The sequence below is a fragment of the Elephas maximus genome, chromosome 15 (assembly GCF_024166365.1).
Source record: "Elephas maximus indicus isolate mEleMax1 chromosome 15, mEleMax1 primary haplotype, whole genome shotgun sequence".
Taxonomy (NCBI): Eukaryota; Metazoa; Chordata; class Mammalia; order Proboscidea; family Elephantidae; genus Elephas; species Elephas maximus.
The window spans coordinates 55,956,689-56,028,777 of NC_064833.1; the positions used below are offsets into that span (position 1 = coordinate 55,956,689).

At 39.3% G+C, this 72,089-nt stretch overlaps 1 long non-coding RNA gene across 2 annotated transcripts; it reads right to left on the reverse strand.

Moving 5' to 3' along the window:
* Window positions 1-21,695: 21,695 nt before the first annotated feature.
* Window positions 21,696-33,564, reverse strand: LOC126058792 (uncharacterized). 2 transcript variants are annotated; one of them, XR_007513292.1, is made up of 4 exons: window positions 33,474-33,564; window positions 32,674-32,800; window positions 23,050-23,169; window positions 21,696-21,984 (listed from the first exon to the last, which is right to left on the reverse strand). It is a non-coding gene; the product is annotated as an uncharacterized LOC126058792 (long non-coding RNA). The 2 variants fall into 2 exon arrangements; XR_007513293.1 differs by lacking the exons at window positions 21,696-21,984; window positions 23,050-23,169 and adding an exon at window positions 27,311-27,559.
* Window positions 33,565-72,089: the final 38,525 nt, after the last annotated feature.

Here is a 72,089-nt window from a genome sequence, read left to right on the forward strand (position 1 = left end):
ATGTGACTCCTATTTGTATCTTGCATTGCAGTTCTATTGGATAGCAATGCTTTAGAAAGCGCTGTGAATTCTTATTCAGTAAGTTTCATGTTGCCTTTTATTTTTCTTTATTTACTCTTTTTTTCCACTAAAAAATGTGATGTCATACCTATTTTCTAATCCATGGAGTTCTTCAGATATTACTCAGACAAAATCAATGTGGTCATTAACAAGAAGAAGAAAACTTTTATTGGACTCAACAGCGAAGTCTCTTTTCCTTGAGCACTGGGATTAGAGGGTTTGCACAGCTTGCTGAGTGCTCCTGAAAAGCTTTTTGGCTACTGTAGAATTTTATTGCTGCCTGAATGGAATTTAAGTGCTTTCAAACTGGAGCCAATACTGACCTTCTATTTTGTATTATTTCCACAGTTGTCAAGTGTATGGGGAAATAGCTAATGAAAATGTTATCACCATTGTAAAGTGGTTGGTGCAGATGGGTTGAAAAGTAAGGGAGCTGAAGTTTCAACGATGAGAACTTTAAACTCAGTCTCCTGTGGGGTGATGAAAGAAGCACTGCAAATTGTCATTAAACGTTAGACCTGCCAAAATTATTTTTATTCTGAAAGAATGTTTATTGTATCCACTCTTTATCTCCAGCACCCTCTCTCCCTGTGGCCCTTGCCTTCTGTAGGCCTCCTTACCTAGCCTAACGGCACACAAGTATCTGTCTGAACCCATTCAAAATTTCCCTCCCTTTCCCTTTAATCCCAACTACTTAGGCAAAAATTCATCAAAATAACAATTTAAAAAGGAAAAAGAAAAGAGAAGCAAAACTTTCAGTCTAATTTATCTTCTCTGATTTCTACATTAGAACATACTTGACCTTTAACTTTTCTTGAGCTCATTTCTGACTTAGTCTATCACTTCAAAGTTCCTTTGTAAATTTCCTCTCTTTTTTTTTTTTCTTCTCTTCCCCTATTAGCTGGGGAAATGATGCTGGCAAGAATCTGAACTGATTGAGAGCATAAACCACCAAACCCAAACCAAACCCACTGCCATCAAGTCAATCCTGACTCCTAGCGACCCTATAGGACAGAGTAGAACTGCACCATAGTTTCCAAGGAGCTCCTGGCAGATTCGAACTGCAGGCCTCTTAGTTAGCAGCTGTAGCACTTAACCACTATGCCATCAGTATTGCCAGCATAAACCACAGCCACAGGAAAAACAGACTTGGGAGAATTACAACAGACCTAACAGATCTTGTCTGGACCCTGATACTAACAAAGCAAATATAAAAAGACTTTCTCATCCAGTCAATGAAATCTGTATATGACCTGGATGTTAAGAATTATTGTTAGGTGTCATCGCTGGAGTTCATTATAATACTGTTTTTTTAATTCTTAAATTTTATTAAAAAATACTCTACATTTTAAAAAATTATTCTATTTTATATTTTTACTCTCTCTGTATGAGAGTGCCCATTTCTTCTCACTTCAACGTTTAAAAAAAAAATTTTTTTTAATTTGGTTAATCTGACAAAAGGAAATAGCATATATTTACTTTTTTAGTTTTAATTTGCATTTCTTCAATTTTTAGTGACTTCACGCATCCCTCAAATGTTTATTTTACATTTGTACTTCCTCTTTTATGAATTTCCTGTTTATATTATTGGCCACTTGTAAAACTGAGTGGTTTGTCTTTTCTGCCTGTGAAGTAACATGCCTAAAGTCAAACAGCTAGTCAGCTCCAGAGCCTGGCTTTGAACCCACCCCCAGACTCTTTTCTAATGGACCATGTGGCCTTCAGACCTCCTGCTTCACAACGCTAATTGGTTTCTTCCCATTCCGAATTTTTTCCCCAGTATAATGGATTTGATATTATTTAATGCCTGTACCCATCCTAGGAGCCCTGGTGGGGCAGTGGTTAAAGTGCTTGGCTGCTAACCAAAAGGTCGGTGGTTTGAACCCACCATCCACTCCACAGGAAGAAGATGTGGCAGTCTGCTTCCGATCTGTAAAGATTACAGCCTTGAAAGCCCTCTGGGGTAGTTCTATACTGTCCTATGTGGTAGCTCTGAGTTGGAATCGACTTGGCAGCACTCAACAACTGCAGACTGTGCTAGGAGGGGTATAAAACAAACAAACAATAAAAAAAAAAATCTGTTGCCATCAAGTGAATTCCAACTCCTAGCTACCACACAGAACACAGTAGAACTGCCCCATGGGGTTTCCAAGGCTGTAATCTTTACTGAAGTACGTCGCCAGACCTTTTCTCCCGCTGAGCAGCTGGTGGGTTTGAACAGCTGAAAATAATAAGAGCACATAAAATCTGGAAGTTTACCGTTGGCTTCCAGGCCTAATAACAATGGTCAATTTTTTAATTTAGTTTCTAAAATTATGGTTCTGATTAGCGAAGATTCGGAGACATATGTTACCCTACAAATTTGGGAGCCCTATTTTTCTCTGCTTATTAGGCCTCGAACCATGTAGATCCTGTTACCTTTCTCCAGCTGTAATCCTCCTGATCTGCAAAAAAATTGATTGGATGTAATTTCCCTTGAAGATGCCTTGTGCCAGCCTTGACCAGCCCTTTAAGCTGAGTTGACTAGTGCACATGTCAGAACTCTGTTTTTGTTGTTGCTAGTTGCCATCGAGTCGATCCTCACGCATGGCAACCTCACGTGTGCGGAGTAAAATTGCTACCTCGGATTTTCAAGGCTGTGACCTTTCTGAAGCAGATTGCCAGGCCTGTCTTCCTAGGTACCCCTGGGTGAGCTCCAACTGCCAATCTTTCAGCTGGTAGTCAAGGGCTTCTTTTATTCCTTGTCTTTTCTCTATAAGCCTCAAATCCTTCTAAGGTGCTGGGTGAACTCTGGGCTTCGTCAAATAATAGGTATTAAGAGAGTAGCTCCTTTTATTTATATGTTTCTATCCATTTACTCTTTCATTCAACATCCAGTAAACATTATGAATTCTTGTCCTATACCCTCATCTAACTGCTTAAAATAGAGTGACAACCAGAATACAGTCCCCTGCCCTTCAGGATCAGGTAGGTTGCTTCCAACTACCACCAGTGCTAAATGGAACCACACACTCATTTAAACATTTCTCTCAAATAGATCAAGTGAGTGGTCTCAGCACTGTGATTAACACTAAAAGGGAAAATCAACTGAAATAAAGTTTATCCCCAAATAGTTTTTTCTTCAAGGAATACAATTAATTTCTCATGAGATTTCCAGCATTTCCTGTTCTCAGTCGAGTTTGAAATAACTTGAACTCAGATGACCCAATGTATTCTCATTTTGTCTGTCTTAGATCAGAATAAGCAAAAGGACAAATGGGGGAGAGGGGGAAGCATATTTACTCACATTTGTTCCAATCTAAAGAAATGTTGAGGGTACATTTTTCTTTATTCAAAAGCAGCCCTTTCCTTTTTGTTAGGTAACTGAGTTATACTATGTTTAGGACTCCAAAAAGGAGAAAAATCATTTCTAGAGCTTTTGATTTACAGGTTATTGTTTGCAGGTGGTTTTAAGAGTATTTTTAACCGCCCATTATATTTCATTAAGGACTGTGTCCCTGGTTTTCATGGTAACATTCAAACTGAGTGTAGGTGCAATCAGAGAGTGATTGCATTAATAGGCAGTTTGGCATTTCTGTTGAATATGAAGCTGGCCTAATATTTTTAAATAATTGAGCTATTTTTTAAGTCCTCATTCCTTAATGGATACATTTAATATCAGGTGTCTCCTGTATGAAATGAGTAATAAAACCCACTTTTCTTGAAATTTAAAGCAGTTTCAAAGACACCGAAAGATATTCTGGTCATATCTTTTATAAAGATCTTGTGAATAACTACTTTAAGCAAGTACTCAGAAAGTACTTCTTAAACAACGGTGTTACACGCTTTACAAGGAAGAGGGATGGGAAGGAGATGTATGAGCAGATGAAAAATAAGTAGATTCTTGCCCCCAAGGAACTTAACAGTAATTTTCAGTTTAATGATGGAATCTAGCCAATGGTTCTGTTTGGAAGGTAATTTTCACTGTGGTAACCACCATTATGTACCCTACCAAACCATGGAAGAGTAAAATAAGCAGTTGAGTGCTTCACAACAAGCCCACAGGATGCTCTTTTCCTCCATTTAGGAACTATGTGGAGTTGACTCACTGAGAAGCCAGCCACCTGTTGTACCAAATGAACTATTATCGAATCATTTCAGGAGCAAACAGAATTTGCAGCATGTCTTGTGGTGTTTATTCAGCAAACAACTATTTTCTCCAGCTGCTCACCTAGGATTCTCATGAATTACATGGACAATGATACTTAGGAGAAAATTAAAAAGCAAAAACCAGCTGTTAGTACTAGCCAACCATGAGAAGAAACAACATTAGCAGAAGACTAGAAAGATTTAACTCAAGTTTGGAGGTTTGGATTTAACTCAGGTGTGTTGGATGTGTGTTGATGACAATCTTTGAGTGTTCAGGGCTGAGCATTTCATAATGAAAATTTGCTCAAGGAGAATTAAGACTGGAGCAGGAGCGTTATTCTCAAGGGGTCTCAGTACAAGAAAACAAGAAAAAAAAATGGGGAAAAAAATAAAAAAGCAATTTTTTAAAGTGAAACTGGAAATAACACTTAAAAACAAAATTAGTTTTATAGGCAAAGTTGCTCACATCAAATTAAGTGCAATTCACTTCCTCCTCAAATGCTGGGATGTAGGGACTTCCATGTTCACTATGAGAGAGTAATGGGTATGAGGCTAGCCTTTCTGTCATAAACAAATACGAAACCAAACAAAATATACGAAGAAACTGTTTTCAGGTTAGACATAAAAAAAAAAGACATAGAAGCCCTGAAAAAGGACCCTGGCGGGGCAGTGACTAAGCACTCAGCTGCTAACTGAAATGTCATCAATTTGAAACCACTAGCCCCTACTCAGGAGTGCAATAGCTCAATCTGCTTCTATTACAGCCTTGGAAACCCCATGGGGGCAGTTCTACTCTGTCCTATAGCGTCATTATGAGTCAGAATCGACTTGACGGCAATGTGTGGGAATCTTTGAAAAAGGGAAACAGCTGAGATGGTCATAAGGATTGTCCCAGTAGTTTGGCTGGAGGCATTTTTTGGAGTGTGTCATAGACAGAGCCCAAGCAGAGTGCTTAAGTCTTGCTAAGCTGAACAGGCTGCTGAAGAGGCAGGTATTTGTGGGTACAATACTGAAGAAGAAGGAGCTGTGTAGAGATGGAAATTAAAAAATTTGAATAGAAATCCCCTGAAGTCTTTGGCCAAATAATAAACTATGCATGTGCAGGGTATGACTCTATAAAGCATGACACAGACAGCTACTTGGGAGCTCTGAGCTGAAGGCAGATTGTAGAGGCCATACAGTACTGGGAGACATTGGAGTTTTTCCCATCCAGAATGGAGAAACCTCAGTAAACGCAGCGATATTAAAGATTTGAACACCACCAACCAACTTGACCTAACTGACGTTTATAAAAACTACACTCAACAATGCAGAATACTTTTCAAGGTCACATGGAACAATCACCAACATAAACTACATTTTGAGTCAAAAGACAAGGCACTGGGTTTTTGTTTTAGTACATTTAAAAGGATGAAAATCAAAGAGTATACTCTCTGGCTACAATAGAAATACATTAGAAATCAATAACAAAAAGGTGTTTGGAAAACACACAAATATCTGGAAATCAAACAACACACTTCTAAATAACCCATGGGTCAAAGATAAAATCACAAAGAAAATTAGAAAAATTTTGAACTAAATGATAATGAAAACAACATATCAGAACATGTGGATACAGCTAAAACAGTGCTCAGAAGGCCATTTATATCACTAAATGCTTATATTAGAAAAGAAGAAAGGTCTAAAATCAGAGGCTTAAGTTTCCACTTAAAGCGTCTTTTAAAAAAGCCAGAGCAAATTAAACCCAAAGAAAGTAAAGAGAAGGAAATGATAAAGAGTAGAAATCAGTGAAACACAAATGAACAAATTAACAAAGCCCCCAAATTAGTTTTTTAAAGAGAGAGTAAAACTGAAAAACCTGGGGTGCCATTTGCATATTTAAATTTTTAAATGTTCAAGTAGCTTAATTTTTATCTAAGTTATATTAACAGTTTACAACTACATTGTCCCACATAAGTGTGTTGCAAATTATCAGATTTTAAATGATTTTTTTTTTATTATTAGAAATTATTCAAGTTCATCCCTATAATGTTATTTTCAATGACACTCACTAGGATATGTTTTCATAAGAGTGAAGGGAAGGGTGTCATCTTAACTTATACTTAGAGAATTGTACATAATCATACACATACTCATGGGAATATATCACAAATTTAAACATCACTTGCCATGGTCATTGAGGTAGGAAAAAAAAAGCTAAGACCACTGAACTAGCCTGGCTAATAAAGCTCCTATGTTAGAACGTGAATGGTCAAAACAAAATTACTTGGAATAAAATCACAGAATAATGATCATAGAACTTGATCAAAGGATTGAAGAAAACCAGAGTCAAGCTCCATTGGCATTCACACCCATTCCCATGGAAGAATCCATCAGATCCCAGGCCCAAGCTTGTAAAGGTCTTTTTCTAAAAATAAACTCTGCCCTTTAAATTGAGAAGAATGTTTGGTGTTTTAGGTGGATCTTCCTACAACTTTCAGATACCAAACTTAAAAACAGTGCCAAAACTTTCATGGTAATGGAAATTAAGCAGAATCACATTTCTTAAATAAATGTTTTCTTTGCTTCCTTCCTGACAATATGACACATCTTTCTAGTTTCTTTCTTTTGAAGACCTTACTCGGCTGCAAACTAGAAAGTTGGCAGTTCGAATCCACCAGTTGCTCCTTGGAAAACCTATGGGGCCGTTTACTGTTCCTACAGGGTCACTATGAGTCGGAATCAACTCAGCGACAAAGTGTTTGGTTTGGTTTGGTTGGAGCAAGGACTTAGGTAAAATTCTTATATTCTGAAGAAATTGTCAACTTTTCTATAACTCCATGGCTACTTCCTAGAGCATATATTTATGAGCATTCATTCGACAGCAAATGTACTGTGTACCTGCCGTATGCCAGGCACTGTTCTAGGTACTTGGGCTACATCACTGTCAAAACAGATTTCCCTCATTTTGGCATTGAGTAAGAGTAATGGTTTTATAACTGATAATGTAATTGATATCACTAAGCTGTACGCCTGAAAAATGCTGAATTGGCAAAAATAAATAAATTTTTAAAAGGCGAAAAAAAAAAAAAAGATTTCCCTCCTTGCCCCTTTTTAAGATTAATTTTTCCAAAGCAGAATTCCAATCAGTTTCTGCTAAATTAAAACAAATTCCTAGTGATGTGATAGTAGCATATCATACAATAAGTGGCCGAGGGTTCTAATTTTTATTGTGCAAACTTGGGCAAATCTCTTAGCAGCTCTCTGCTTGTTTCCTCAAGCTTGTATCCTTAGGGATAATATTAACATCCACCTCATAAGCATGAAAAAAAAAAAAAAGAGCTAATAAATATAAAGAACTTTGTATATACCCAGCACACAGTGAACATATAATAAACATCAGCTCTTATGATATTCCAGGTTGCAATCAACACAGAACCTTCGAATTTGGAATAGCACAGTAGTTAAGAAAAAAGGCTCTGGGGTCAAGATGCCTGAGTTCACATCTCAGGTCTGCAACTTCCTAGCTTCCTTTGCGAATTCAAGCAAATTAATTCCTCTGAGCATAAATTTTCTCTAAAATTGAGAATACTAATAGTACCCATGTAATCAGGTATTGCGAGGTTTAAATGAAAGGATCAGGCATTTAAAACAGAATCTGGAACATATTAGCACTCCATAACCTGAGCCCTTCTTATAATGAAAAAAAATGAATATCCTCAAGGCACTCACAGTCCAGAGAGAGAGAAGGTGATGCAACAAAAAATTACAACATAAAATGCTAAGTGCTCATGTTGTTATTTTTGTGTACCGTCCAGTCAATTCTAAGTCATAGGCCTCTCTGTAAGTGCAACGGAAGACAGACTCATTTATGCGGAACGTTAGGGAAATTATCACCTAATTGATAACAGCAACAAAAAAAACCGTTGCCGTCTAGTTGATTCTGACTCATTGCGACCCTATAGAGTTAACAAAATTACATTTGCTCATGTGTGCTGCTATCACTTAATTACCTGATAGGCATAACAAATACTGAGAAAGAAGAGGGAACCCCACTAGAGAAAACAAGCATTCTCTTAATTGTTTTGATCATAAATGACTTAGATGCATCTCTTTTATTCTAGTTTTCCTAAAAGATTGTTCAACTGTGGTAATAACAGTGAATCTGGCTCTTCATAAAGGCAGGAAATATGCTTAATTAAAGATGCAAATCACAACAGCCCCCCAGTAAATGTGCTACTTTCACAGCTTGCTTCACACCTCTTCTTCCTGCACATAGTGATTCTTTGTGTATTTTTGTACTCCAGAGAAAATCATTGCCATTGCCTCAGCCTGTGTCTAAATAGGTCGCATGCACCCAATTTTCTTCTCGCTCAGCAGGAACATCTGCCTACCCTGGGCCTTTCCTTCTCTCCATCTTGAACTTTTTTTTTTCTGACTCTGTTCGGAAAGATCAAAGTGCAGGCACCGCCTTTGTATAAAGATATTGGTGGGGAAATTGGGATGTGTCTTAGTTTGCTAGTGTCGCCATAACAGAAATAACACAAGTGGGTGCCTCTAAAGAACAGAAATTTATTTTCTTAAGGTTCAGGAGGCTGGAAGTTCAAATTTAGAGCTTTGTTCTAAGGGGAGGTCCTTCCTCGTCAGTAGCACTATGAGTTCCTTGGCATTCCTCGGCATCTGTCTTCCCACTGTGTGTCTTTCTGTGTATTCTTCTCTTGCTATAACTCAGAAGTGATTAGGTTTATGAACCTCCGCCCTCATACTACCTCATTAACATAACAAAAGAAAAGTCATGCTTTCAAACAGGGTCATATTTACACATAATAGCTATCAGTTACCGGGGGCCGAGTCAATGCCAACTCAGGGCGACCTCATGTGTTTCAGAGTAGAACTCCTCCATAGGGTTTTCAGTGGCTGATTTTTTGGAAGTAGATCACTAGGCCTTTTTTCCAAGGAGTCGTTGGGTAGATCCAAATCCCCAGCCTTTTGTTTAGCAGCCTAATGTAGTAACCATTTCCACCAGCCGAGGACTTTTATGGGTACAGGAGTTCAGATTTCAATTTCAGCACATATTTGATGGGGGACGGGGAACACAATTCAATCCATAATAGTATGTTAAATCAGAGAGTTTAAAATCAAAGTCATCAGAACCAAAGTAACCCTTAAACATGTTGGGGTCTTACAGTGGTGGATCAGTATTATCATTACATAAAATAATAATTGCTACACTTTGTACTATGGACTTCCTGATTAGTACAGAGTTCTGGTTAATAGAATTCTAAGCATCTGAAAATACATGACTATGCTTGATTTTTCCATTGTTCTTTAGTTTCCTTGCAGTTTTTCAGTTCAGATTTGAGTTGAAATACATTTTCTTTACCTATTCTCTACCCTTAGAGAATGAAAAAGTTTCCAGTTACTGTCCATTTGAGTGAAAAAAGACATAATATCTAATCTTACAGAAAATTCCTTCTCCATAAGAAAGCAGACTAGTTTGAAGACTATGTTCCAGAAACATCTTGACAGAACTGAAAGACTACCCCACTGGGAATAATGGCCTGAACCTCAAAGAGGCAAAGATTTTCTTAAAAAGCTTAAGACTGACTGTATTTAATCATTAATAAAGAGGGGTTTTGAGAACATGCTTGTTCTTGACATTGAGAAAGACTAGATAAAAAAAGAAGTTGCATGGTGATAACTTTATCATTGTATTATTTGGAGTCTGTTGGTGACAAGCTACAGGAATCACAATACTGCCTTAAAAACAAAAACCTGAAGCTAGGGAAACAGATAATGTACATGTCGGGGTAGTTATTTCCTCTCCCAGTTCTAAAAGTTGGTTTTGTAATGGAGTTGGTCTTACTTCCAGCATCTCTCTAGGGTTTCCCCTACATATTAAAATCTTTGTTTCTAGCTGTAAGGAATTAGCACTTCTCTTTACCTTAGGAAAAAATTGGGCACATTTTAGGAGTAAAGAGACATCAAAACTCCATAACAAACTTTTGGGGGTGATGAATATGTTCTTTCTCTTGATTATGGTGATGACTTCATGAATGTATACATACATCAAAATTTATCCAAGTGGACACTTTAAATGTGTACAGCTTGTTGTATGTAAATTATACCTCAATAAAGCTGTTAAAAGTGAGAACAAAAGATTATTGGCTCAATTTAGTGGCTCAGGTAATGTCACCAAGAACCAGTCTCCCTCCATGTCTCTGCCCTGCTTTTCTTTATTGGCGTCAATATCAGGGTCCTTCTGGGCATAAGAAGGAGTCCCAGCGATGCAATAGTTAATCACTCAGCTGCTAACCAATAGACCAGCAGTTTGATCTCTGTGGAAGAAAAGACCTGGCTATCTGCTCACCTAGGAAACTTTATGGGGCAGCTGTACTCTGTCCTATAGGGTCACTCTGAGCCAGAATTGATTTGATGGCACACAACAACAACATGGACATAAGACATCTTCCGGCAGCTGCAGTCCTACATCTTCTCAAGGGCAAATGTAGTGGAATTTCCATTTCCTCAGTGACCAGGCTGGTGTTCAGACATTTCAGGAGGTAGCACATGATCAAGAACCGATGGCATTGAAGGAAGAAGCCCAAACTGCACTGAAGGCACTGGAAAAAAACAAGGCTCCAGGAACTGACAGAATACCAATTGAGATGTTTCTAAAAATGGAGGCAACTCTGAAAGCACTCACTGTATGCCAAGAAATTTGGAAGACTACCTGGCCAATCGAATGGAGGAGATCCATATTTGTGTCCATTCCAAAGAAAGGCGATCCAACAGAATGAGGAAATTATCTAACAATAGCATTAATATCATACACAAGTGAAATTTTGCTGAAGATAATTTAAAAACAGTTACAGCAGTATATCGACAGGGAACTGCCAGAAATTCAAGCCGGATTCAGAAGAGGACATGGAACAAGGGATATCATTGCTAACATCAGATGGATCTCGGCTGAAAGAAAAGAATACCAGAAAGATGTTCACCTGAATCTTATTGACTGTGCAAAGGTATTTGACTGTGTGGATCATACCAAATTTCAGATAACACTGTAAAGAATGGGAATTGGAGAACACTTAATTATGCTTGTGAGGAACCTGTACATAGACCAAGAGGTAATCGTTCAAACAGAACAAGGGGATACTGCATGGTTTAAAATCTGGAAAGGTGTGCATCAAGCTTGTATCCTTTCACCACACTTATTCAATCTGTATGCTGAGCAAATAATCTGAGAAGCCAGACTATATGAAGAAGAATGGGACATCAGGATTGGAGGAAGACTCATTAAAAACATGTGATATGCAGATGACACAACCTTGCTTTCTGCAAGCCAAGAGGACTTGAAGCACTATGGATGAAGATCGAAGACTACAGCCTTTGGTATGGATTACACCTCAACATAAAGAAAACAAAAATCTTTACAACCAGACCAATAAGCAACATAAAGGGAGAAAGAGTGAAGTTGTCAAGAATTTCATTGTACTTCATTGTACTTGGATACACAATCAACACTCAAGGAAGCAGCACTTGAGAAATCAAGGGACACGTTGCATTGGGCAAATCTGCTGCAAAAGACCTCTTTAAAGTGTTAGAAAGCGTAGAAGTCACTTTGAGGGCTAAGGTGCACCTGACCCAAGCCATGGTATTTTCAATAGCATCTTATGCATGTGAAAGCTGAACAATGAATAAGGAAGGCTGAAAAACTAATGCTTTTGAATTATGGTGTTGGCAAAGAATATTGAACTTGCCATAGATTGCCAGAACGAACAAATCTGTCTTGGAAGAAGTACAGCTAAAATTCTCCTTAGAAGTGAGGATGGCAAGACTTCGTCTCACATACTTTGGACATGTTATCAGGAGGGACCAGTCCTTGGAAAAGGACTTCATGCTTGGCAAAGTAGAGGGGTCAGGGAAAGAGAGGGAGATCTTCAACGAGATGGATTGACAGAGTGGCTGCAACAGTGGGCTCAAACATAATGATTGTGAGGGTGTTGCAGGACAGGGCAGTGTTTCATTTTATTGTACATAGAGTCTCTATGGGTCAGTACTGACTCGACAGCACCTAATAACGACATTGACCTGAGCTGAATTATGAGGCTTGGTTGGTAAAATGCCCCACATGACTTAGGCAGGTGACATCCTATTCCCTTAGCCTTAGAACTGAACATCAGGGAACTGGTTTTTGGTTTTATTAACATGCAAAAAAAAAAAAGAAAAAATGGGATAGTAGGCATTCAAAAACGACAAATGTCATCTATGAATAAGTGGTAACATGCCATCTAGTAATAAAAGGTAACATGTACTGAGCACTTACTATCTCCCAGGCAATGTTCTGAATGTATTAGGCTTAAAAATAAAATAAAGAATTTCCTGTATTTCTCTGTGTTACAATAACTAGTAGAATTTTGTTTTGTTCTCACACCCTTAATTCACACTTAAAAACTCATTATACTTCACAAAAAATAAGAATCATTGAATGTTAGAGCTGGAAAGAATCTTGAGCTTTATTATAGAGATAGGTACCACGAGAGGCAAACTAGTTATTTTCCATTAAGTATTTTATTTATGTAATGGGTTTATTATTATTTTAAAACAAATTATGAAATATTTGCCTATTCAGTTGTATTTTCATCTGAATCTTACCATGGAACTCATTTTACCCTGGCCCATTTTAGCACAACCTGGCAAGATCTATGAAAAAGAAACATGTTAATATTTTTCCAACTGCAAACTAGTATTGTACTTCATCTGCCATGTTTTCTTGGACCCCTGTACAGAAGTGCTCACCCTATACTTTCCTCACAAAATGTCTTACACAATTGTCATAATACTGCATTCCTCCTACATCTGGTGATATTTATGTGTTTTCTTTTTTTTTTTTTTTTGAGATAGTCATATATATCCCATGGGGTAATGACATATTTCTTCCCTTCTTCATCCCCGATTCTCAAATATTTGAGGCTTAATGCAATCCACCAACTAGCTAAAATTATCCTTCTGAACAGAAAAGATTCTTCATTCTGCCTATAATTTATAAATAATAATAATTTATAGATGTTTAAAAATGCATGCTCAGAGCTAGTCAGTCAGTTTTGCTTGAAATCAACTTTTCAAGGTGATGTGTGGCCTTTTTTTTTTTACTTCAGGTGTGCATGGGTATGGTGTGTAGACGGGTTAGCTTGTTTATTTAATTTTTTTAATAGTAGTAGATACCAGCTTTGAGGTTTCAGTGTTAGAGAGCACCCTTAAATTCTGAAGATACTTAAATGCTAACAGCTAGGAGAGTGCTGTAGGAAATTTTGTGGCAGCTTAATTCATGGCCTAGAACAGGCAGCTATAGGCCAGCTATAATTTAATAAAGTTGTTTTGTTTAGCAGACGTGATCTGTGGGCTTAATTTGCTTGTCCTTAAGAAGTTGACTGAATTCTTTTGCTTGTCTCCTGTAATTTTCTTCCAGGTTATGATTGTAATAATAATTTATAGAAAACTTTTCCCAAAATGTAGGTGCCATTTGCCATGCTTAATGCAGGAAGTCTCAGAGAAAAAAGGAACCGTGAAACCTACAGCTTGGCATCAGTGGTTAAGAATTTGCGTTTCATGGTCAGATAGGTCTGTGTTTATTTTATCTCTTGTTCCCCAGTGTGATCTTGGGCAGGGCCCTTAACTGTCCTCAAATAATAAACTATCAATTAGGCTTACCTCATACCACTGTTGTGCAGTTTAAAAAAAGGTAGGTTAGTTAACATTTTTCAATAACTAATTAGCACTATATGTTAGCCATTTTTATTATTTCATAGAGTATGGGAGCTAAAGGCAGGGAGGGAGAAGGTTAGGAAAAGGCTGATGAATGAGAAAAAGTTTACCATGCAAGAGAGAAAACAATAGTAATATTTTGCTAAGAGATTTTGTTTGCTAAATGTAGGATCAAGAAAGAAGAACAACTGACTGTAACAACTGAGGGAAAAAAAAAATAATGAAGATGATAAATCAGTTGCCAAAACATATGTTGGGTTTGGAATCCAAGTCAGAGATTTCTTGCCAAAATTGTGCCATTAGGCAAGCATGGCTTAATTTTTTAGGTCTGTATATATGTGTGGATCCCTGCTGACATAATGGTTAAGAGCTCGGTTGCTAAAAAGGTCAGCAGTTAGAATCTACCAGCCACTTCTTGGAAACCCTTTGAGGCAGTTCTACTCTGTCCTATAGGGTTGCTATAAGTTGGGATCAACTCCACAGCAATGGGTTTGGTTTTGGGGGGGATATATGTGTATGGATTGCACCTCAACATAAAGAAAACAAAAATACTTGCAACTGGACCAATAACCAACATCATGATGAACGGAGAAAAGATTGAAGTTGTCAAGGATTTCATTTACCTGCATCCACCATCAACACTCATGGAAGCAGCAGTCAAGAAATTAAAAGACACACTGCACTGGGCAAATCTGCTGCAAAAGACCTCTTTAAATTGTTGAAAAACAAAGATGTCATCTTGAAGTCTAAAGCGCGCCCGACCCAAGCCAAGGCGTTTTTGATCACCTCATATGCACGTGAGAGCTGGATGATGAATGAGGAAGACCAAAGAAGAATTGACACCTTTGAATCGTGGTGTCGGAGAAGAATATTGAATATACCACGGACTGACAAAAGAAAGAACAAATCTGTCTTGGAAGAACTACAACCAGAATGCTCCTTAGAAGCAAGGATGGCAAGACTATGTCTCACATAGTATGGACTTGTTATCAGGAGGCATCAGTCCCTGGAGAAGGACATCATGCTTAGTAAAGTAGAGGGTCAGCAAGACCCTCAATGAGATGGGTTGACACAGTGGTTGCAACAATGGGCTCAAGCATAACAACAATTTTAAGGATGGCGCAGGACTGGGCAGTGTTTTGTTCTATTGTACATAGGGTCCTTAAGTGTTGGAATCAACTTGAGGGTACCTAACAACAACAACAACATATGTATGGAGCCCTGGTGGCACAGTGGTTAACAGCTCGGCTGCTAAACAAAAGGTTGGCAATTCAAATCCACAGGCCACTCCTTGGAAACCCTATGGGGCAGTTCTACTCTGTCCTATCGGGTCACTATGAGTTGAAATTGACCCAATGGTAACACGTTTGGTTTTTGGGTTATATTTGTTTCATCTGGTCAGACCATGGATTATTTGGTTCAAGAGAATTAGGTTTCACCAGAGGCTGGAATGGAGGTGCAGCTCCTAGAATCTCCCTTGAGGCTTGGCCTAGGGAATTTGCTTGTCAGGCTTTGTGGAGAGGCCCCAACCTCAGACTCTTTCAGAGACACCAAAGTTATCTTGTTTGTTTTGTTTTGTTAGGTGCCCTCAAGCCTGCGTAACAGAAGGAAATGATGTCAGGTCCTGAGCCATCCTCACAGTGTCTTACAGGTATGGTAATGAAGGTGTAAGAAAGCAAACCTAGTCCGTGGGCAAATAAGAACATAATTTCCAGGAGCTTCAGCAATCTTGATCTACAGCCATCTCCTTTTTGTCACCGCCTCACAAGCATATACTTTATAGTTAAGATGTTTTGTCAGAGTCCTGGTAAATGCTGAGGCATATATTTTTCCTTTGGAGAAAAGCAAAAAAAAAAAAAAAAAAAATTGTTCTCATGTGCTATTTTATATTTCTGTCTTGAATGACTTGGGAGAAAAAATGCAATACAGGAGTTTGAATTGTATTTGAATAAAACTCCTGGATCTTTATACATTCCACTAGAAAAACCTTTAAAAAAAAAAAAAATGTGTCCTACCTTGGGATATTGGAAAAGCAAAAGGGCCTGCTCTTACATTTTGGTGTTAATGTTGTTAGGTGCTGTTGAGACACTTCAGGCTCTTAGTGACCCTAGGTATAACATAATGAAATGCTACCCTGTATTGCTACATTTGAGTCCACTGTTGCAGCCACTGTGTCTGTCCATCTCGTTGAGGGTCTTCCTCTTTTTCACTGACCCTCTAATTTACCAGCCATGATGTCTAGCTCCAGGGACTGGTCCTGAGATAGGGAAGAAATAGGGACTGAGCTCCTAGGCAAGGAGCTCTGCAACACCTGAAACTTGCAACTTACAATACTTTGTTTTTGGCTAATGCAAAACCCCCATCCTGGAATGTGTGATAAGGAAAGAACAAACAAGAAGGACCAACCAGAGATGGTCCCTGAAATATGTGCAGACATCTGCAAGGTGACAGGCAGATGACTTCTGCCTGATGCAAGTACCTGCCACAGGAATTGAACCAGCACCACAGGAGGGACTGTGCAGGTGTGACACCCCATAATAAGTCCTGCAATGAATCCCAGAAGTCTCCAGGACAGGAGCCATCTTAGAGCCATCTTTGAAAGCTGCTGACTGCACAGCGTAGTTAAAAAATACCCCCTGCCAGATGGGCCACTTCCTGGTAAACCCCATCTATGCTATGAATAAACATAAATCCTTTCCTGCTCAAAAACCTTTAAAAACCCATACAAGTTCTTTGTTTAGGGAGATGGGGGTAAGCATTGCCTAGGCCCTCCTTGTCTCCGCTTGCAAGCCTCTTCAATAGCCTCTTGCTAGTGTGGAAAATTCTCCATATCTCACCTGCTCGTTCTTGACCAGTGAAAGGCAAGAACCTCCGTCAATTAAAGATGTAGAGGCACCGGCAAGAGTTCCTCCTGATAACATGTCCAAGGTACATGAGACAAAGTCTCACCATCCTTGCTTCCAAGGAGCATTCTGGATGTACTTCTTCCAAGACAGGTTTGTTCATTCTTCTAGCAGTCCATGGTATATTCAGTATTCTTCACCAACACCATAAAGTTCAAAGGCATCAATTCTTCTTCAATTTTCCTTATTCATTGTCCAGTTTTTGCATGCATATGAGGAGGTGGAAAACACCATTGCTTGGGCCAGGTGTACCTTAGTCCACAAAATGACACCTTTGTTTTTTAACACTTTAAAGAGGTCTTTTGTAGCAGATTTGTCCAATACAATACATTGTTTGATTTCTTCTGCAGTCCAAAATTGATCAAACATGTAATCAAGATGCACTGATAATTACTGGTGATTGGAATGCAAAAGTTGGAAACAAAGAGGAAGGATTGATAGTTGAAAAATATGGCCTCGGTGATAGGATGCTGGAGATCTCATGATAGAATTTTGCAAGAGCAACAACTTATGCATCAGAAATACCTTTTTTCAACAGTATGAATGATGCCTATACATGTGGACCTCACCAGATGGAATACACAGGAATCAAATCGACTACATCTGTGGAAAGAGACCATGAAAAAACTCAATATCATCAGTCAGAACAAGGCCAGGGGCCAACTGTGGAACAGACCATCGTTTGCGCATATGCAAATTCAAGTTGAAGCTGGAGAAAATTAAACCAAGTCCACAAAAGCCGAAGACCTGGAGTTAGAAGACCAAAAGAGAACAGCTGGGCATTTCTCAAGCTTTGGGTTAATACTACAGTTCTAATTTAGCACATAAACTTGGCCTTTCTGAAATTCTTAATACTGCTCCTTACTAATATTTCAGATGAATGGGCAATGAAACTTTCTTGTATTTAAATCCTTCATCATAAAATGACTTTAGCTTCATTTTCTTTCCCCTCTATTAAATAATACATTCAGTTTGGGGAGTTCTACTGGCTGGCTGCATGCAACCATGGGTTGAATTACAATTGGGAGCACTGCTGTGTAAAATCAGATAAAACGTCATCTGGGTGCCTTAAAGAGAACACAAGGAAGGACTTATTTGCGTTTAGAAATCTCTCCAGGAAAACTTGCTTTTCATGGAAAAGAGCAGTAGAAGGAATCAAAATGTCTCCTGTGGAAATCTGAAGCAAATCACAATAGACATTTCCCATTGATGTGTAAACAAGGAACTCTGTCGCTTCAGTCATTTTTAAAGGAGGGGTAGGTCAGAAAACACTCACCTACTGATCTTTTTTGGATCACTGACTTGTACTCTCTAGCTCAGGCACTGAAAAGGTTATTTAAGATCAAGAAGAAAATAGTAATATGCCAACTCTAGATAAGGCGTCACCAGTAACATGTTAATGCTTATTACAAACATGTTACTGCTCCCAGCTTTTGTCATGCTTGCCTTGGAGATTTATATGGGCTGACTCCATTCTGATGTAGGCTTAATAGGCCTTTTAAAATCCCTTAATGTATGCTTATATAGTATCCACTCATTCACTCAACAAATATTTATTGAGTGCCTACTTGGTACCTGATGCTGTCCTAGGTATGCTGAATGCTGGCTCCCCAAATATCACCAATATGACCTGTTGATAACATCAGCCTGAGTTTACTGAGTGTATCAGTAAGTGTCGCTATGAGTCAGAATCAACTCGACAGCAACGGGTTTGGTTTTGGTTTGGTTATCGGTAAGTGTTGGGGTTAAAGTTGCTAAAAACAAAATTTAATCCTAACCCAGAAAACCCCTCCACAAAAACAAAAGAGAAAGAAAGTTTTGTTATGGAATGAGCCTTAAGCCAGAATGTGATGCATCACAGGCAATTCTCTAACGAGATTGTAAACACAGAAAGAAATCTTAACCCTTATATAGTAAGAGGGTACAATCAGTACATTTACATTTTAAAGATAATTGTTAATTTTCTAATTCTTCTGGCCTGGCCTTAGGGCTTGGCCGTCTGAGTTCATGTGCTAATCTCATTCTAGGAAAAACAGGAAGGTAGAGATTTACCTGAAGTTACATTTACATACTTTTTAGAAAGACAAAGAATTTAGAAGTTATCTAAAGGGAATTCTAAAGAAAGCAAAGTAGAAGGGGAGCTCCCCCTCTCTCACACCCCCACCCTTTTCACCCGGAGAATTTACTCCCTTTATTTTTCTTTTTTTGCGCTTAGGTAAAGGGGAACCCTGGTGGCAGTAGTGGTTGAGAGCTACAGCTCCTAACCAAAAGGTCGGCAATTCGAACCCTCCAGGTGCTCCTGGGAAAACTGTACAGAGCAGTTCTACTGTCCTACAGGGTCACTGTAAGTCCAGAATGGACCCGACGACAACGGGTTACTAAACCAAACCCCCTGCCTTTGAGTCATTTCTGACTCATAGTGACCCTATAGGACAGGGTAGAACTTCCCCATACCGTTTCCTAGGAGCACCTGGTGGATTTGAACTGCTGACCTTCTGGTTAGCAGCCGTAGCTCTTAACCACTATACCACCAGGATTTCCTTCAATGGTAAACATGAGGCTTAATTACAGTTGGGTAAGATCATATTAAGGAGCTCTGGTGGCGCAGTGGTTAAGTACTCAGCTGCTAACCTAAAGGTCGGAGGTTCAAACCCACCAGCTGTTCCACAGGAGAAAAATGTGGCAATCTGCTTTTGTTAAGACTTAACAGTTTGGAAACCCTATGGGCAGTTCTAGTCTGTCCTACAGGGTCGCTCTCAGTTGGAATCAACTCAACAGCAACAGTAAAGACCATGATATAACAGTTTAGGATCAGTGGAAACAGCCAGGTGAGAATTTTTGAAACAAGGACTTCAAAGAATCTTCAGAGGTTAACTGTCTGTATTTCCTATTGAAGAGATGATTATAAACAATCAAGTTATATGCCTGGGCAAGAATCTCTTGGAATGAGAAAGCTGTGCTCATGAAGTCAGTGGAATAGTTAAGGTATTAGTATAGCCAGTAAACCGTGTACGTGTTGTTACCCGATTAGGGTCCGTGCCCTGGAGCAGTCGAGCCAATGAAACATACTCCAAGTCAGAAAGAGTGAGAACGTTTATTAAGGAGATGCATACATCACCGGGGACCCGGCAGCAACACAGGCTGTCTCTGTGGAGTCCCAAAGAGCAATTCTACGTTAGCAAGGGTTATAAGGGTCTTTGTAGTCCGCTGCCAAACATTTATTAGGCTAAAGACTCACATATCTGACACCTGGGCTCCTACTTTCCTGTGGGGGTTGTATGCCACAGGTAGCCCGGACAGAACAAAAGGTTATTTGCATCAGTTTTAAACAAAGAGCAAAGTCATTAACATTTAGTCAAAACAAAGTCATTAACAGAGGTTTGTGAAGGAGGCAGGCAGAGCAAGAGCAACTTATAGGTTTATTATGGCCTTAGTTACGTTAAGCTCTCAGTTGCCTGTTTTGAAAAAGTAGAAAACATGCTGGGTCACATATTCCCCCATTTGAAACTTGGGTGACCATATTCACCTACCCAAAGTTTCAACCTATTCCTTATAGATCGGAGTTTCAGGTGAAAGAGTTGGGCTCTCTGCCGGCTACGGGTTTGAGCCATCTATTGGACAGTTTGACTCAGGACAGAGAATGTCATCCCCACATATAAGCATAAACCGGAGATGGTAACATATTAAGAGGCCTATAACAACTAGTCTAATTTCACTAATAAATAAGGTTTTTAGCCAGGTAAAATCCGGCAGTCAAGAAAAATCAAATCTTTCATGAATCTTGTACCAGGTCCCAGCTATAAATACCAGAATATTTTAACTCTGGGTACAAGAGTATAAACTCAGATGAGACAGGACTTGAGGGCCAAGTTGGCATGTAACCCTCTGTCTAGACAGAAATCAGTAATGTTTAACACTTCTCTAGAAAAAGTTTTTTATCTTGTAACAGAGGTTGGGGGACGTTTATCTCAGGGACAAAGATTCCCTGGGCAAAAGTCTCTCTGGCCCCTAATAGTAGTCTTATCTAAGCTAGCATTAAAAACATTTTTATTTTTTAACCCTAGAAAGTCTTAACTTCAGGCCATTGATCCACTGGTCTTTCTACTCCTTGTCACTGTAGACCGGGCAGGGCTTGACTTGGAATGATGGATCCACGGCTTGACTCCTGCAAGCTTCCCAACTGTGTCAGTGCTGAGTGGTGTGGTAAAGGGTCCAGTCCACTTAGCTTGTAACAGGAGGTCCTTCCGGAGGAGCACCTGGTCACAGCAATTTCATGAGGGAACTTTTATCTGATATAACTGGGAAAGAATTTTGGTTACAGAAAGCAAATATTTAGATATCATTACATTAGGGGCTGGGTGAAGAATCCCGGGGACAGTTGGTGGAGACAATATGGTCTCTTATAAAGTATCTCAAAAGCACTAATTTTAAGTTTTCCCCAGGATGCAGTACAAACTTAGAGGAGGGCCAGTGGCAGAACATCTGTCAGTCTAGGGCACAATTTACTAAGATGACATTTTATGGTCCGATTCATTCTTTCACCCTTTTCCGACAGATTGAGGTCTCCATGTTGTGTGGAGTTTCCACTTTATTCTTAAGGCAGTTAAAACCTGTTGACCTCTCTCTAGCCGTCTTGGTCCGGCAGGGAAAAGTCTCTGCCCATCCTGCAAAAGAATCTACACGCACCAGTAAATATTTCATCCGATGTTTAATTTTGAACACTTTACTAAACTTAAATTTGATTTTTCCCAAAAGCTGTAGTTGATGTACTGTTAGCCGACTGGAAGTGTTACCGCAAATTCTGGACTCAAGCCGCCTGCCGCAAGCCAATAGTGAGACAGGAGGAGGTAAGCAGCAAGAGGACTTTATTGAACACCGTGTTCAAGAGACACAGGGGGCAAAGGTTTCCCCACATTCTGTCTGCCCCAAGAGGACTACAAAAGGGCTTTATAGGGAAAGGGTCAGGGTTTAGAAATTCCCAGGAATGTTGATTCTTCTTCGAGGGGGACCTAATGACGAAGTGGCTTATTGTTGTCGCCTTGCAGGCCTCTTTACGCCATCCTGGTTTCGGTTTCGGTCACTGGACGTGTCCGGGTTTTGCTCAATTATCTCGGGTCCTGATGGTATCGCTCATTGTTTTTGTCACCTCGGAAAAGAAGCATGGTTTAATCAACAACAAAAATCTTGATTACCTTGTTTTTCTAATACGGAATTTGTTTTTCTACAATGGAACAATCGTAAGACAAATTCCAGAGTAAATAATCGACATTTTTAAAGACTAAAGATTTTAATCACAGTTTATACAGCTAAACTAGAAAATATATTCTCTCTTATTTTAATACTAAAACACTGCAGAAAATGTATTTTCACTATTTCAGAGGTGAGCCACAAATGTCCTTTTTCTTCCAATACTACAGTCACTGCATGAGGGACAAACAGGTTATTATCATGTCCCAAAGAAATTAACTCAACTGCCTTTGATAATGTTAGTGGTGGCAACCGCGGGGAGGCAGGCCCACCAGCCTTTTGAGACAGTGTCCAGATTTTTAGAGAAATAGGTGGGCAACAGGGTGTCTCTATGGCCCCAAGAACTGGGTTAATACACCAACAGTTACCCCTCTTGTTTTATTTATATAATTCAAAGGATTTTTGATAACCTGGCAGCCCGAGGGCTGGGGTTTTCTTTAACTGGGACCTTAAATCACAAAAGGCTCGTTGACACTCAGGAATCCATTTGAAAGGATCTCTCTCTGCTCCTTGAATAGCCTGATAGAGGTTAGCTTGTAACTTTCTTAAAGATACTCGGACTTAAAGATACTCGGTCCAAAAAGTTTCTTTGTAAGAGTCTTTCTCAGACTTATTCTCTATGAGGAGAATATTGCAGGAATATTCCTCAGCTGAAGGAAGGTAATCGCTCTAGACCTTGGGCCAGCACTGTTCCAGAAACAGTGAGAGAGTTCTTAAACCCTCGAAGTAGTACAGTCTAACAGAATTGTTTTTTCCCTTTTGTCCCCTTCCCATTCAAAAGCAAAGATTAGCTGGCTGTCTGCAGTCAGCAGGATACAAAAGAGTCTTTTAAATTCAAAACAGTAAAATGAGTACTGGAAGGTGGAAGGGCCCGATAGTAGGGCATATAGGTTGAGGACTACTGGGTATAAGATCTTCACAACTTTGTTAACAGCCCGCAAATCTTGAACAAAACAGTACTCACCAGTCGATGTCTTCTTCACCGGGAGAACAGGATTGTGGAATGGGGATCGGCACTCCCACAACAGTCCTCACTCTAGGCATCCGGTGGTCAGTCTCTGCAGCCACAGTTGAGCCTCAATTTCTTTAATCCAAGGAGGCAAGAAGTTGAGTAACAGCTCTGCAGTCACAGGGCAGACAGTCCAAGCTCATCTTAGCCAGCCACTGGCCCAAACTCACTGGGCCCTGGCATCAACCACTCTTTGAACCATGGGTGAGATGGTAGCTGGGGATAGTACCGGTTGGGGGAGTGCTAAGAGATCTGTTTGCACTTTCCAGGTGTTTGTTGGCGGTACTGTCAGGGACAGGCCCTTTTCATCAAAAGAGATTTCAGCGTGCACTTTACTTAGGAAATCCCATTTCAAAAAGTGGGACTGAGCATTTGGGCTTGTATAAAAACTGGCAGGAAAGCTTACCTCTTTTCCAGTCATCCGGACAACCCAAGAACTGCTGGTGGAGGCAGTCCCTTTAGGCTTCTGGGTGAATACCAAGAAACCTGCTCCGGTATCAACCAAATACTCTACTGGCTATCCCGCTCCTGCGCTTTCATAGTTCTTTGAAAAAGCTTTTCCCCCTTTCAATCTTGCCTGGCCCTTTTCCATTCTTTTTTTTTTTTTTTTTCTCGACCTTTTTCACCTGATCTCTGTTGGTAAAGATCTTAAATGTGTTCAGACACCAGGAACGGATTATGGACTCAATTATCTGAAGTGGCCCTTCTGCAGCAGGGACTGGCACCTCCTGGAGTGGGTAAAGCCCTCCTGGGGGAACTAGACTAAATTCTACCCCACTGCTAGTATGGGGTAGGGAGGGAGACCATATATGCCCCACCTTCTCTCCCCCCCCTTTCAGCTCCTTCCCATTCTCATCTTTTGATACCACCTGGGAGGTGTCAAATAGCGTTTTTACAGGTGGGTGAATAAGAACATCCTCAGGTTCTTCATCTCGTATCTCATCATCATTCACCTGCACAAGAGGGGCTAAAACAGAGGCTTTATCCTTTTTCCATGCCATAAAGTCATAAAACATTTTACATACAGCTTCTCATCTCACTTCTCAGTTCCAGTACAGAACAGATAAGCTTCATAATAGTACCAAAATCTCCAGGACCATTTACAGACCACACTTGATTATGCAAAATATTAAGATGTCTACTAGTTAGGGAATCCCATCCTAAATAAGTCCAGCTCTTAGTGGACTCACTGCCAGAACCTTACCTCCTGGGTACCCACTTGCAATGGGGAACCTCACCGGTCTCTCGTCCAACATCACGGGACCTAGTCACCTGTTCTTGGAGGGAGTCTATGAGAACCCACGCCCCTGTGGCTTTTACATAGGATTTACCACCCGATGCCCAGTTAGCTACCATGGCCAACAGAAACTTTCTCCCTCTATCAGGAGCTCGCTGCCACGGAGTCCTCCCCCATCGCCAGACCTCTGGGCCACCAGAGGTTGAGAGACCTCCACAATTCAAGGAGGGGTGCACCTTCTTTCTTCCCGGGTCCATCCCAGGGGCTTGGTCCTTAAGGAGACGGAACCAGGTCCTGAATAATTCGAGCCCCACGCTGGGCATCAAAAATTTGTTACCCGATTAGGGTCCGTGCCCTGGAGCAGTCAAGCCAATGAAACATACTCCATGTCAGAAAGAGTGAGAAAGTTTATTAAGGAGATGCATACATCACCGGGGACCCGGCAGCAACCCAGGCTGTCTCTATGGAGTCCCAAAAAGCAATTTTACATTAGAGATTATATAGAATCTTACAAGGGTTACAAGTGTCCTTGTAGTCCCCTGCCAAACTTTTCTTTATTAGGCTAAAGATGCACATATCTGATACCTGGGCTCCTACTTTCCTGTGGGGGTTGTATGCCACAGGTAGCCCGGACAGAACAAAAGATTATTTGCATCAGTTTTAAACAAAGAACAAAGTCTTTAACATTTGGTCAAAACAAAGTCATTAACAGAGGTATGTGAAGGAGGCAGGCAGAGGAAGAACAACTTATAGGTTTATCATGGCCTTAGTTATGTTAAGCTCTCAGTTGCCCATTTTGAAAATGGAGAAAACATGCTGGGTGGTATTGGGGTCACAGTGTGGACAGAAAAAAGCGGAGGAGGACGGTAGTTCTGATTCTCAGGCACTTGGGCTCCACTATGGGTTTTTTAGTGGACAAAACAGATGAAAGTCCCTGTGTTTGTCCAGTTTACATTGTAGCAGTTTCGATCAACTGCAGATTTTGAACAAAAATGTATAGTTTAAATCATGGGCCAGTCACTGGCTTTTCTTGTTCATTTCTTTTCATAGTTTGATTTTAATATTAGCCAGGCACTTTCTTCATTCAGTCATGCACAAGGGTTTCGTGCCGTGGACTAGGCATGATAGTGGAACTCTGTCCTGAAGAATTTCACTGTCAAGTGGGCCACACTGACTTGAAAATAACTCTTACAAAATAAGCTAGTAAGTGATTCCTAAGAAAGAGTTATTCATCTGATAAAATTAACATTCTAACCAGAACTAGATGGTGCCCAGCTACCACTACCCACCATTCTGATAAGGGCCACAAATAAATGGACCCTGATAAAATGGGAGAAAAATGTGGAATAGAACCTCAAATTAAAAAAAAAAAAAAAATAGACTTACTGGACCAGTCGAGACTGGGGAACTCCCTGAGACTATTGCCCTGAGGTACTTTTTAAATCTTGAAGTAAAACTAGCTCCTGAGGTAAACTTTTGGCTAAGTAAGAGATAGACCAAAAAAAAAAAAAACCCCAGTGCTGTACAGTAAATTCCGACTCATAGTGACCCTGTAGGACGGAGTAGAACTGCCCCATACGGTGTCTGAGGAGCAGCTGGTGGATTCAACTGCCAACCTTTTGGTTAGCAGCCAAACGTTTAACCACTGGGCAAACAGGGCTCCAAATAACAGACAGGCTCACAAAATAGAGAGTATTACCGGTGAGTACCATGCTCCTTTAAAAAATCACCTATACAAGACCAAATGGTCAACAATAACTTTAAAACAAAGATAAGAACATAAGCAGGTAGCGGAACTAGATTAATGGAAAGGAAACAACCAGAACAGAAATAATGAGAATGTTCATCCATCGTGAAGGATGTAACCAATGGCATTGAACAATTTATGTAGAAATTGTTGAATGGGAATCTAAATTGCTGTGTAAACCTTCACTGAAAACACATGAAATGTTAAAATTTTGTTGTTGTTGTAGCGTAGTGTTCTGGTTTAGAAAAGTGTTGGTGTTGTTAGGTGCCGTGGAGTTAACTTTTTAATCACAGCAACCCCACGTGACGGAGTAGAACTGCCCCATAGGATTAATCTTTACAGAAGCTGATCTCCAGGCCTTTTTATTGGGAAGCCTCTGGGTGGGTTCTAACTACCAACCTTTTGGTTAGTAGCCAAGTGCTTCGCTGTTGTGCCACCTAGATCCCCTTAAAAATCAAACCTGTTGCCGTCAAGTCGATTCCAACTGATACTGATCCCATAGGACAGAGTAGAACTTCCCCACAGGGTTTCCAAGGACAGGCTAGTGGATTCAAACTGCCAACCTTTTGGTTAGCAGCCGAGCTCTTAACCACATGTCACCAGGGCTCCTAAGGCTACTTAGTACTTACTTTAAAATTACAATACATGAAGAGGGAAAGTGAAATGGGTGGAAAGGCAAATCTGCAGGCTGCTTTATAACCGCCTCCAAGATTGTTAAATCTATTTCAAAGGGACCATGTATTTGAATAAGACCCACGGTCATTGTGTTTACTTGTTCTTATGACTAAGCATGAAGAAACTGCTACTGTAGTTTCTCCCCTGCTTCTCCACTGGGACCTGTTATTTTGCAGGTGGTTTTAACACTTAATCATGAGTCACAAAATTCACAGGACTTCTGGAGCCTGAAGAGCACACAGGGTAAGGTGTGAAGTGGCCAGTTACAAAACAAGAAGATGGGAGCTCAATTTAACTGGGGAGTTTACATCCTGCCTAAGGGTATTCACATTGCCTGAAAAGGAAGATATAGGCCAAAATATTTTCCTGCCAGTGACCAGATTATTGGTCCTGGTGGACTAGGATCTCCAAGTAGGTTGGGAGGACGAAAAATTACCATGCACTTCCTTGTTCTACCAGGACTTGTCCATCCCTCATTCTTGTTCAGAAATTTCACCCTACACCCCTCACCCATGCAGGAAGATCTCAAAACGTAAGGCAAGTAAATGTATCGCGAGCATTTGCTTTATGTAAATTTTAATACAATAATCATTTCACTAGGAATTATCTTTATTTGGAGGAAAAAACCAAGCCTGTTACTGTCGAGTCAATTCCAGCTCAAGGCGACCACATAGGAGGAGTAGAGCTGCCGCATAGAATTTCCAAGGCTGTAATCTTAGAGAAGCAGACTGCTACATCTTTTTCCCATGGAGCTGCTGGTGGGTTAGAACTGTCAACCTTTTGGTTGGCAGCCAAGCACTTAATCACTGGAGAAAAGAGATTTAAAAAAAAACTTTTTGACATAAAGTATCAGTTGCTATGCTGTAATTAAGGCATATTTAATTTTTGTGCATCTTGTTTAATGTATACACTTCATATGTCATTCTAACTTCATATAGTGTTTATTCCTATCATAAAATTAAAAAATAATAGGTTTGTGTTCATAGATTAAGGAGACCTGGTGGCGCAGTGGTTAAGAGCTTGGCTGCTAACCAAAAGGTCGGCAGTTTGAATTCACCAGCCACCTGGAAACCCTACGAGGCAGTTCTACTCTGTCCTATAGGGTCTTATGAGTCAGAATCAACTCCACGGCAATGGATGGGTGACACAATGGTTAAAGTGCTCGGCCGCTAACCATAACGTTGGCAGTTTGAACCCACCAGCCGCTCTGTGGGAGAAAGATGTAGCAATCTGCTTTCATAAAGATTTACAGACTTGAAACTCTAGAGGGTCACTATAGATGGACTCGACTCCATGACACACAACAACACCAAGCCTTTCTAAGGAGTTTCTCTTCTAGGAAGACAAGGTGGAGTGATAGAAAGAGCAAACTTCTTTTAAAGTGCTTTTAGAAAAATAAATAAAGTAATATATAAAAAAACCAAAACCCACTGCCATGGAGTCGATTCCAACTCATAGTCACCCTTTAGGACAGAGTAGAACTGCCCCATAGAGTTTCCAAGATGTGCCTGGAGGATTTGAACTGCCGACCTCTTGGTTCACAGCTGTGGCACTTAATCACTATGCCACCAGGGTTTCCAAGTAATACATACAAATTGAAAATAAACAAACAATGCAGAAATTTATGAAGTCAAAGCCCTCAGCTTCTTTCCTCACTCCCTATCACTATTTTGTGCTTACCTTCCAGATCTCTTTTTACGCATAATAAAATATATACAACATTGTAGTAACTAGTTGCCATGAATTGATTTTGACTCATGGCAACCCCATATGTACAGAGTTGAACTGCTCCCTAGGGTTTTCAATGTTGTGACCTTTAGAAAATGGATTGCCAGGCCTGTCTTCTGAGGTGCCTCTGGGTGGGTTCAAACCACCACCAACATTTTGCCAGTAGTGGAGTGCTTAACGGTACCTCCCAGGGACTGACTTCTATATGTATATACTTATTTGTTTTGTGTTTTTGGGTTTTTTTACAAAAATGGGATTATATTTTTACAATTTGATTTTTTTTTTCCCAATAATATACCATGGGTATCCTTCCATAATAGACTACCAATTATTTCTATATCTACAGAGCATTTCACAGGGAATGGGCCCTAACTTATTTTCAGCATTTCCCTGTTGATTGGGAGTTATGTTGTCATCAATTTTTGGTTAGCACAAAAATGGTTTAATGAGCATTTTACATATGTCTTTTATGAGATGTGCTAATATTCCTATAGCTGAGGTTAAAAAAAAAGGTAAAATTTCTGGAACAATAGGTTTTCTCCTTTTTTAATTTTGGTTTTATAATTTGGAAGGCAGTACCAAATTACCATCCAAAAAAAAAAAAAAAAGTTATGTCGGTTTGTACCCCACCAACAGTGAACATGAGAGCTCTCTCCAACACTGAGTGCTATCTGTCAACAATGGCATTTGCACTAGTCATCTGGATTTACAGGAAGCAAGTGCTTTAATCTCAGCATGAGTTACATAAACAGAAAGGGGAATTTACTAAGCCAAATTTGAGAGGGACAGATAATTGCACTGGCTTTAGAGAAATCCGTGACTGGGGACTTGAATATCACCAGAGTCCACCCACACTCCCCCTCTCTGTCTTTCAGACCTACTTCTTTCTGCATATCAGCTTCTCCATAAGTTCTTCCCCTTAGTGTTGAAGAGACTACATCCTTCTGAGCACATATCCTAACAGCTCCATGAGCCAAGAGGAAAAGGGGATTCTTTTGTTTGGAAAACTGCCATTAATTGATTTCATCTCACAGTGACCCTAAACGACAGAGTAGAACTGCCCCATAGGTTTTCCAAGGCTGCAAATCTTTAGGAAAGTAGACTGCCACATCTTCTATCTGTGGAGCAGTTGGTGGGTTCAAACCGCCAACCTTCTGATGCTTAACCACTGTGCCACCAGGGATCCTTATACCTGAAGAAACTATGGCTTAACTTGCCCCAAATCATAATAATAACAATGACCACTGGTCACTTCTTTATTATGCGCTCATCACTTTACACAGATCAACCCATTCGATCCTTATAACACCTATGAGGAAGATAGGGAGATAGTATTCTTATCCCCATTTTACAGACGGGAAAACTGAGGCACAGGGGTTAAATGTATTAGACAAGTTCACATTACTAGTGAGTATCATAGCGAAGCCCCTGCTCTGTCCTCTGAACTATCCGGCTTCTGATTTATGTACAGAGTCAACGTGGACCCTCCATATGTATCTACCAATTCCAATGTCAGAATAGCCACTAATCTTTTAACTGTGGGTCCAAAAATATTTAACCATCATGACTCTCTCATCCATGTTCCTATTTCACAAGCCTTTAATGAAGGAGTAGATACAGACTTTCACTGACTAACCATACCAGAAAAATGAATTAGCGAAACCCTGAATTCCACTGAACAACAGGTTTGGAAAAGCACAGAAGTAAAACACCAGTAAAAGATGTTTATGATGAGTTTTACCATTACTGGGATTTTATTTTTCTTTATAAAAAGAGCTCAGAAGTGCTCTGTGGAGATTTAATAAAAGGCTTTCTAGTTGTACAACCTTGAGTCAGTTGTATGAACCTTTCCCAGGCTGACTTTGGACAATGCATCACAAATTCCCTAAACAGAATATGATTTACATTCCAAGATTCAATCACCCAGTGTTGGGTGCTTCAAAGGACCAAGCATGGCAAGTGTTATGCTGGAGAGCAGGTAATGTGGGTGGCAGAACACTCCTCAGAGGAGAGAAGCTGGGAGTGTCAGGACTACAGAGAGGAAAGGGGGATGAGTCTGGCACTCAATTAACTTTATTTCATTAAATCCTTCCAACAAACCCATGAAGAAGATAGTAGTCTTCTCATATTACCAATGGTAAACAGGTACCTCTAAAAACAAATGCAATGGTCTAGGACTAGAATAACCTCAAATCCACACATGAAGTTGGGAGTGATCTTTGCCATAATACACCCTACGTCTTAGCATAAACAACATTCTGAAATTGTTTACAGGGCAAATGGATAATGTGTGTCCACCCTGGGAAAGAGCAGTAAGAGAATTTTTTACTGAATGGCTTGTTGCCACTACCGATGAAGCGTATACCCCTTTTTGCTATTCCCTCTACATTTTGCCTGTCAATTCTCCAAACCGTAATAAGTACTTGGCCAAAGCAGCGTACCTAGATCAGTGCCTCTCACGCCACCTGTTAGGATAACTAGCCCATCCTGAAGTCTCACCTATCATGTGCCAGGAAGTCATACCTGCCCACAGCTCTGACTTAAGGCCCTCCACTTTGGCCCTCTGCTGCCCCACACCCAAGTGGCTGACACCACTAGCAAGATAGGATTTTCCCTTAGTCATTGTTCCCACTAGTACTTCCTCCTCCTTTGGTGCCCTCTTCCTTCTTTATTTGAATTTTAAAACAAGTGAATATAGTATTTGCAAACATCTTTCTTTCCCCAGACTCCCTGTCAACATTCTGCTATTCTAATTTCATTTAGTAGCATTCAGTCACTCCATCCTAAGGCGGCAAAATAGCTGTAGCCACTTATGAGTACACCTGGAAATCTAACAATGAGATAAGCCATTTTATTTCACTTACTAAATAGAATTCCTAGCTTAGCACTTGTTAGTATTTTATTTTGCCTATTTTATTTTTAAATAGGTAATCACTCGTGTTGTTCAAAATCCAAGAGGCACAGAGGGTGTATATATTACAGGAATACATCCTTCCATCCCACTCCCAGCAACCAAGCTCTCCTCCTGAGAGGAACTCAGTGTTTTCAGTTTCTCCCCAATTCAATCTAAACATATTTTATGTTTATGTAGACACATAAGTATATGCATTACCACACTCAAAAATAGAGGAATTAGGTTTCACCTTTTCAAGGGAAGGTGGTCAAAGAACTTGTCTACGTATTTGAAAACCATCCCACACATATTATGCTTATACAAACAATCTATTCTTATTGCCACTAATTTAATAAGAAAAAAAAAAAACTACTCTCTCCATAATTTGTTTTACTTAGCAATATATTTTGTAGATCATTCCAACTCAATATATGGAAGGAGTCCCTGGCAGGTGAAAACATTTAAGCACCTGACTACTAGCGGAAAGGTTGGCAGTTTGAACCCACACAGAGGCGTCTCAGGAGACAGGGCTGGGGATCTGCTTCTGAAAGGTCATAGCCTGGAAAACCCTATGAAGCAGTTCTACTCTGCACACATGGAGCCACCATGAGTCAGAATCAACTGGATGGCAACTAACAACAGTATAAGGAAATGTCACTTTGTTTTGTTTTAGCTACATTGTATTCCCCTGTAAGGATGGGCATATCATAATTTAATCGTCCTCTTACTGAGAGGCAATTAAGTTACTTCTAATCTTTGCTCTTAAAAATATTATCATTTCACACATGTATGTCTATGAAATAAATTACTGTCCTTAAAGTAGAATTGCTGGATCAAAGGATCTGTGCATTTGTGATTTTGATATATTTTGCCATATTTCCCTTCTTAAAGGATATTCCAATTTATACCCCATCAGCAGTATGGTAGGAGAAGCATCATTTAGATGAAAAAACATTTTCTCTGCATCTCAGTTCAAAGGATCTGAAATTGCAGCCATTGTCTTCTTCCACAGTGAAAACATGAGATTACAAATTACCTTCATGAATCTTTCTGTCGTAGCAGAGCCTAGAGTTAGAACTATGCAACGAAATCATTGTAAGTAAGCACAGATGACTAAATTGCCCTGTGCTGGCAGCAAGCTGTCTCCTAATATTTGCAGAATGAATGCTTCACCAACTCCCACACTCTGTCCCTCGCATCAGCTCTAACAACAGCACCACAGATTCCCTCGGTGGCAAAGCTGGAATATGCAATCATGTATTGATCCATGCATTTAAGAAATGTTTATTTCATACCTACCATGTGCTGGTGATACAGTGAAGTATAAACTCCCAGCCTCAGGCAGTTTAGAGTGAGATTACAACATCGATAGGGCAAGGCCAAGGTGAAGTCAAACCTCAGCACTGATGATGGAAGCGGAATCCTGCTGTGGAAAGAGACACACAGAAGCCCAGTGATTCCAGCAGGTCGAGGCTGTGTTTGTTGTCCTTGTGAGCTTATAGCACAGTTGCTGAGTGTGGGCTCTGGTTTCTCGATCCTCCTGCTTCCTTATCTTTAAAATGTGATAATTGTAGCAGCTCTTTCATGGGTTATGGTGAAGATTAAATAAAATAACGTGCAAATTTCTTAAAACTGATTTCTACATAGAAACTTCTACTAATCTTAGTTACAAATATTAATATAATACAAAATTATAACTAAACTAGTGTTCTTTTATGATATTGTTAATGTCATTTTTAATATTTTAACATAATTATTCATATTATATTAATGATATTGATAATGGAGCCCTGGTGGCGCAGTGGTTAAACACTTGGCTGTTAACTGAAAGGTCAGCTGTTTGAACCCAACAGCCACTTTGTGGGAGAAAGATGTGGCAGTCTGCATCCATAGAGATTACAGCCTTGGGAACCCTATGGGGGCAGTTCTACTCTGTCCTATAGGGTTGCTATGAGTCGGAATCGACTCAACGGCAATAGGTATAGGTAATGATATTGATAATATTATTTAATATTGTTATACAGTTACTTGTTAGTTACCTTATTTAGCCACTGCTGCATAACAAAGTACCCCCAAAACCTAGTGGCTTAAAACATTACCTCACAGTTTCTGTAGGTCAGGAATCTGGGCAAGGTTTAGCTGGGTCTTCCACTTCAGGGCCTCTTACAAGGCTGAAATCACAGTTTTGGCAGAGCTGTAGTTACCTCAAGGCTCAAATGTTGAAACATATACTCCAAGCTCTTGCTGTGGTTGTTGGCAGGGTTCTGTTCCTTGTAGGCCATTGGCTGCAAGCTGCCTTCAGTTCTTTGCCACGTTGGCTTGTCCAACACAATAGCTGGCTTCATCAAGGTGAGCAAGCCAAGAAGGCAAGAGAAAGAGTGGCAGCAAGATAAAAGTCAGTCTCTTATAGTTTAATCTCAAAAATAACACCCCATTTCTTCTACCATATTCTACTCATTAGAAACAATTTTTTTTTTTTTTAACCTACACAAGGGGAGGGTAGTACCCGAGAGAATGAATACCAGAGGGGAGGGTCATTAGGAGCCATTTTAGAAGCAGTCAACCACAATTGTTTTCCCCTAGGCTTTTGTGGCCTGGGAGAGAAAGGTAAGATAGAGATATTTACAAGCACCACCTAACTGTTAAAGACCATACTGGTTATAGATTATCCTATGGTTTGAAGTGAAGATAAATTATCTTATTTGCCTAATTTTCTTTGCATTAAAAAAACAGCCATAGTTCAAGATAACAATAAATTAGAGTTCATTTGAAATTGATCCATGTATGTATGAAGACCATAACGTGGGTGTCAGCTTAGCTGTAAATAACAACCGCATAATTATGTAAGTAATTTCCATTCTCAGGAGCACTGTGATTTAGTTAATTGCCAGCATGATGGGGGTGGACCATTCCTGGGAGAAAAGAGAAAGCTTTTTACAAAAAGGCTGAAAATGCTTTCAATTTGTACAAATAAATGGCAACATCACTAAATCGACTTCAGTTTGACTACTTTGTACTCTTGCCTTTTGGAAATCTGCTGAAGGAATGCCACCTATTTGTTTAGTGGGGGAAAGACAGATTAATTAATGGTGTTGATACAGGGAACAAGTCTGGAGAAAAGAAAATTAATTTTCTACCTTATTTCTTACAGCAAAACAAAGTTTTAGATGTTCTAATATTTAAATACAAACAAGTAACTAAATAAATTCACCAAACCATGATGGAATTTTTTTTTTTTTTTTTTAGATTTGGAGCAGAGAATGCCTTTCTATGCATGAACCAAACTCAGAATTCATAAAATTAAAAAATCATAAGTTTTAATAATTAAAAATTTCTGCATACCCCCCAAAAGAAAGAAAAAGTAAAGGCATAATGTGAAACGATATGTAACAAGCTGGAAAAAAGAAATTGCATTGTATATCATTATCAAGTTGATTATTTCCTTAATATATAAATACTTCTACAAATCAACAAGAAAAAGAATGAAAAAGACCAGGGATCTACAAGAAAAAGAATAAATAAACCAAAAGCTGTTAAAGACCATTGAAAAATTGTTTTGAAGAAAATATAAATGAATTTGAAACATGTGAGAAAATTCCCAATTACATTCATAAATAAGAAAAATACATATTAAAATTATAAGGAGCTCATCTATTAAATTGGAAATTTCCTGGATTTGGGGAACGTAAAGAAAAATAAATTCCCCCAAATTGCTGGTTTAAGTAAAGGCTGTTTTTAAAGGACAATTTCCCAATATATACTTCAATTTTAAATGCATCAATTTAGCAGTTCCTCTTCTAGGAATTTATCCAACTCACATACATCTGCACAAAGGAGTATATTCAAAGATATTCATTGTAGCACTGTTTAATACAGCAGAATATCAGAAACAACCCTTAAGTAAACATCAGTAAGATACTCATTAAAAAAAAAAAAACTATGGTGTATCATTACAATGGAATACTATTTGGCCACTAAAGAACAGAAGAGATAAATCTCAATAAAAAAAATAAGGAATAACTTCCATGACATATTGTTAGCTTAAAAAAAATAAGGTGCTGAACAATATGTATAGTATGTCTTCATTTTCATTTAAAAAGAAATAAAAAGGATGCGTACAGATCCATATATACGTACACACATTTAGTTGTATATGCGTAGACTATCTCTGGGATGATACACAGGAAGTAGATAAAAATGAGCTGTCTCTGGGGTGAGGACTAGGGGCTTACAAGAGATGGTAAGAGGTAGATTTGCTTTTCACCGTATAGTTTTTTTTGTTTGTTTGCTTTGTATTGTTTTACCATTTGTATGCATTTCCTATTCAAAATAAATATACAAATATTTGCAAAAATTAAAAAAAAAAAACAAGTTATACCAGCAAGCACAATCAACCCCATGGCAAAGTCAGCCCAGTATCAAAATTGCTAAAAACTTAGTTTAGGCACCCTTCAAAGAAGGGTGATTTAGACAGAGTCTCACACTTAGCTTTGTTGCAATTCGACAGCAGATTAAAAAAAAAAAAAGCATTTGGAGCTCTGATGGTGGCACAATGGTTAAGCACTCAGCTGCTAACCCACAAGTGGCTCTGTGGGAGAAAAGACCTGGCAATCTGCTCCTGTAAAGACTTACAGCCTAGGAAACCCTATAGGGCAGTTCTGTTCTGTCCTATTGGGTTGTTGGGTGAAGCTCTACAGCACACAACAACGTCTTCTGAATAATTAATTACAAAGGAAAATGTGGTAACTTTATAATGCAGAAAACCAGTAGACACCTCATAACCAAATGATCGAAATAAATGTCACTTTTGTTTTCACCATGTTTGCTATTAAATGAAGATTTGCTTTATTAATACAAAAAAAATACGAACTATAAAGCACTAAGAAACAAATATTTAGGCATAGCAAACAGGTGGCAATTCAACATTGATATTATGTATCTCCTGACGTGAGGCTTTGAGAAGGACACAACATCACTTCCGTGATAATATTTCAAATATGCATAATCTCAATCTAATAAGAAAGTATCAAACAAACCTCAATTGAAGGTCATTCTACAAAAATAACTGGCTGGTATCCTTAATTTTTTTTTTTTTTTTGGTATCCTTAAAAACTCTCAAGGTCAGGAAAGACAAAGAAAGATGGAGAAACTGTCATAGATTGTAGGAGGCTAAGGAGACCTGACACATAAATACAATGTTGGGAGCCTGAATTGGATCCTGGGTAGAAAAGGCCTATTTAGTGTGAAAACAAGGGAACCACTAAATAAGATCTATAGGTTAGTTAATAGTGTTGTATTTAGTACAAATAGTACTAATAAAACAAATAATGTGGCCAAGTTGATTCTGACTCATGGCAACCCCATATATTACAGAGTAGAACTGCTCCATAGGTTTTCTTGGTTGTAATTTTATGATAGCAGATCACCAGGTTCTTCTGCGGCTCTGCTGGGTGAGTTTGAACTACCAACCTTTAGGTTAGTAGACAAGCTCAAGCTTTTGCATCACCCAGGGACCTAATAAATAGTATTAATTTCCTGGTTTCAATAATTATGCTACAGACATGTGTCTTAGGCTGGGTTCTCCATAGAAGCAAAACCAGTGAAGCGTGTGTGTGTGTGTGTGTGTGTGTATATATATATATAAAACCAGTATATATATATATACATATACATACAAAAAAAAACCCAAACCCATTGTCATCGAGCTGATTCTGACTCATAGTGATCCTATAGGACAGAGTAGAACTGCCCCATATGGTTTCCAAGGAGAGCCTAGTGCATTCGAACTGCCGACCTTTTGGTTAGCAGCTGTAGCTCTTAACCACTACGCCACCAGGGTTTCCATAGAGAGAGAGAGAAAAGAGAGAGAGATTTATCTCAAGAAAATGTCGCTGTTATGGAGGCAGCAAGTCCCAAATCTGCGGGTCAGACATCAGGCTGAAGGCTTCTCCTGACTCATGTGGTTGCAGGAGCTGACAAATCCACAGTTGGCAGTTCAGGTGGTAGGCTGTTGGCTCACAGGGCTGTGGAAGGGGGCAAACTCCAAAATCAGCAGGTCAGATGACAGGCAGCTGCTTCACAGGGCTGCATAAGCTGGCAAATTCCAGAATCATTAGGCTGCTGGCTTAAGTCCCAAGAACGGGAGGTCAGATGATGATGAACTGGGTGCAGCATCCAGAGTAAGAGCAAGATTGGCCACAGTGTCCACATGTATTGGATGTAGGTCACACCTTCAAGGAAACTGCCCTTATATCAGATATTTGAGTAAGGCAGTGACTTCAGTAAGGGTATGACTTGAGTAGTGATGTGACTTGAGGCAAGGGTGTAACTTAAGTAAGTGTGAGGTAGTGAATTACTTAATATGGCCCTTCTAGCTATAGTCATTGATGCCACACAATGATTGGGTGGGACTCTGCTATAGGGTCGCTATGAGTTGGAATCAACTCGATGGCACTGGGTTTTTTTAATGCAAATAAGGTGCTCGTGGCCCACCAACGGGATTGAATAACTTGCTGCTAATGCAAATAAGGCGGATAGAACACTTGTAGGGGTGGGACCATGCAAATAAGGTATATGGAACCCTATCAAGGGGATTGGCCCATTTTGCCATCCTGCTAAGCTTAAAGGGAAACATGGAGAGAGAGAGGAAGGAGTTGTACCTCAGAAGACAGCAAGAGATGTCAGTGAAACAGTAGAAAGAAAAATAACGGCATGAGATGGCAAGAACAAGGAGACTGGCAATGAACAGCTGTGGTGGGGATTACCTACCTAAGGAATGAGAGAGCTGAGTGCCTTGGGACAGGAGACTTGGTGGCAGAGTGAGGTGCCACCAGGCACTTGATGGAGCTAGGCTTGCCGATCCTTGGAGCGAGGGAGCTGAGTGCCTTCGGGCTGAGGCTTACTGACTGAGTGGTGTGCTTCCGACCACTTCTTGGTGGAGCTAAAGAACTTTGTAACACTTGTGCAAACAGGGCAAAGGCTAGGACGAGGGGCCTTGAGGCCAAAGGTCAGAGAGAGGCCTGCCTGCGGGCATGACCAAAAAGAGACTGTCCTGATCAAAGAACTGTATCCTGAACTGTAACCTGTTATTTCCCTAATAAACCACTTAAACTGTAAGTATGTTCATGAGTTCTGAGAGATGTTGCAGCAAATTATGGAACCCAAAAACCGGGGGGATGATTCCTGAGGAGAGGGGAAGTAGTTAATGTTAGAGATGATGGAGTGGTACAGCAATTAGGAAAAGTTGGACATTTGGGATATCTTCAGCCTCTGCCTCACAGAAACCAGCTTTGTGCTGATTCTTATAAAAGAAATTATTCATTTAGTATAAGGCTGTGACTTGAGTCACGCCCTTTAGTAAGGGCGTGACTCAAGATACACCCCACACTAATCCTGAATCATTAACATATAGAAGTTTAGGATTTACAACACATAAAATGGAGGATAGTTATGCAATACCACAAAGGGAAGAATGACACCAGATTACAAAATGGAGGACAATTTACATAACACTGGAAATCATGGCCTGGCCAAGTTGACACATAACATTAACCATCACAACATGTAAGATGTTAACATTTGGTAAAACTGAATAAAGAGTACACAAGAATTCTACTATTTTTACAACTTTTGTGTAAATCTGAAATTATTTCAAAATTTATAAAAGGAGGGGAGGAGAAATGCCACTCCTCACCCCAGGTATTTGGCAACTCAAAGGACTCTAATAATTGGCACAGCAATTTGGTTACTGTTATTGTGGAGAAAACTCAACTTTGGGTATTTCTGGCAAATAGGTTGAGTTCAATTTCAGAAGAGAGATTGTTTAATATTAGAAGACTTATTTCCTCAGGTGATAATTATATTAGACATAGTCCTTTACCAAATAACTACCTGAATCTTGAGGTATATTTATAAGTAAATACTCCCAAGTAAAGACAAAGACTAATCTTGAGAGATAGAACAACCAACAACCCACTGCCTTTGAGTCAATTCCGACTCATAGTGACCCTATGAGAACAAAGTCTATTTTTTCCTTTTGTCTCCAGATTATCATGCTTCCCTTGGACTACACACGGCTAAAATCTCACTACAATTTCAGGCCATTTTATAATCTCCTGAAAGAGCTAGTCCAGGAGAATGAGAGATCAGATTCACAGGCAGCGGAAAATAAAGACTTCTTAGTACTTATCATCTGGGATAAAACACAATATTAAAAGTTGACTTTTTTTTTAGCTCTAGACTGAATTCTTCTACGACCCAGGAGCTTCAAGAAAATAAGCCTATCTGTGACTTAAGACTGTTACCTAATTTGAGAGAGAAAAATACCCACATGAAATGACTTAAGAATTAAATATGGAACAATATATTGTAGCCCCACTTCAATTAAATGGAATCCAGCTAGCCAGAACCTTTAATTAACTTTTTTTTTTTTTTTCCTAGTTTTCCCTTCTAAGACAGTAATGACTAACAAGAAAACAAGACAGATTTAGGAAAAAAAAAAAAAAAAAGGAACTTGCATTGCATAGTATACAGTGTTCAAGGTCAGGCCAGATCTATATCTGTGGACATCAGGCCTTCAACCTCCTCTTCTGTCGCTCTTTCCCCGGCTTGCCCTGCTCAGCCCACGGGACTCCTTGCTCTTTCTCAAATGGCATGGAGAAGGTGCTTGCATCTCAGAACTTCCACACTTGTTCCCTCTTCCTGGGGAGCTCATCCCTCCCTTATTTGCTTTCTGCTTATTTCAGGTCTGTGCTCAAATGTCACCTTCCCTGAGGCCTTTGTCATCCAACGTCAAAGACTGAGCCCCACCGTTACCCTCAGCCTCTAGTCCCCTTGTTGCTGGCAGTTGCTATAAAGTTGGCTCCAACTGATGGGGGCTTTATATATATCAGAACAAAACATTGCCCAGGTCCTACACCATCTTCATGATCATTTGGTATGTTTATGTGCGTTATTGCAGCTATTACGTCAGTCTATCTCACTGAGGTTTTTCCTAGTTTTTGTTGGCTTTCTACTTTACCAAACATGATGTTCTTTTCTAGTGATTGGTCTTTCCTCATGACATATCCAATGTCACCAAGCCAAAGTCTTGTCATCTTCACTTCTAAGGAATATTCTGGTTGTAGTTCTTCTAAGACTGATTGATTCATAGTTTTGGCAGTCCACGGTATGCTCAATATTCTTTGGCAACATTTATTTTTCTACATAGCTCTTACCATCATCTAACACTATACTTTTAGCTGTATTTATTTATTTCCTGTCCCCTACTCCTCTAGAATGTGAGCTCATGGAGTAGGAACACAGTCTGTTTTATTCACAGCTGCACCTCCAGAGCCCAGAAAATCCTGACATATACAGTAAAATCTGCAAAAGCCGGAACCTGTGTAAGGCGGAAATGTGTCAGAGAAGGAAAGCTCAAATATTTTCTACTAATAGAAAGCAGTAGAAAAATGTAAGACTGCACCCTATCAAAGGTGGAAAATTTTTCGAGACCTGGAAAAACAAGGCAGTCCCGTCAAGTTCCGGCTCTTACAGGTTTCACTGTAGTAAGTGCTCAGTAACTATTTGTTGAATGAATTGGATGGACTTGCTTCATCATGTATTTACTCCAATATCCTATAAAGCCTGTAATTCATGGCACCCATAAAATAATCTGTTCCTCTCTCAAGGCAATTATTGCATTCTGTCCCATATTTGCATTACTTGTATAAACCCAAAATCCACCATTACTTGTATGTGAGTATTACATTTCCCTATAAGGAAACCCTGGTGGTATAGTGGTTACAAGTTTGGCTTCTAACGAAAAGGTCGGCAGTTCAAATCCACCAGGTGCTCCTTAGAAACCTTATGGGGCAGTTCTATTCTATAGGGTCGCTATGAGTAAGAATCAACTCGACGGCAATGGGTTTGGCTTCGTTTTTTGGGTTGGACTCCAAGGTTTTTTAAGGCAGAACCTATACCCTACTCATCATTAAGGTAACTAGTACATAATAAACATTAAAAAAAAAAAAAAAAAGAATATGTTTTACCTTAATGGCCCAGTGCCTTGAAGGATAGGAAGAATAAAAATCCCTAAAATAAGAGTCAATCCATTTCTTACATTTTGTTACCAAGGCAAGAAAATATATTATATCTTAGAAACATTTCAACAAAGAAACAAGTAAAATAGTGTTGTGTTTAGCCCTCATTTCACTGTGAAATCCAATTAGCTGGTAAATGCTTTTTTTTGAACACTCTGACTTAGCTGCTATAAGGGCTCATTGGAAAAAGAGAAATGAATCTTACTTTCATTAAACCAGGGAAATGAAACATAACATACAAATGCGTGCCAAAGTCATTGAAGATATTCAATTGAAAACAAGAACTAACTTCTCTGGGTACAGAAAAAAAATTTTTTTGCATCATTTGGCATGGTAGTATGTATGTCATTGTGGTCTTTAGCTTCCTGTAAAATTCGTGACTATGTTTGCCCTGATTTCCATTAGGTTTTAGCTCCAAATTTTCAAAATGAATGTGATAGGTGCAATGAACCAGGCTTTAGTGGGCCAAAAAAATGGACAGAGCAAGTAGAGACAGACTAGAGCTTAGAAAAGAGATCACGGGAGAAAGGTAGGTGATGTTTATGGGAGTGCTATGGATTGAATTGTGTCCCCCCTCTCCCCCCGCCCAAAAAAAAATATATTGAAGTCCCAGCCTCTGGTATCTGTGAACATTACCTTGTTTGAAAATAGGATCTTTGAAGATGATAACCATTTAGGCTAACATGGGGTCATCCTGGAGTAGGGCGGGTCCTACTCCAATTTGACTGTTGTCCTTATGAAAGAGGAGGAGAGACCCAGAGAGACAGAGGGAAGACAGTCACACGAGCACAGAGTTCTGCTGCAGCTGCAAGCCAAGGAGCACACTAAGGCTACCAGAGCTGAAAAAGGCAAGAATGCATCTTCTCCTGGAGTCTTCAAGAGAAGCTGGTCCTGCCAACACCTTGAATTCAGACTACTGGCCTCCAGAACTGTAAGACAGTAATGTCCTGTTCTTATAAGTCACCCAATTTGTGGTAATTTGTTACAGCCGTCCTAGGAACCTAAACCAGGCAATCTAAGAGAAGCAAAAAGGAAGCAACTTGGAGAATGTAGCATCACAAAGTCCAAATGAAGGTAGATGTCTGGGCAAGTGGGTAGAGCTCAGAAGCAAGAAGTGCAAATGTAGCATGCAGGTATAGGACTTTAGTCCCCGGGTGGATTGTTTCAAACTTTAAACTTTATGGCAAGACAAATCCTTAGTCATAAAGTAAATTGATCTGTGTCTTGGTGACCTGCCTCATGCCCTAAGCATGGAGCAATAAGGCAGTTGGGAATTTGGTCATAAAGAGAACAAAGCAAGAGCCGATTTCTTAGCAATTACACCTAAGAGCAGATTTGACTCGATGACTCAAAGCCTATGACTGAGAGGAGTAATTGGCCTCAGTGGGTAAACAAACAAAAAAAAAAAACCAAATCCATTGTGGTCGAGTTGATTTTGACTCATAGCAACCTTATAGGACAAAGTAGAATGCCCCATAGGGCTTCCAAAGCTGTAAACCTTTACAGAAGCAGACTGTTGTGTCTTTCTTCCGCAGAGCTGCTGGTGTTTCAAACTGCTGATCTTTCAGTAAGCATCCAAGGGCTTAACCACTTCGCCACCAGGGCTCCCTTCTCAGTGGATACCAAAAAAAAAAAAAAATCAAACCATTGCCATCAAGTCGATTCTGAATCATAGTGATCCTATAGGACAGAATAGAACTGCCCCATACGGTTTCCACGGAATGCCTGGTGGATTTGTACTGCTGGCCTTTTTGTTAGCAGCTGTAGCTCTTAACCATTATGCCACCAGGGTTTCCTCTCAGTGGGTAGGAGAGTGTTAATCTAGCAGATAGAGACTGGAAGTCCTCCTCTTGGGAAGAGGTGGGTGGTGTGGAGCAGAGAATCTGACAGACCTTAGTACCACCTTGTCCTTCAAGTAGAGAGGGAGTAGAGAAACCCAAGACAGGAATGGTGGTCTACCCTCCTTGTCCTTGTCAAGGACTGCCAGCTTTCTCACCAGGATAAGTCTTAGGTATAAAGGCAGTTCATTTATGTTGTGTACTAAAGACTTCTGTGACTATTTCTGGGAGAAACAAAATATCCAGCCCTGAACGTTGAAATTCTCTTTCCTAGCATTCGATTTTTTTCATTTTCAATGAGTAGGCATTGGAGCCAATATGGAGAACCCCCTAATTCCGGAAATGAAAGATTTGGGCTGGAATTATTTCCATAGCCTGTGCATTTAGATAATTGTACAAGGCTCTGCTTTATTTAAGCATTGCCCACACAGACTATGTAATGTCATCTGTTATGAGAAAAAAATGCCCCTTCTCCCACACAAGGTGATTACAGAGTTCTAGAAATAAACTCTGTATCAATGTGAGGTTAGAGGAATAAAGGGAAAAGCAAAGTTACTGAGATCAAGAAGAAGTATAAGATCTTAGGTATGTAAATTTTTATGGATTAAAAAATGTATAATCGATCATCTTACAGGAAATATTGTAAGGAAATATAGTTATCTTCAGGTGTGAACATAGCTAGGCTCCAGTGTTGATTCAGGATCAATTAATGTGTGAGTGCTAGAGTATATTGAGAATAAAAACACAAGAATAGAGGAGCAAACGAGGGGGCAAAAGTGAAGGAAAACCTGAAAAAACAGAAGGCAGAGAAGCAAACAAAGGGGACAAGGCATGGAGATCCCAGGAGAGTGGACTGAGGGGCCAACACCATAGGCAGCCTACGATGAGGCCATTGCACAAGCCAGAACAATTCTAAGGCTGCAGGTTGGCAGACTGCCCTGAGCAAGGCTGTTGAGTAACCTAAGCTCAGCTCAACTCAACATGTTGCTCACAGCAAACTGCAAACTGTAGATTATTGATATTCTGATATCTGACATTGCAGTACCCCTAAATTGTGTGGGAAACCATCTTCAGGTGCTCAATGACAGTGAACCAAAGTTGCATAGAAAATATGTATTATATCAATGAAAGATATTTTCTGATCAAAAGCAATAAGATTTTATTGAAACCGTTTCTAAATGATTCCTTTATCATTCATTATGCCTGGATTTCTTTCTGTCTTTTAAAAGTACCTTACAGGAAATAAGTCCTAAGCAATTATCCATAGGAAATTCTGCCATATTTGCAAGTTCCTTGAAGCAGAAATTGTGTTTTATTCATTTCTTTTATAGTCTCATAATGTCTACTTCAGTCTTGGGTACGTAGAGAAATTTAAGCAAATACTTTTGACTAATTGGCTTTTGTTGTGGAAACCGAAGTCGTGTTGTGTCCAAGTTGTACTGGTCTCAGTTTTCTTCATGAAAGCTAACTCAGGTATTCCCGCTAAACTCAAGGCAGCCCTGCGTTCTTCTTTGATTCATGTATTATCACAATTCCAATTAAAATGTTTCCTTAAAAGGTTTCAAAATGAATAGATTAGCTCCAGCAAAGTGAATTATTTTGCAATGTAAATTTTCTTAGTTTCTCTTGTTCATTTTAAGAAAGAGAAATCCAAATGCCCAGATACTTAAAAACAAAAAACAAAGTACGCTTCCAAAACTGTAAGGAATTTGTTCTTGTAGTTCTTAAGGCTTTAATCTCATTGCCTCCTCCCATGATCAGCAGAATATTCTGGTTATTCTGTTAGTCCTGTTCTCTGCACCACGAGCCCCCCAACTTTTTGACTCATCTCTTTCATTTGAATATTTGTCCTTTTCTAGTCTCTTTTGTTAATTTAACCAAGAATATTTACTGGTAATCACTGTTATGAATAGAAGTGTGTCCCCAAAAAGATTTGGTGAAGTCCTAAACCCTGGTAACCATGAATGTGACCTTTTTTGGAAATAGAGACTTTGAAGATGTTATCAGTCAAGTTAAAGTTGAGGTCATACTGGAGTAGGGTGAATCCCAATCCTTTATGAGTCCTTTATAAAAGGAGAAGAGACACAGGCGATAGAAAGACACAGAGGGAAGACAGCCATGTGAGGATGAAGGCAGAGATTGGAGCAACGCATCTACAAACCAAGGGACACCAAGGGTTGCCAGGAACCACTAGAACCTGGAAGAAACAAAAAAGGATCTTTTCCTAGAGTCTTCAGGGAGAACATGGACCTGCCAATGACCTGTATTTGGAATCTCAGTCTCCAGAGTTGAGAGACAATAAATATTCTGTTTTAAGACAGAGTTTACTGTACTTTATTACAGCAGTCCTAGAAAATTAATATAATCAACATGCTTTTTTTTTCATCTATTTTCTACCACGCTTTTTCTTCCCCAAAATTAGTCTTTGGTGTATCATTCTTAACTGTTACTTTACAAAAAAAAAAAAAAAGTCCTGCTTTTCTCCAAGATTTGGCATACTAAAAGTAGAACCATTAATTTCCTGATTCATGAAGCTGTGTTCTTAAGCCCTATTTCTTTGCAAGAGCAGACATGTTTTGAAACAGTAGCTTCTTGAAATCTCTCTTTATAAGGTAACAAGAGCCAATCGAAGTTTTTCTGTGACTGGTATCTCACTCATTAACTTTACAGGTTTGTTTCTAAAAACCCCTCTACTAATCATCCTTAAAAAAAAAAAAAAAATTGAGTCAATTCCAACTCATGGAGACGCCATGTGTTTCAGAGTAGAACTGTGCTCCGTAGGGTTTTCAATGGTTGTAATTCATCTGAAGTAGATCAAGCACCACCCAGGGACTCTGATTCCATGTTTACTTGCATATTAAAAGACATATTCACTTAGGGGAAAAAAAGCAATAAGTAAACACAATTCTTAAATTTATCCATGCAAATGGGGCACAAATTGTGAAAGAAATGTGACATCTTGGGCTTGTTCTCATGAAATCATTTGCCTGAACCACAAAAATTGTGGCCTGTCTGTCCAATGATTTCCCAAGTCCATAGGATTGGTTTCACCTCATTTTCTAAAGCCCAATCTCAATGTTATTTTTACAAGCTGAATTATTTCACACATACTAGCAATTATTAGCTTCCATATCCTTAGAATTTAATCCATAATTTTTTTTGAAATTTTGAGTAAAAAATCCATATAACTTGAATGACAGAACATTAATTTTAAATTTTTGGAAGAAACTAATATTTGCTTTTTATAAAACAGTACATTTGATACAATTATGAATTCCCATGAGGTTATTTATAATTAATTCTAAATATATTGTTATTCTTTGAGTCAAATATGCTGCAAGACTTATAAAATTTGCCAGTTCTGAGACAGCTCTACTACTAATAGGTAGAATTTCAATTCATTTGCCATTAACACTGTATATGATGAGGGAAAGGAGAGGTGGGGATGGAAAAACACTAAATAGATAATTGGTAACTTTGGTGAAGGGTAAGGCAGTACACAATACTGGAGAAGCCAGCACAACTCGTACAAGGCAAGGTCCTGGAAACTCCATAGACACATCCAAACTCCCTGAGGTACTGAATTTCTGGACTGAGGGCTATAGAGACCATGGTCTCGGGGGAACTTCTAGCTCAACTGGCATAACATAATTTCTAAAGAAAACGTTTTACATTCCACTTTGGTGAGTAACTTCTGGGGTCTTAAAAGCCTGTGAGCGGCCATCTAAGACACTCCACTGGTCCCACCACTTCCGGAGCAAAAGAGAATGAAGAAAACTAAAGACGCAAGTGAAAGATTAGTCCAAAGAACTAATCAACCACAACTGCTGAGGCCTCCACCAGACTGAGTCCAGTACAACTAGATGGTGCCCAGCTACCACCATTGCCTGCTCTGACAGGTATCACAATAGAGGATCCCAGACAGAGCTGGAGAAAAATGTAGAACAAAATTCTAACTCACAGAAAAAGATCAGACTTGCTGGCCTGACAAGACTGGAGAAACCCTAGAGTATGGTCCCTGGACACTCCTGAGGTTTGCCCTTCAGCCAAAGAATAGACAGGTCCATAAAACAAAATGAGACTGTCTTAATCAACTAGTGCTACTAAAAAAAAACTGCTATGGGAGAAATACCACAAGTGGATGACTTTAACAAACAGAAGTTTATTTCTTCACAGTAAAGTAGGCTAAAAGTCCAAATTCAGGGCATCAGCTCCAGGGAAAGGCTTTCTCACTCTGTAGGCCTTTTCATCATTGTTCCACCGGACTAGGAGCTTCTCTGAGCAGGGACCCCAAGTCCAAAGGATGCACTTTGCTCCCGGCATTGCTTTCTTGGCATTATGAGGTTCCCCCCTCTGTACTCTTCCCTTTGCATTTTATCTCTTGAGAGACAAAAGGTGGTGCAGGCCACACACCAGGGAAGCTCCCTTTAGGTTGGACCAGGAATGTAACCTAGGTAAGGGTGTTACAATCCCACCCTAATCCTCTTTAACATAAAATTTCTATCACAAAATGGAGGACAAACACACAATACTGGAAATCATGGCCCAGCTATACTGATACACACATTTTGAGGGGGACATAATTCAATCAATGACAGAGACTAAAGGGACACACCAGCCCAGCAACAAGGACTAGAAGGCAGGAGAGGACATGAAAGCTGGTAATAAGGAACCCAAGGTCCAGAAAGGAGAGTGTTGACATGTGGTGGTGGTGTTAACCAATGTCATAAAACAGCATGTGCGCTGTTTAGTAGGAAGTTAGTTTGTTCTGTAAACATTTGTCTAAAGTACAATTAAAAAAAAAAAGTGGCCATCAAAAAATAAAAAAAAGAACTGTGTATGAGATAAACCAATTTTAATAATATAATGAAAGAGGGAGCTTTTTCCAAGTTTATGTTATCGTTTTCTCAAAATAGTGTAATATGGTGACTTTGGGTCCAGTCTGAATCTCTTCTCCCATTTTACAAGCTGTGTGATATTAAACTCATTGCTTAACCTCTCTGTGATTCAGTTTCCTCATTTTAAAAACAGGCATGATAATAGTAGTACCTCATAGGGCCATTGAGAGTGTTACGTGAGTTGATAACTGTCCTGTAGAGTAGGCAAAGTGGCACAGTACCTTCCTTGAACTTTATGTTAAATACCCTAACACTTGAACACTCAACCAGCAAAAGCTGTCTTTAATGTTTTACTCCTTTGAAAAACCATCAGGATCTCATTATAGACCTTCCGTCATACTCCTCTTTGTCCTATGAGCAAACAGGGGAACTCACCTTATTTTCCAATGTACGTATATTATTAGTTTTCACTTTAAAAGCACTCTTTCCCCTGTAGATCATAAAGCTATTACTATAAAACAATTCCTGCAATGAATGTGCCTGCGTGGCTGGGGGGGGGTGGGGGGGGAGGCGGGAGGGGGTGGGATGTGTATCCGGAAAGCTGGGGTGTAAAGAAAGTCTGCAATTCCAAAGCCTTAAGGAATAGGGGCTGGATGGTCTCTAACCCCTGACTGGTGAACACTGTCTTCTTTCTTTCCTGTAATATTGTTCTCTCACGTGACATTTTGATTTTAAAATTTAAATCTGTGGTTTTTTTCCCTCACAACTTTAGCTACAAAGGCAAGTAACAATCTTTTTTCCTGAAGTGTTTTCTTAATTTAAAACAGTTTGAAAATAAAGTAAAACCTTTCCCTGAATTAAAAGGAAGGTCTCAATGTACATTATATGTTTTTTTCCAGGTCATTCCTTCTCCACTTCTGTAATTAAATGGGTCAGAGAGCAGTTTTCTTTAACTCTGAACTTGAATTTCCCCTTTCCTGAAAGGGGACGTAGATTTGTTAGAAATCCAATAACTGGCTTTTGCAATGGGGAGAAAGATCTACAGAGCAGACCACAATTTGAGTCTAATTGCTACTTCTCAGACAAGAAGGAAAGAAAATAAAAATGTTTCATAGCACAATCTTCAATGAGGAAAATCCCCTTTGTAAGCCAGCTGTTCCCAGTGTTGGTTATCTAATCATAGTGGCCGAAAACAGAAAGGACAAATTCTTTCATTCCTCCCACCCCCTCAAAGAAATACGTTTCCTCAAAGATTCTCTGAGCCAACAGCTCAGAGTGGTACTTAAAAAAGCTCTCCAGTGGAGTCAGCAGCAGGGAAGGCAACCAGCTCACAGAAATGTAAATTCCGGAGCTCTAGGCCCAAGCGTTCCTCTGAAGCTCAACCATCATTGAGTAACAAAGACGAGAAAAGTCCTAAAGTTGTCAGATCCTAAACACATCTCATATGGCATCTGAAAGACAATGCTTACAAATGTTGTAGGGGAAAAACATCACCAAGTGTAGTAAAGCAAAAAGACAATTTTATTTGGCATATATTCAAAAAGACAAAAGTTGAGAAGCAGACAAGTATGTTGCTAGAGCCATGTCTGCCCAAGTCCAAGGAAATAGTACAGAATAAGCAAGAAGGGGAAAACAGATAATCATTTTGCCACAGCCACGTCTGCCCATGTCCAGAGAATATTACAGAATAGGCAAGAATGGGAAAATGGACAAGCATGCTGCCACAGCCATGTCTGCCAGAGTCAAAGAAAGGTTACAGAGTCATCAGTATAAACATTACAAATGGGCAAAACCACTGAAAGCTTCACCTTTTCCCAGAGTGGCTAGAAACTGAGATCTTACATTTTCAATTGTCTTTCTCAAAGATCATTAGTGCAGGTTTCAGCAACCAACAGTCAGGAGGGTCTTCATTGGTCCATCAAATTTTCTGTTCACTAAATGCTAATAGAAAATGATAAGAGTGGAAAATCTTTTGTGTTCTGGCTTATGTGAAAGTTTCCGTAAAAGATTTTTTCCGAGATTATTCTATTGTCTTTAGCTCAGGGCCCAGTTGATGTGAACTTGTGAGTCCTTGTGAGCCCTTGTGAGCCCAGCTCCAGCTGGATCACATTCTCAATGCTCAAGGACAGGGAATAATGACTCCAATACTATTTTCTAAATCACAGATGCTATGCTATGATATGATAGGGAATGAAATGATATATGATCTGATATAATGGAAGCCCTGGTGGCATAGTGGTTAAGTACTACAGCTGCTACCCAAAAGGCTGGCAGTTTGAATCCACCAGGTGCTCTTTGGAAACTCTATGGGGCAGTTCTACTCTGTCCTATAGGGTAGCTATGAGTCAGAGTCCACTTGACAGCCATTGCTCTCTGGTAGGCAACTACGCACCTCTGGCCATCTCTTCATGATCTGCTTATAAGCCTTCTCCTTTGAGAGTGAAGAGGGAGCCTCTCCTTCTCCTCTGGATTAGCTTTCTCAGTTCAGTAGGTTTGTAACTTAAACTATGAGAACTCACAAGTTTAAACACAAACCTTCCTCCTCATGGCATGAAGAGACATCCAGACTGTTTGGTTTGAGAATGGCTCCCAGTGACAGCCCCGCTACTTCCCTTTGATTCTCCTTACTCTGAAAAAATTCCCTCAGGGGTCCCTGCAACTCTTTCTTAAAATTTGCCTTCTGTCATTTTCTCCTCTCCTGGATAGCCAGGAGTCCCTGGGTGGTGCAGATAGTTAACACGTTCAGCTGCTAACTGAAAAGTTGGAGGTTCAAGTCAACTTGGAAGTGTCTCAGAAGAAAAGCCTGGAATCAACTTCTACAAAATAGGCCATTGAAAACCCTACGGAGCCCAGTTCTACTCTGACAGACATGGGGTCTCCATGAGTCAGAATAGACTCCACAGCGACTGATAACTGGTGAATCAAACAGACACAAATACATGTGAGAACAGCCGTTGCAGACAAGGTTCTGGTTCTCCTCTCAGGTTGTTCCTCAGCCATTGTAAAGTCAGTTGATAAAATTAATAACAGGCAGGAGGAGGTATAACCTAATCCAGAGGTGGATTATATTGAAATTGTTCACTACAGATTAGTAAGTAAACACAAGGAAGCCCGTGCTTACATTGCTTACGGGATCAATGGCCCCTGATGGGGATTGCGAATTTGAAGAGACTTTGATTTTGTAGAGAGATGCTGTGGGGTTGGGAAAGAGACAGATGCCAGCCATACCTAGAAGTAGAATCTTTGATGTGGTGAAAAAATGTAACACTGTTCACTACAGATGACCTGGCAAGCTTACCCTTGCCTGTTGGATAATCTGTCCCTGACCTAGCCCCGTACATGCAATATATATATATAGGTACTCTCAACTTCCTGAATTTGATTTCAAAACCCTTGGGTTCTGGTCGTAGTCTCCAGATTGCCATTTACTACAGGTGGAACCTTGGGAAAATTACTTATCATCTTTGCAATTCACTTTCTCATCTCCAAAATTAGAATGACTATATTTAGCAAACATCACCATTTTGAGACTTAAGTGAAAAAATGTAAGAGAGAGCCATTTGTAGAAATTCTTAACTGAAGGTATTTTGTATGTGGCAAGAGTCCTCCCTTGACCTATACAGAACTCAGGAGTACATGGACATGTTTGAGGAACTTGCTGTCTACGCCAATTAAAAATCTATTTGCAAGAAGGTTGAAGAGCCTTCTGAGAGAGAATTTACATTAACAGGAGGATCCAGACACAAGGCACTCGACTTAGTAAGGAAGATTTAGTCTCCAGAAAGAAGGTTGATTTTCAGTTCATTGTGATAACACAACCTGGATTTCTCTTCAAGCTCAATTCCCCCAAGTGGGTTAAGTCTCCTAAATATCTATTGAGGGAGTTAAGTGTCTTTATTGGTCAGGAGCAAGCTTTAAAAAAAGCTAGTGGGATTTGAATTGTTTCTGTTAAGGTGACTCCATTTGTATCAAGGGTGGTGTGGCCAGGGGAAATAAGTTACATATATACACATATCCAGATATGTACATATTGTTGTTGTTGTTAGGTGCTGCGGAGTGTGTTCCAACTCATATCAACCCTACGTACAACAGAACAAAACACTGTCCAGTCCTGTGCCATCCTCACAATCATTGCTATGTTTGAACACATTGTTGCAGCCACTGTGTCAATTCATCTTGTTGAGGGTCTTCCTCTTTTTTGCTGACTTTCTACTTTACCAAGCACGATGTCTTTCTCCAGGGTCCTTCCTGATAACATGTCCAAAGTTCATGAGATGAAGTCTCGCCCTCTTTGCCCTCTTTATAGGAGCATTCTGGCTGTACTTCTTCCAAGATAGACTTGTTCATTTTTTCTGGCAGTCCATGATATATGCAATATTCTTCACCAACACCATAATTCAAATGCAGCAAATATTCTTCAGTCTTCCTTATTCACAGGACATATTAGAAATATATATTAAATATATTATACATTTGGCACCCTAATGAATAAGGGTAAGCATTTCCTAAGAAGTTATCCTATGTGCTTCATCATTTTATACAATTTTGCTGAGACTACTGAAAATTACAGTTTCCATTGCTTTTATCTTTGATCTACAAAAGTACAGAGAAGTACTAGGTTTACTTGGTCACCGCAAGATGCTTTGGACAATTACAATTAACAATGAATTCCTACTTTAAAGCAGATTTTATGTAATGGAAATGTCCTTTCCTTTTTGGAAGCTGGTTATCAACTAAAATGAATCACCAGTAAGGTTTACTTCTTCGTGAATTGGATAGGAAGCAATAAACAAATCTCAAAGGAGATTGATGAATAAGGCCTCAAGGACAGTACTACTCTTGCCCGAAACCTTAACCAAGTTTAAGTCTGAAAATACAGCATGTAGAATGTCAATGTTTCTTAAAAGTGTGAGTTTAAAAATGTGGAAGAAACCAAGGCATTAGCCTGACTTTTACAAACAATTTAAGGTATTTACAGTAAATCAGTTATATCACAAAATCTTGAAAGCAAAACTAACATCTCGAAAGACAAACGTGGCAGTCCCCTACACCAAAAACCTTCCCAAGACGTTCACATGGAGGAAGAGCCGTAACTCTTTCTCTTGGGTCCTGAGGTTATCATGTTGTTGTTGTTGTGTGCCATCAAGTCAATTCCAACTCCTAGTGACCTGATAGGACAGAGTAGAACTGTCCCATAGGGTTTCCTAGACTGAAACCTTTATGGGAGCCGATTGCCAGATCTTTTCTCCCATGGAGCAGCTGGTGGGTTCAAATCAGCGACTTTCAGTTAGCAGCCAAGCTCTTAACCACTGTACTACCAGGGCTCCTTGAAGTTATCATAGTCCCTTATATTTTGATAGTGCTCATAATTTTCAAAGTAGCTTCATGTCTGTTAGCTCCTCTGGGTTTCAAAACAACCACATTTAATAGATAGGAAAACTGAGGCTGAAACAAAAGCAATGACTTGTCTTATGTCACACACTCAATGGCAGACTAAGTACCAGCACCAAAGCCTCCTGATTCACTTGCAGGGGCAGCAGTTAAGGCGTGATAAGAACAAGTATACCATTATTCCACATTCGCTGATGGGGAAACTGAGGTACAATGTGATTGGGAGACCTGCCATATTCTGTCCAGCAGAAAGCAGCTTGCCACGGCCTAAGGCCAGGTCTTCAGATTGGGACCCTATGAGGTCCACTGCTCTACGTGAGAAAGGCATGCATTTCGTCTGCAAGTCCTGGGATGATTCCGGCTTCCTTCTTTTTCTTTCTTCTCCTCTCCTTGCCAAGGATGCCAGCTCTCAGGCCTCAAGGGAAGACAGCCCCTTAGGCATGAACTTCATAACTTTTAGAAGAATTTTTTAATACTGCAAAGACAAATTTGCATTTTCTGTGACTACCTTTTGTTCCTAATGAGAAAGAAAAGCGCAACCTCTGTATGACAAAAACAAAAGTATTAAATTATAAGTAATTACAATCCCTTCCTCTCTTCCCTCCTCCCCCCAGCACTCACTCTTCTATTCTTTTAAGGAAGGGGTAGATTGATTGTTTTACATAAAGAAAGATCATCTAAAAAAATGTTCCCCAAACGGGGTCAAGGAATGAGCAGAGACTGGTATAATTACAAAGAACTGTGAGGGGGGAGAGGAAAGGATGTCTAACAAACGTTTTTAGGAAGTTTAATTTATAATGTACCATGTAATCCCCACCCTTGTGCCTTCAAGAATTATTTGGTAGAGGCCTACATTATTTTTCAGTGATTTTTGGAGCTGAATTTGTGTTTCTTTTTTTAATGTCTTACCAAATGGAGACTGGCCTTAAGGTGGATGAATTTTATTTGAATCGTAATTGTTTTCCCTTAGGTTCACTGAGACATGGACAGTAGCTGCTATTGCAGAGACAGAAAGTGAGGATCCAAGCCAGCGAGCTGCTGGTGGCCCATCGGAAACACTGAAACTCTTCAGACACCAAAATGTGACTCCCATACAATCTCTCTGTATCAGTCAATACATTTTAAACACTTCCTGATAAAAAAAGCCATTCCCAGGACTGAAAAAATAGGATCTATCTCTCTGTAAATATAGTATCTGATCTCCTCTAACTTCACAAGGGGGAAGGAGAATCGAGATCTGCAGACCAAGGCTGATTCCTATAAGGCAGAGATCAGACTTGCCTCCTCTCTCCGCCATCTTTACCAATTTTGACACCAACTGTCCCTGTCATGGCACTCTCTACTTCTCTGCTGGGTTTGATAATTCATTGCAATGTCTACACAGAGCTCACAGATAATACTCAGGATTTGGGGGTTTATTAGGGAAGTAACAGGTTACAATTCAGGTTCAGAAATGCTCATGATACAGTTCTTTCATCAGGACAGCCTCTTCCCAGCCATGCTCGCAGGCCCTCGGCCTCTCCCCAAAGGCATTCAGCTTTCTTTCTCTGTGGGCCAGGAAGCCAACAAGGCTGTCTCCTTCTGCCGGCTCCCTGCTGTTGGGTCTCTGCTGCTTGGTCTCTGCCTCCGCTTCTTGCCACTTTCAGTGTTACAGCTGTCTGTCTGTCTCTCTCTTTCTGTCTCTCACTCTTGGCCTCCTGGTTCCAGGAGCTTCTCAGTACAGGGATCCTGGGTCCAAAGGACGCACTGGATCTTCCACCTTGGTGGTAGTGGGAACCTCTCTTTCTTGCCTTTACTATGACTTATTTCAAGTCCGTTGGGGTGGCAAAACTGACCAATTCCTTTGGTTAGCCACAATTACCCTATCACACAGTCCTGCCCAATCATCTGGGTGGGAGTTGTAAGACTATGGCTAGAAAGGCCATACAAAAGTGATCCATTGCACTGCAGTATCTACTTACCTATGTACCTACCCACCTGACTACTTAACTACCTATCTATTGATCTATATATTATCTACATATTTTCTATCCATCCAACTATCTATCAATTCTACTGTGTAGTTTCTATATATTGCTATTTAGTTTACAAAAATTTCCCAAGTGAAAACTCCAAAAGAGAAAATCTATCCAAAATTAAAATAAGACTGTGTGAAAATCAGAGCTCCTGTTTATAGCTCAACATTTCCCATTTGCTAACAAGTGACTCACTGTCTCTCACCTTCATGAAATATAGAGCCAAGGAGTTAAGGAGCAAAGGATGACACAATCTTTATAAAAAAAAAAAAAAAAAAGGCTTAAGAATATGGTTCTCAAATATCCTAACCATTCTATTAGAAATTTCTCCTAGTCATTTAATATTGTCAGTTCCCATTTATAAAAGGAAAACACCCAGAAAGAATTAAATCCATACAGGGAACAAGCAGGGTGTCAGTCTGAAGGATGCTTCTAAAGACTCCTTCAGCAAGTTCATGGATATTTGTGCAAGTATCTCTTGAAGAATCTGTGGCTGTTTGCATAAGACTTGCTGAGATTCCAGTTGACCTCCAGAAAATCCACTGAGATTCCAAGTGACCTCTACCAGTTAAGAAGTCCAGCAAGAATGTGGTGACCTAGGCTTAGAATGCATCTCAGATGGTGATACTTAGGCTGTGACAGAGTTGAGTTTGCAGTGCCAGACATTAGTCAGCAGCCCTTATAAAGTGAGAAGCAGTAGGTAGACCTAAGCCCAGAAAAGGGATCACAATTTCCCAGTCAGCCATGGCATTTAGATTTTCCTGTTATGCTGTCGTGCAGAGTGAGATCACCCCACTCCTCCTTAAGGAGGGAGGCTGACCCTTCCAAAAAAGTCATTCGCTCCAGCTAACCCAAGAGATTCAGGCACCTGTTCGTTCTTTATTTAGTAACAGGCCACTTTCCAATCCACTATTCTCAACCATTTCCTCTATTTTTATCAGTCATAAACTGCAAGGAGCCCTGGTGGTGCAGAGGTTAAAGTGCTCAGCTGATAGCTGAAAAGGTCACAGTTCAAAACCACCAGGCGCTTTGCAGGAGAAAGATATGGCAGTCTGCTTCCATAAAGATTTACAGCCTTGGAAGTTCTATGGGGCAGCTCTACTCTGTCCTATAGGGCCACTATGAGTCAGAATCGACTAGCGGTCAGTGGGTTTGGATTGGACTTAAACCACATATCCCTGGCTCATGGGGTGCCTCCATCTTGACCCTCGCACTCACCCACTCCACCCCAAGATACTTCCATCGATAAATATAAATATTTTAGTAGAATGGCTGGCTGCCCTTTGCTGAATTCTCCTTCTCATAGCTGGGCTGCGTAACTACCCTTAAATTCCTCACTTGTTGGACTCAGTCCTGTGGAGGGCTTTCTAGAACACTTTACTCAGACATAACTCTCTTGGGAGGTTAGCCTTAAAATAAATCCCGGTTCATTGCCCATCTTTTCACAAACATAGTTTCTCTTTCAGGTCTCTAAGGTTTTTTGGTTTTAAAAAGTATCTCATTAAAATCCAAATACTTCTGGAAATTGCAAACACTTATTAACAAACATCTTAACTGACAAATAGTGGAAAGAAAACTCTAGGGGCTTGATGCCAAATAATGGGCTGATGACATGCACATCCATAGTTTCAGCTCATATTTCTCTCCTGAGTTTCAGACCCATATATTCAACCATCAGCTAGATATTTCCTCCTGGATGTTGCCCATAACTTCAAATTCCACACACCCCAAGCTCGGCTTGAATCTTCCAAGTTTTCCATATTGCCTATGCCATCTACCTAGGTTCCCAAAGCTAGAATCTTGAAAATGTTTGCATATATATTTGTGCAATAATGATAAAGCTAAACATATTAAATTTTTATTTGCTTGTATGTGAGAAGGCTTGAATATAGGTCCATATTATACTCTTTGAAAGGGAAAACAAATATGTAAATACTCTCCTAAGTAATTTAAATATTTAACTCAGCACTAACGAATAAAATGTGAGCCACGTGTGTAATTTTAAACTTCCTACTAGCCACATTTAAAGAAGTTAAAAATTAAAAAGAGACGAAATTAATTTTGATGTTTTACTTAATTCAATCTGAATTATTATCATTTTACATGTAACCAATATAAAAATTAATGCGACATTTCACATCCTTATTTTATACTGTTTGATATTAGGTGTATATTTTCTATTTACAGCACATCTCAACTTGCCACATTTCAAATCCTCAGTAGCCACATGTGACTAATAACTGCCATATTGGATAATGCAGATTTAAGATAATCCCAATCAAAATCAAATTTGAAAAAACAAAGACACATAGGAATGTATAAAATGATTCTGAAATTATTCTAGAACTTATAAACTTAGAATCTCAAAAAATATTCTGAAAAAGAAGAAAAATAATAAGGTATTATGGAGCAAATATAGAAACAGATTAATGGGGCAGCAAAGCTTATAGATTCAGTTATAAAAAGGGTTGAAGCTAACTCCGAACTATGGAGACAGGAAGGATCATTTGATAAATGGTGTTAGGATAACTGTTCGAGAAGGTGGGAAATAATATTTTCAGAATTTCCGCACCTTTTTCATCATATATAAAAATAAATTGCAGAGTTTAAATCATTATATTTAAAAGGAAGAAAGAAAATAGAAGAACTTTTGTATCTTTAGAGTTTAAAAAATAGAGGGTGATAATTTCCTAAGAGATGATGTGATAAAATACAAAGGAAAACACAGACAAAACTACAAATGTAAATTTAAAATACATGTAGAAAAATAATGAAAAAAAGTGTTAAGGAAATATATCAAAATGTTTAAGTTTATATTATTTATTATAAGAAATAACTAAGGTATTGATCAGTAAATAATACACACAAGCAATTTATATTTAGAAAAATTAATAGCAAACATTAGTCAAATAAATGAAAACAAATATAGGTAGTTGCAATAATTTCTGATACAAACTACTCGGGTACAAAATAGTTACGTGGTGCAGATGTTTGATATAGCATAAGATATAGTAAAAAAAATAAAAAATCAACCTAAATATACAATAATTGTAAAATCATCAAAGCAGCAATTGGAAATATTAGATAGTCTTTGAAGATTATAAAATGAAAACTATGCAATGAAATAGAAAATGTTTATGATATTGTGTTAAATTTAAAAGGAAGACAAAATTATGGGTATGATGAAAGTAAATAATAAAAGTTAACGCAGAAGTCTTTAAAATGGAGAACGTTAAAAGGTAATGATTAACAAAACTAAAGATTTTTGTTTGAAAATATCAAAAGATAGATAAACCTCTTGTAAGACAGATCAGTAATATAAAGGAAGATGGACATTATCAAAACATAAAATGGACAAAGGATAACTAGAAATACAATAAATAACTTTTAAAATTATGAACATTTACACACTAGCAAATTAGAAGACTTAGATTAAATAGATACATTTCTGAAAACATTAAAAATGACAGAACTGGGGGTAGGAGAAAGTAAAAAAAATTAACAGAAAAAAATGAAATACAGGCAGTTCCCGGGTTACGAACTTCGACTTATGTACAACCCGTAGTTATGAACCAATCCCCATAAAACCTATTATATTAAAAATTCGAGGTACATACAATGGTTTCTAATAACAAACGGGCACTACTTTGTGATGTGTGTCAAAACATTATTACTGTATTACCATGTCAAAGATATTTAGTGTCTCTTTAATGTTTTTATGCATAGAAATGTGTATTATATACAAACATTTGACATGCCTAACTGTTCCAATTTGCCTATAAATAGTTCAAACTCTCCCTTCAAATCAGTCCTAGGCTAAGATAGTTTTATGGGTCAGTTCAACTAAACTTTCAAGAAATAGAGAGCTTCTATTTTTTCGAGGTTTTTACAAAAAATAGAAAAAAGTGTGCAACTAATTTTATGAGTTAAACATAGTTTTAACACCCAAACCAGATAAGAGCTATAAAATAAATGAGAAAATCCTAAATATTGTAGTAACTATCTAGATCCTACAGTGTATTAGAAAAACTACTACATTATGATAAGACCTATCTCAGAAAGGCCCCTTGGAGGTGCAAACGGTTTTCTTTCAACTACTAACCTAAAGATTGAGGGTTCAAAAGAAAGGCCTGGAGAACTGTTTCCATAAAGATTACAGCCAAGAAAACCCTATGGAGCAGTTCTACTCTGTAACACAGTGTCACCAAGAGTCAGAATCAACTCCACGGTAAAAGTTCTTCTTTTTTTAATCCCAGGAATGCAAGAATATTTTAACATTAGAAAATCTATCAATATAATTTAAACAAAAAAAAAAAAAAGAAGAAGAAAATAATTTGATTATCTCAATAGATGCAGAAGGAGCATTTCATAAAGCACTTACCCATGGAAAAAACATTTTTTTTTTTTTAGAAATTTAAACATAGAGGGTAGTTTATTAATTTCCAAATAATATATTCCAAAATGTCACTTAAAGGAGGACCTTTAAACTAGTTCTTCCTAAGTTCTGCACTACAACATGAATAATTTTTTTTGGCATAATATTGGAGGTCTAACCAAAAAAATAAGAGAAAGGAATAAATGGTGTAAGAATGGAAACGGAAGGGATAACGTAATTAGAGCTAATAAAATTTAAGAAAGACTGCAGTGTACGAGATCAATATCATTCCTGTACCTCATGGATTGGCACACATTTTCTGTAAAGAGCAAGTTAGTGAATATTTTCAGCTATGCAGGCTCTGGAACGCTGGTGGTACAGTGATTAGAAGTTCGGCTGCTAACTAAAAGGTTGGCAGTTTTAATCTACCAGCTGCTCTTTGGAAACCCTATGAGGCAGTTCTGCTCTGTCCTATAGGGTCTTCCGAGTCAAAAATGATTCAGTGGCAATGGGTTTGGTTTTTTTGGTTTGGTATTTTTTTTATGCAGGCTATAGGTCTTTGTCACAACTGCTCAACTCAACCATTGTGGCATGGGAGCAGCCACAGACAGTATGTAAATGGCTGGCATGGCCGAGTTTATTTACAAAAATAAGTGGTGGGTTAGATTTGGTCTACAGATCACCATTTGCCGACCTCTGCTCTGTATTAACAATTACCAACTGGAAAAGGGAATAGAAAATGAAATGCATTTCACAATAGCGAGGACTATAAAGTTTCTAGGAATTAATTTAAATAATAAGGCAAATTACTTTTTTATTATTATTGTGCTTTAAGTGAAAGTTTACAAATTAAGTCAGTCTCTCATACAAAAATTTATATACACCTTTCTGCGTACTCCTAGTTACCCTCCCCCTAATAAGACAGCACACTCCTCCTCTCTACCCTGTATTCCACGTGTCCATTCAGCCAACTCCTGTCCCCCTCTGCCTTCTCATCTCACCTTCAGACAGGAGCTGCCCACATAGTCTCATGTGTCTACCTGATCCAAGAAGCTCAATCCTCACCAGTATCATTTCCTATCTTATAGTCCAGTCCAATCTGTGTCTGAAGAGTTGGCTTTGGGAGTGGTTCCAGTCTTGGGCTAACAGAAGGTCTGGGGACCTTGACCTCCAGAGCCCTTCAGGTCTCAGTCAGACCATTAAGTCTGGTCTTTTTAGGAGAATTTGAGGTCTGCATCCCACTGTTCTCCTGCTCCGTCAGGGATTCTCTGTTGTGTTCCCTGTCAGGGCAGTCATTGGTTGTAGCTGGGCACCATCTAGTTCTTCTGGTCTCAGGCTGATGTAGTCTGGTTAATGTGGCCCTTTCTGTCTCTTGGGCTCATAATTACCTTGTGTTTTTGGTGTTCTTTCTCCTCTGTTCCAGGTGGGTTGAGACCAATTGATACATGTTAAGTGGCATTTAAGACCTCAGACGCCACTCACCAAAGTGGGATGCAGAATGTTTTCGTAATACATTTTGTTATGCTGATTGACCTAGATGGCCCCTGAAACCATGGTCCCCAGACCCCCACCCCTGCTACTCTGACCTTCAAAGCATTCGATCGTATTCAGAAAACATCTTTGCTTTTGGTTTAGTCCAGTTGTGCTGATCTCTCCTGTACTGTGTGTTGTCTTTCCCTTTACCTAAAATACTTCTAAGGCACAATACTTTCACAGGAAATGTTTTTAAATGCTTGCCATGACATTAAAAATGACTTGAATAAGAGGAGAAATAAATGGGCAACGTTCATTGTGAAGATGTCAATTTCTCCTAGATTAACCCCTAAATTCGTTATAATTCCAACAAAAAGTTCAACAAGATTTTTTCGACGGTACCAAAACACCTATTACACAATTTACATGAAATATAAAATCAATAAATGGCTAAGAGGGCAAAAACAAGAGCAAAGAGAGACGCTTCTACCAGATTTTAAGGTTACAAACCCTTAGTAATAAAAATAAAATGATATTGGTAGAGAATGAATAAACCAATGGATCATAAAAGAGAGCTAATATGTGTACATATATACATGTATATCTTATATACTTGATATATGATAAAAGGAACATCACAAACCAACGGGAAGACATTGCATTTTCAGTAGAACACATTGGGAAATCTTACACAGTGTATTGAGAAAAATAAACTAGATTCTTACTTTACACAATTGTCTTGGATTGAATTGTGTCCCCCCAAAATATGTGTCAATTTGGCTAGGCCATGATTCCCGGTATTGTTTGGTTGTCCTCCATTTTGTGATCTGATGTAATTTTCCTATGTGTTGTAAATTCTACCTCTATGATGTTAATGAGGCAGGGTTAGAGACAGTTATATTAAGGACACAGGACACAACCTACAGGATTAGGTTTTATCTTGACCAAATCACTTTTGAGATATAAAAGAGAGAAGAAAGTGGAGAGGAGAGGGACCTCATTACCACCAAACAAGAACCAGGAGTAGAGCACATCATATGTACCCAGAGTCCCTGTGCTGAGAAGCTCCTAGCCCAAGAGAAGACTGATAACAAGGACTTCTCCCCAGAGCCAACAGAGAGAAAGACTTCCCCTGGAGCTGGCACCTTGAATTCAGGTTTCTAGCCTCCTAGACTGTGAAAGAATAAATTTTTGCTTGTTAAAACCATCCACTTACAGTATTTCTGTTCTAGCAGCAATAGATAACTAAGACAACTATATATATAGACACCAGATTAAAGTTATAAATGTGAAATTATGAAGTCAATAAAGTAAGTATAGAGGAAATCTTTGTAGCTTTGTGGTGGAAAAATGTACTTAAACCAGACATACAAGATATGCTTAGCAAATTGACAAGCTTGATTATGTCAAAATTAGTACTCTCTTTCATAAAAAATATTACTGACAAAGTTAATAGATGACAGAGTGGCAAAAGATACCTACGATATCTAAAATTGACAAGGGCTTATTACTATCTTAAAAATAGGAAACTCCTGCAAATCAAAAGGAAAAGAAAATGGACAGAGTATGAATAGGAATTACGCAAAAAAAGGAAAGTCAAATGAAAATGAGATCCTCAGTGAGTGGCATCTGGGGTCTGAAAAGCTTGGGAGTAGCCATCAGGATACATCCCACTTTGAGCAAATGAGAATTAAGAAAGTCAATGACACAAGGAAAATATTAGCCAAAAGGACTAAAAGACCACATGAACCAGAGACTCCAGCAGCCTGAGACCAGAAGAACTAAATGGTGCCCAGCTACCACCAATGACCACCCTGACAGAGAACACAACAGATAGTCCCAGACAGAGCAGGAGAAAAATGTAAAACAGAACTTTAATTCACGTAAAAAGACCAGGCTTAATGGTCTGACAGAGACTGGAGGAACCCCCAAAATTATGGCCTCTGGACACACTGTTAACCCAGAACTTAAACCATTTCCGAAACCTACTCTTCAGAAAAAGATTAGACAGGTCTATAAAACAAAAAATAATACATGTAAGCAATGTGCTTCTTAGTTCAAACAGATTAAAAAAAAAAATATGAGACCAAATGGGCAGCTCCTGTCCAAAAGCAGGATGAGAAGGCAGGAAGGGACAGAAACTGGTCCAATGGACACAGGGAACCCAGGTAGAAAGGGGGAGTGTGCTGTCACATTGTGGGAATTGCAACTGATGTCTCAAAACAATATGTGTATAAATCGTTGTATGGGAAATTAACTTGAGCTATAATTTCCACCTAAAGCACAACAACAACAAAAAGATCCTCAAACTCACCGGTAACCAAAGAAATGCAAAGCAATGAGACACCACTTTAGACCCATCAAAAAAGCAAATTTTTAAAATTTGGATACTGTCCAATATTGATGAGAATGTGAGTAAACTGGAAGTATCATGTATTATTGGTGAGAGCAAAAGATGAGAGTCAATCTGGAGAACAATCTGACAGTGCTTAAAGAAGCTCATCGAGCAAAAACCCTATGATGCAGCAGCCCTACTCGGAGATATAAGTCTCAGAGAAATGTTCTCAAAGTCCATTATGCAACATTTGTAAAGATATTCATAACAGCATTATTGTCTGCTAGAAATTGGAGGCAACTTAGGTATTCATGCAAAATATCACATATGTACATTTAAAAACTTTGCAAATTCTATGTTTTACAAGTGTACATACATATTCAAAGAGTGGATGTCCAACAGGGAAGAAAATGTGCTTGGGAGCCAGAGAAAAAGGTATAAAGTAAAGGAAACAAGAGTAGGGTCTTGATTGCGCTGAGAGTGATGGGGTGTCAAAATAGGTATGATCAACTCTGTTCAGGTTCAAAGGGAGAAAATTTATTTACATCTGTGTCATGACCAAAGAATTATGCAGAAATCATAACCAAAAATTACACAGAAATATGGACAGGCACAAAAAAAAAAAATGTTGATGTGTTTGAGTGGTAAAATACACCGACTCTTTTTATGAGCACTGAAAACTAACATGGGGTAGTGTACAAGCAAAATTTATCTGAGTAAAATGACCAATTAGTTATTTATTGGACCTTCTTAAAATTTTTACTTCATAATACTTACCATGGTAGTATTTTGACTATTTCTAGTCTCTCATAATTTTACTTCATTTATTTATTTAGCAAATGTTTGTTGAGTCTTTGAATGTTGAGTACTGTAGCCCCCAGTAGTAAGCTATGAGATTGAAGAAGGGCAGTGGAGCTCTGCTTCAACACTTACTGGCCTGTCCTCATAGATCTCAGCAGTGTAAATGTTTAAGATCTTTTGTGTAACCCCTACTCCAAGAGTTCAAAACACTTAGTAAACTCAAAACCACAAAAGGATTCTCTCAAACTTGCTATAATCTGTTTTCCTTGCTTTCACAGAATCAACTTGCTTATTCTTAGCCATCTACACCTGAGAACGTTTGCCTCGCTCTCTATATATATCACATTTATTGTTTCCCTGTTCCCCTTTTCTTCTGACCAATCTCAGTTCCTGTAACATGTAAAACCTCTGTTCACTATCAGGGCCGTCTCATTTTAGAATGACCCTCCTGCTAACCACAAATAAAAGTTTTCTTCTTGTTGCTTCACTTTGGTGGTCTTTATTTCAGGACTTTTCTGTAGTGGCCAAAGCTGATAGTGAGCTCTAGAATTCAGTATCTACATATTGTGACTTGATAGGTGCATAAGCCACACTTTCATGCAGCACTGGAGTTTACTCTCAGGACCAGTAAGTTTAGGGTCAATTGGTCTTTTAGGACAAGTATGTGTTCAGTATACCTACCATTCTTTGGACTTTGGTCCAAGTCTTGAAGGAAAGCAGATGCTTTCTTATTACAGGAAACAAAGTGATTCTCAGACCTGTAGCTTTCCTCACTCCCTTACTCTCCTCCTCCTTTCTAGACTAGTGGGCCTGGAGTCAGATGCCTGGATTGGAACGCTGTCTCACCACTTGCTGTGTCATCTTGGGAGAATTACTTAACCTTTTGTGTCTCAATTTCTTCATCTATAACATAGAGAAAATTAACAATCTCATAACTTTGGTGTTAGAATTAATTGAAAAACTTAGTAAGTAGTCACCGCATTTTTGCTATTGTCATTGTTACTATACACCAAACCCTCTACCATGTGCTAGGGTTGCCATGCTGAATGAAACAGATAGTCCCTGTCCTCGTGTTGCATCTAGATTAACCAGCGTCGTCAATCTTATTTAACATCAAGTTTCCATTGACTTAGGTCCTTGGGTGGCACCCAGGGACTAAGAAAAAGAACAGAATCCTGCAATCAAGGCTTTCGAATCTGGAATTCAGATCTCTTGTTAAATCATCCCAAACATTCTCTATCTTAGAATACGGAATTTTGGACTCTATTAGACAAAGGAGTGGAAAAGATCCAAATAGACTTAGAGGATGCCTGACCTTACATGAGAGGGACCCAAACCCTAGAATTAGAAATTTATGTCTAATAGTGCAGGCTCTATTTTACATTCTATCTACAATGTAAAATACTTGGTATCACTTGAATCTGACATCTGCTAGATATAGAGATCTGGTAGGATGGGAGAAAGCCCAAAGAGTGTAGCTCATTTCTCTTATTAATGGGATGCTAAGGACTGAATGGAAACCTTGGTGGTGTAGTGGTTAAGACTTATGTCTGCTAACCAAAAGTCAGCAGTTCAAATTCACCGGACGCTCCTTGGAAACTCTATGAGGCAGTTATACTCTGTCCTTTAGGGTCGCTATGAATTGGAATCAACTTGACGGCAACGGGTTTGGTTTTTGGTTTTGTTTTAAGAACTGTGTGTTATTGAGAATCATGGGTTTCCAGTCCTGCCTGATAGCTAGGCTTCCAGAGGCTAACATAAATATACTCACTCGTGCCTCTATACACCTATTCAACCAACAACCAAAATAAACCTCTAAATTTAAATGTCCATAGCTAATCTTTGCAAATATGCAAATGAACACACACTGACACTCACATATTTATTCTTACTAATCATAAATTGCAAAACTGGAGTTCTAGTAAAGGGACCTTGTTTATTTTGAAAGATTCCAAGATAAAGCCACTGAACCTCTTATAAATGTATATGTGTGTGTAAAGTGGCAGTGCCTGAAACCCTCTAACTTCAGGAGATCCTCTAACTGCAGGAGAGGGCACGATAACCACCATCATCAGCAGCCCAAAGCTGATCCCTATGAGGTGGAGGTCAGGCATACATCTACTTTCAAACCTTTTTACCAGTTCTGACACCAGCCGTCCCTCCCACACCACTTTCTAATTCTTTGCTGGGTTTGATAATTTGTTGCAATGGCCACACAAACTCACAGAGAATATGCACAATTATGGGTTTATTAGGGAAGTAACAGGTTACAATCTAGAATCAGGATCAACTTGGAAGTAATAGGAACAACTCAGGAGACAGAATACAGTTCATCAATCAGGACAGCTTCCAACCTCTCAGCTCCTTCTCCACCATGCCCACATACAGTCAGACCTTGCTCTTGGCTGTGCCCACTGCCAGCCCTCACTCTCAGCCTCTGCCCTCCTTGGGCAAGTGTGACAGCTCTTTAGCTATACTGATAAGTGCCTGGAGGCACCCCACTCTGCAAGGAAGCTTCCTGCCTGAAGATGCTGAGGTCTTTCACTCTATGAGTGGGTGAGCCTGCTGCAGTCATCTGTCAATCCCGTGCCACTGCCATCTGGTACTACCTCCAGTGTTACAACTTTCTGTCTCTTGGTCTAGGAGATTCTCAGCATAGGGACCCTGGGTCCAAAGGACACGCTCTGCTCCCAGTTCTTCTTGGTGGTAGTGAGGTCTCCCTCAAACTCTGGGGGATCACCCCTTACAAGCCTAGCAGGATGGCAAAACTGACCAATTCCCTTGGTACTCCACAGGCACCTTATTTGCATAGTTGCTGTCCAATCGCTGCAAGTTTTACACATTTTGTTTGCCCCAACTAATCACTTTGTGGGAGTTAAGAAGACAGTGGCTAGATAGACCATAAAAAAGCAATTCTCTGTACCACAGTATGATTAAATAATCAAAACCCAAATATAATCAAATATCAACTTTTCCCTTCTTTGTTCAGTTCTTTTTGTGCAGCGCTTCTGTCTCTGACCCTAGCCACCTAGAGCTAGGTCAAGTCTTACAAGTTAAAGGGCACAGTCCTCCAGACTGCCAGGTAGCCTCAAGACTTCAGATGCCAGCCACAAGTTTGGTGCTTGTGGGGTATTTTTCCCACTACCCCTGTAGGATGCCTGCTGCAAGCTCAAGGCTTCCCAGCTCTCCTTACTTCTGACATGCAGGATCCCACTACTTCTTTGGTTTCGATGGTTCCCTGGAATGACTCACAGAACTCATGGAAAATGCTATGCTTATGATTACAGCTTTATGATAGGAAAAAGGGATACAAATGAAGAGACACTATAGGGAGAGGTTGTAGAGGGCTCTCAACAGGAAGCTTCATATCTCAAAAAGGGATGTGCGACCCTCTCACATGCATGGGTATTTTTTGCCAATTGGAAAGCCCATGAAGATTCAGTGTCCAGAGCATCTGTTGAGGGTCTCATTATGTAAAGCAAACTTCGGCCCCTCTCCCCTGAGTTTGGTCAATATCATGAAGCAATCATGAGGTATTACATGGTGGGTATTTCTGGCCTGGCCGACCCCACCCCAGAGTCACTTCATCTCACATCTCACCTAAACTGTTAGGTGTGGCCTGGAGCCCTCATTGAAGAAACTTAAATTCCAAGTTTTTGTTTGTTTGTTTGTTTTAAAGAGATTATCTTCCAGGAGCAGAGAGCAAAGACCAAATTCTTTATAAAGTTAATGTAAACCCCACAATCTGCTACTTCACGTTGTTGATCAATTTGATCAGGGATTTTAGGTTCTACAGCTCTGATCTCTTCTCTCAAGCTAAGTTTTCTTTTATTAACTTAAATGTTAGCTTGCTGTTTTTGTTGTTAGGTGCCGTCAACTTGGGTCCAACTCATAGTGATCCTATAGGTACAACAGAATGAAACACTGCCTGGTCCTGTGCCATCCCCACAATTGTTGATATGTTTGAGCCCATTGTTGCAGCTACCGTGCCAGTCCATCTCATTGAGGGACTTCCTCTTTTTTACTGACCCTCTACCAAGCATGGTGCTCTTCTCCAGGGACTGGTCCCTCCTGATATGTCCAAATGTCCAAAGTACATTAAGATGAAGTCTCACCAACCTTCCTTCTAAGGAGCACTCTGGCTGTACTTCTTCCAGGACAGAGTTGTTCGTTCTTCTGGCAGTCCATGTTATATTCAATATTCTTCACTAACACTGTAATTCAGAGGCATCAATTCTTCTCCAGTCTTCTGTATTCCTCAGCTACAGTAGATGAAAAGCACAGGAGATATAATGATATGATCCTGTAAGATGTTCAAGAAAAGACAGGCATAGACCTGCCTGAACTAATTATCACTAAATCCTTTGCCGTCATAGTAGATTCCAACTCACAGTAACCCTATAGGACAGAGTAGAACTGTCCCATAGGGCTTCCAAGGAGCGGGTGCTGAGTTCAAACTGCTGGCCTTTTGGTTAGCAGTCGAGATTTTAACCACTGTTAACCAAAAGGCCAGCAGTTCAAATCCACCATCCACTCCTTGGAAACCCTGTGGGGTAATTCTACTCTGTCCAGTAGGGTCACTATGAGTCAGAATTGACTCGATGGCAATGGGTGACGTAGTGGTTAAGAGCACCACAGCTAACCGAAAGGTCAGCAGCTCAAACCACTAGCTGCTCCACAGGAGAAAGATGTGGCAGTCTGCCTTCATAAGGATTACAACCTTGGAAACTCTATGGGGCAGTTCTACCCTGTCCTATAGGGCTGCTGTGAGTTGTAACTGACTCCACTGCAATGGATTTTCTGTTTTGGTTTAGCCTAACTAGGGATTTTTGCCAGTTTTGTGTCTCTCACATCTAAAGGAGTGCTTGTCTGCTGTAGACACTGTTGTTGTGTGCTGTCAAGTCAGTTCCAACTCACAGTGACCCCACATGATAGAGTAGAACAGCCTAGGGCTTTCTGGGCTGTAATCTTTTTTTTTTTTTTTGGCTTTGAAGAACAGAAATTTATTTTCCCACAGTTTTGGAACTAAAAGTCCAGATCTGGGTCTCGGCCGTGGTGATTCTTTCCTTGTAAACAATCCTTACATGGCATCTGTCTTCACCCTGTATGTGCCTATCTTCGTGTCTGATCTGGTCAGTTCGACAGTTTCTACATGTACAATTCACTGACATTGATTACATTCTTTGAGTTGTGCAACTATGCTCAACCCTCTTTTCTGAGTTGTTCCCCCCATTAAGATACATTCACAGCCCCCTAAGTTTCCTATCTAATCTTTTGAGTTGCTATTGTCAATTTGATGCCATATAGATAGACCTTAAAAGAGCACGATGCTCAAGGCACACATTCTTTACTAGTTGAGCTAAACTATTGTTTGATTTTAAGACTTCAGGGGATATTTGTGGCTTAAGGTTTAAAGATTATCTCAGGGCAATAGTTTCAGTCCAGGCTGGAATCTTTACGGGAGTAGATTGTCAGGTCTTTTCTCCCGAGTAGCAGCTGGTGGGTTCCAATTGCTGACGTTTTGGCCAGCAGCTGAGTGCTTAACCATTGTATCACCAGGGCTCCTTATGCTGTAGACGCTAAATATATTTTTTGAATTAATGGTTTTCATTTTTTATCCTTTTCCATTAAAAAGTATAAATCTGGATCTCAATTTTTGAATTTTCTTGGTTTCTATTTGTCCAGTATCTCTTCAACCACATATCTCTTTCCCAAGACACCTATGAACACCAATAACAGCCAATTCTTCCCTTTGTTCAGTGCATCCTAATGTGCTGAAAATGCACAGAGGCGTTTCCTAAAGAAAGCGACACACTTTGGAGTCCTGGAGACTCAGAATTTATTCTTCAGAAATAATAATTAAGTAGATGAAAATATACCCACGGAAAACAGACATTCACTCTCCAGAATCATATATTACCCTAGAAGATAGTGAGGGGTGATGGTTAAGTAAAGATATGATCATAGTCGCTAAGTATATTTTATTTAATATCAAATATTTAAATAGGAAAATTTGCAATCACCAAAAAACAACGATAGCAACAACAGCAAAAACCAGTGATCCTGTGAGCTGTAATCACCCCAAGACAATTAAATACTTTTTAATAATCTCGGAATATCTTGAAATATTAGGAAATATATAGGAAGTATGTCCTTCAGAAACTCTTTACTGGGTGGAAACATATCTCACAAGAGCAGGCTAAAGCACTAATGAAACGTCTGGTGCATCAGGATGACCCTTCGGAGCCTGTTTTCTTTTCTATCCTGAAACTGTTCATGACATTCTTAAGAGATATCTGCAAACCAGAAATTAGCTCAGTTCTTTCACAAACATTAAAATTTTCTCATTATTTAGATATGTTGAAATCACTCCCAGTGTTGGCCTAGAAGCCTTGGATTTATATGTCTATATATGTATGCATGGAGCCCTGGAGGCACTGTGGTTAAGAGCTCGGCTGCTAACCAAAAGGCTGGCAATTCAAACCCACCAGACAGCTCCTTGGAAACCTTATGGGGCAGTTCTACTTTGTCCTATAGGGTCGCTATGAGTCAGAATCGACTCGACAGCAACGGGTTGGCTTTTTTATGCCTGTATACATTTTTTTATACATAAATGTGTGTATATATGAATATATATATGAATATGTATATGTGTGTTTCTGTGTGTGTATATTTATATGTGCATGTATATAAAGTGTCTAAAGTATCTTTAACTATAAAAACAAACAACAACAAAAAAAGTCAAACCCAGGGTTATTTAGGGCCAGAATTAAAACCAGGCTCCCAAGCCTTATCATGTTAACGCTCTCCGGTTCCAAAGATCGCATGTCAGTATAAGTGTCTACTGTACTTGTAACTGAATCAAAGTGATAGGAAACAGGAATTTCTTTTACTGTTGGGTACATTTCACCAGCTTCTTTATTAACTAATCTTTTTCACTTAACTACCCCTTATCTAAATATTTAGTTTTGCCACCTAAGGGATTTCTTTTTCCCCATCTCTAAGTGTCTAATTGAAGTTGCTCTAACTATTCAACTGCAGTATCATTATTACCTGATCCATTAAGTAGCCAAGGGCCTAAACATGCTTTGAGGTCTACAATAAATTTCAACTCTGTGGGTGGCGTAATAAAAGAGATCCAAATAAACGAGTATGCTATAAATGTTTTATATTTGTGAAGAAAATGGTAAAAGACTTTTGCTTTCTGAAAGTCCTTCTAAAAGGATGTGGTTTTTAAACCAGAGAGCCATTTCACAACTAAACTGTAATTTTAATTCAAAGATAGTGCCACTCAACGTTCCATACTTGCACTCTTGCTGGTACCTAATTTCTAATGAAATATCTAGGTAAAGAGCATCAGTGTCTTTGTGTCTGGAAAATGCTCTGAATACCGTTTCTGCCTTGGCAGCCCCTAGTTGACAGCTAAATAGCACACACTGCTATGAAGTGAAAAGCATGAGGGAAGACTATAATGCCAGCATTTGGGGAGAGTTGAATAATTTTAAAGAAGCTATGATGAAAAAGAATAGGCTAGGTCTAGGGAAATAAATTTTTCACAACTATTTTAAAA